We start from the raw sequence: 72,089 nt of genomic DNA on the forward strand, positions 1-72,089 counted from the left end.
CCATGGACAGAGGAGCTTGGCTAACTACAGTCTGTAAGGTCACAAAGAGTTGAATATGACTAAGCACTCACACGTACCTCTAAGTTTATTATCTGGACTTGATTTGCAAAATATCATTTGTTTATATTTAACCCAAATAATTCCTTCAGACTCATGAACTTTGCAAATCTGTGACCATCTCAGATAAATGGCTTTTTTTTTTCTTTTTCAGAAACCGCTCCTATATGTGAAGGCAAATGGGAATACTTTAGTGCAGTTATTTTATGGTCTATTAGCATTTCCTACTGAATTGTATTAATATTAAATTCCCCCTCAGTCTTTGGACTCTGAAAATGTATATACATTTCAGTGTCTATATAAAAGTTTTTACATGTATTTTAAATGTGACCTATTATTATGTTCATTATTTTTCGTTCAGTTCAGTTCAGTCGCTCAGTTGTGTCTGACTCTGCATGGACTGCAGGATGCCACGCTTCCCTGTCCATTACCAAATCTCAGAGCTTGCTCAAACTCATGTCCATCGAGTTGGTGATACCATCCAACCAATCTTATCCTGTGTCATCCCCTTCTCCTGCCTTCATTCTTTCCCAGCATCGGGGTCTTTTCCAGTGAGTCAGTTCTTCTTATCAGGTGGCCAAAGTATTGGAGCTTCAGCTTCAGCATCAGTCCTTCCAGTGAATATTCAGAACTGATTTCCTTTAGGATGGACTGGTTGGATCTCCTTGCAGTCCAAGGGACTCTCAAGAGTCTTCTCCAACACCACAGTCCAAAAGCATCAATTCTTCAGCACTCAGCTTTCTCTATGGTCCAACTCTCACATCCATGCATAACTACTGAAAAAACCATAGCCTTGACCAGATGGACCTTTGTTGGCAAAGTAATGTCTCTGCTTTTTAATATGCTGTCTAGGTTGGTCATGACTTTTCTTCAAAGGAGCAAGCATCTTTTAATTTCATGGCTACAGTCACCACCTGCAGTGATTTTGTAGCCCCCCCAAAATAAAGTCTGTCACTGTTTTCCCATCTATTTGCCATGAAGTGATGTGACCAAATGCCATGATCTTTGCTTTTTGAATGTTGACTTTTAAGCCAGCTTTTTCACTCTCCTCTTTCACTTTCATCAAGAGGCTCTTCAGTTCACCTTCGCTTTCTGCCATAAGGGTGGTATTATCTGCATATCTGAAGTTACTGATATTTCTTCCAGCAATCTTGATTTCTGCTTGTGCTTCATCCTGTCAGCATTTCACATGATGTACTCTGCATATAAGTTAAATAAGCAGGGTGGCAATATACAGCCTTGATGTACTCCTTTCCCTTTTGGAACCAGTCTATTGTTCCATGTCCGTTTCTAACTGTTGCTTCTCTTGACTTACATACAGATTTCTCAGGAGGCAGGTAAGGTTGTCTGGTATTCCCATCTCTTGAAGAATTTTCCACAGTTTGTTGTGATCCACACAGTCAAAGACTTTGGCATAGTCAATAAAGCAGAAGTAGATGTTTTTCTGGAACTCTCTTGATTTTTACATGATCCAATGAATGTTGGCAGTTTGATCTCTGGTTCTCTGCCTTTTCTAAACCCAGCTTGTACATTTGTAAATTCTCAGTTCACATGCTGTTGAAGCCTCACTTGAGGATTTTTGAGCATTACTTTGCTAGCATGTGAGATGAGTGCAATTGTGCAATAGTCTGAACATTCTCTGGCATTGCCTTTCTTTGGAATTGGAATGAAAACTGACCTTTTCTAGTCCTGTGGCCACTTCTGAGTTCTCCAAATTTGCTGGCATATTGAGTGCAGCACTTTCACAGCATCATCTTTTAGGACTTGAAATAGCTCACCTGGAATTCCATCACCTGCACTGGCTTTGTTTGCAGTGATGCTTCCTAAGGCCCACTTGACTTTGCAGCCAGGATGTCTGGCTCTAGGTGAGTGAGCACACCATCGTGGCTTCCTGGGTCATCAAGATCTTTTTGCATAGTTCTTCCATGTATTCTTGTCACCTTTTCTTAATATCTTCTGCTTCTAGTAGATTCATGCCATTTCTGTCCTTTATTGAGCCCATCGTTATATGAAATGTCCCCTTGGTATCTCTAATTTTCTTGACGAGATCTCTAGTTTTCCCATGCTATTGTTTTCCTCTATTTCTTTGCATTGATCACTGAGGAGAGCTTTCTTATCTCTCCTTGCTATTCTTTGGAACTCTGCATTCAGATGGGTATAGGTTTCCTTTTCTCCTTTGTCCATTACATTTATTTTAATCCTTGTAAAATATAATGACTTTAAAACACAGTAGGCAGAGTGGAAAGTTGTGCCTGTCTGATGGAAAGTTGTGCCTGTCTGATGTGTTCCCAGTGTGCTGTAGTGTATTTGAAAGTGTTCCAAATGCCATCGCGGTTCTTTTCCTAGGAACTCTGGTCACTTGTCATCCACTCTAGGCTTTGCGACTTTGTGGCTTTGCAGTCCTTTTATGTCATATAGAATTATAGGACATGATCTGACAGAGTATGTACTGGACATGACAGAAAAATGGTCCTATTCTAACTCTTGTATCTCTTTGGAGTTTCTGTTTTGGGTAAAATCTTTTATTCTACTGGGAATGCCTACTTTGTGTTGCTAAAGATGAGAACATTTCCCTCTTTGGCGTTAGCCATGTTAGTCAGCTCTATTCTTTCTCAGAAAGGAAGGCGGAACTCATGTGTGAATGGGTAAGACAGAAAATGTGAAAAGTGATTATACTGAGAAATAGAGAAGATGAAATGATTAAAAATCAGTCCATGTTTTTTTCATCCCTCTGGTGAACACTGCAGGATGAAGGTGAGGGAGTTTAGGGTACCATGTTCACATACCATGCAGACAGTGGGCGTGGTCAGAGATGCACACACACGGAGTCAATGACCAGTCTTCCACCATCAGTAGCTGTTCCTCCGAGAATCAGCCTAACCCTGCCTGCTGCTTTTGCCACCCCCAGGGCAGAATAATCCCTAGTAGGTTGTTCACAGGAAATGTTTCAACATGTGCTTAAAAGATAATGAGATTATACAGATTATATGATGTATGGGATAGCCACTGTGCCAGCAAATTATCAAAATGAATGTCTCTCAATTTTTTTGATACCTAAAGGCATTTATTATAAGGAATTTGTTCATGTGATTATTGAGGTGGCATAGTCTCATGATGTGCAGTCCACAAGCTGGAGCCCCAGGAGAGCTGGTGGTGTATTCCAGTCTGAATCTGGAGGCCTGAGAACCAGGAGGAATGATGGTGTAATTTCCAGTCTGAGGGTCAGAGAGGACCGATGTCCAGCTCAGGCAGTCAGGCAGAGCGAGACTGATACTCTCCTCCTCCACTTTTGCAAATTGGATGAAACCACCCCCTTTTCTACCTAGTGTCTCAGTCAGATAAGAATCTGTTTGCATTGCAGGAGACCAGGGTTTGATCCCTGGGTCGGGAAGATCCCCTGGAGAAGGAAATGGCAACCCACTCCAGTATTCCTGCCTGGGAAATTCCATGGACAGAGGAGCTTGGTGGGCTACAGCCCATGAGGTCACAAAAAAGTTGGACACAAAATAGGGGAATGGCTCTTAACTTTTTTTAAAAAATCTCCCTCCCCAGGAAAAGAGTTGTATCTAGCAATAGAGTGGGTACTTTCTTTTCCAAGAATTTTGACTATTCAAAGCATCTTTAAAATTCACATTGACTATCCTAAGAGTCAGTAGGCGTTTTATTTTAATAGAAAGATAAATGATCCTCCCAATATCAGACATGATGTATAATTCAAAACACTTCACAGCAGTTTTCACATGGGACTCTTGCATGAATTAGCACAGGCTCTTGGGATAAAATTACCTCATTGTAGATTTTGAGATTTCCCATTCCTGACAAGATAGCACAACTCCAGAGAATGTTGTCTTCCTCCCCAGACTCAACACTGTAGGCACTGCCTAAGAAAGCGGAGTGGCTCATGTGAACTAACATGGAAACTAAGGGAAACTCTGGGTGGATAAAGGGCAGAAGTGGTGTTGCGTGAAGGTGATGGGTGGCCTGGAGTACAAGGGAGTAAGGGACTTCTGTGGGCAATAGGTTGGCAGAGGAGCTTCTGAATTTTCTTTTCTGTGACAAAAAAAAAAATAGCAGCATCCTCCAAAGGTACTTATTATCTAAGGGATAACATCTTTAGAGTGCCCAGAGAGAGTACAGAGCTGATGGAAGCAAGAAGGCAGGCGAACCCTAAGCTATCCCCACTCCTCCTTCTTTCCCCCCAGAGATTTTCTCCAGGAATGAGTAAGTTATAATAAAAAGAGGTCACCACCTCCCAACAGTATTTTTTAGTTTTCAAAGAATTTAATGCCAATTCCTGAAGGACACATTTTCTTTATAGCATAAAGAAGCATGAGTGAGCCATTCATAAAATCTGTGTAATAAGCCACTAAGAAAGCTTTAAAATACATTCCAAAAGTGCAATTGTACATTGTCTATATTTTCTGATTATAATGCAGTAAAATTGGAAATGAATATAAAAAGGCAGAAAGAGTAACAAAAAATTGGTTTTAAAACCAGTCATCTTTCCTCTGACATATTTATTTTAATGCAATATGAATTATTCACATCTTGTCACATATTTCCATGTCTCTGTGGTACTTGGATAATACTGTAAGAAAACATAAAAATATACATAAAAATAAAGTGGTTTAGGAAACCTTCTTTCAAATAGCTCTCACAAGCGGTAACAATAATGGCCACCACTTGTGAAACAGTTATTATATTCAATGTGTTCTTTGTGTATTTTACGTCTAATTCTTTAGGGGGAAAATACCCAGATTCGGAGAGGCTAAGTACTTTACTCAATACAGCACAGCTCATGCTCTTTCCATTAAAGATAGTACTGATCTTCCAAGAGGAAGATAATGTTATTTAGAAGTGAGTTTGTAAAGACTTATGCATGTATGATTAAGAATAATTTTAAGAACTCTAGATCTTGTATGTTTAGGGTTATACCAGTCATTCATTTATTGTTAAACCATTTTTAATTGAGTGTTTACCATTTGTTTCCCTGGTGCCTCACACAGTCAAGGATCTGCCTGCAACACAGGACACCAGGTTTGATCCCTGGTTTGGGAAGATCGCCTGGAGGAGGGCATGGCAACCCACTCCAGTGTTCTTGGCTGGAGAATTCCGTGGGCAGAGGAGTCTGGTGGGCTACAGTCCACGGGGTCACAAAGGGTCGGAGACAACTGGGCAGCTAGGCACAGCACAGCGTTGGTATTATTCAGCTACTAGTAGGCCGCATAGTGGGGTAATGAAGATAATGAAAACAAGAGAGAAAAAAGGAAGAAAAAGGCTTATAAACAGAACCATCAAAGTAAACGGTTCTTCTACCTTTGACTGATGTAATGTGATGTTCTAGGCAGAGTACAATTTGCACTCTTTAAAAGTCGTCTTCAGATGAAAACCTCAGAGACTTTATCTTTCCCAGTAAACACTTATGATCATAGACCAGGATAAGAGGCAAAATGTTTATCAAAGACTCGCCCTTTTATGGAGAAAGAACAAATAAGAAGTTTCCTCACATTAAATTTAATCAAACAAAGTAGCTTAAATGTAGTGTTTCAACTGAAATAAAAGCTTAAAGAGCTTGATTAGAAACAAGAATGCAAATACAGTCTCTGTACATTTTAAGCATGTAGTGTTTCACAGGAGAAGTGTCTTAATCAAAAATATTATGTGGAAAATAAAGCAAGTATTTTCTTATTCATTTCAAACATTAAGTCTTTGGGTTAAATAGTATCATGAGATGATACATTAACTCATCTGTCAATGACATTAAATGTTTTTTAAACATTAATATTTTAAAAGACTCAGGTCTTGGAATAATGCAAAACAACGTTCGTAGCTGAAGATTTTGTTTTCCTCATTAATATGTGAAAAGGAATCATATTTATAACTGTATGCCTTATTATCTTTACTAATTTGTAGATTGATTCATTTATCTTTAGATTTATGTTGCCATTTCAAAATAATTATATTCTAGTTTATTTATCCCTGATTATATAATCAACCATATTTCTCCTTGATTAAGGATTACTTATCTTTAGTCATATGTCAAAATATTTCTGATAAGCAGTGGAAAATGGAAATATAAGATTGTAAAGAAGGGATATTTTATCACTGGACATAGAAATCCATGAATCAAAAAAAGTCATTCACTCGAGAACTGTTATAATCTTTGAGAACTGTGTATCCCTTTTAATTCAAAGATAAAACTTATACCAGTAAAATAGTCTGATATAAAATAGAAATTTAGAGCACTTCACACTGACCTCTGTACCAGGAATGTACTCAGAAATGTTGACCAACTGGCTGAGATATAATTACATTTGACGTATTAACTTCTCTAGGAATTTTCATTATGATCTTTCCTTTGGGCAAATTGAGCCAGTGTGACCTTTGGCATGTTTGAGTTTGAATCTTACGTCGTTAGCACATCATTTCAGAACAAACTGAAAATACAGGAGAGGCACATCTTCCTATGACATGAAATGGCATAAAATAGTTAAAACTCAGTTTTCATAGGTAGGCACTTCCGCTTCCCATCACAGAAGCTGTGACTCAGAATCTTGCTTTGCATCATTGCTTGTTGTGTCACCCTCTCACTTGCCTTCTTGCTTTGGCCCTTTGCTCCACACCACAAATCAGCTTCAGGCAGCAGCTATGTTGAAGGCCATTGTCTGAGATCCTTTACCCACCCCTCCATCGCATCTCAAGCTGCCTTAGCCTGACCTCTGGTTGAGCTTTCCTGCCTTGACTTTCCAACATGCACGTAGAAGTATTTCCCTATTTTTTTGGGCAGTCACACCTACATCTGGCTGTAAATTTTTTATTCCAGTGATCCTTCTGGGCATCTAAGTTGCCTTTGCCAGTGTTGGAGATCTTGCTAACGTTCTTGGGTATCTGCCTGTCAGTTTTGACTGCTGGCTGAGTAACGGAGGTGAATTCTAAATGTTTTAAGACTAAGATTCACTTCACCTAATGCCAGCTGATTTATGAGCCAGGGCAGATCAAGGTTGCGTTTCTGAACCAGATAGGCAATTCTGATCACCAGGTGTGATTTCAGTTTCTATTCAGTGTAGGTAACCTCAGTAAGACCACCCATCTAGAAACTAGATGTAGAATTGAGTGACAGTTAAACTAGGACATTTTTACAAAAGGGTGGGCTGCTCCTTGAGGCTAGTTTTAACAATGAAAAATGAGGTTATCTTGGTTAAACCCAGAACAGGGCATGAAAATTATTATTTTTCTTTCTTGCTTGCTAAACTGCTCTTGTTGTGTCCTCATAGACTGTGTGGGCTCATAGACTGTAGCCCACCAGGCTCCTTTGTCCATGGGATTCTTTAGGCAAGAATACTACAGTGGGTTGCCATTTCTTTCTCCAGGGGATCTTCCCAACCCAGGGATTGAACCTGCATCTCTTATGTCTCATGCATTCTGGTCTTTACTGAAAATTTTAATTTACTCAGGCAAATTGGGAAAATTGAGATGGGTAAATTACTGTTCATAGCTAAGGAAATGTAAGAAACACTACATATTCTTGTTTATTCCAGGGATATTCCAATCCACAACTCTTAACACCTTGTATAATCATCATGATGGATTGAAACACAACCAGAGTCTAGTGGACCTAGAAATGGAGCTATGCAAGTTTGCTCAGGTATTTCCATCACTTTATTTATTTATTTGTTTGGACTTTTATATCTTCTGACCACCATCCCATTTCTCCTCCTGTCCCCAAATGTGGTAGCCACAAATCTGATCTCTTTTTCTGTGAGTTGGTTTCTTTCTTTGCTATTTTTAAACAAATTCCACATATAATTGAGATTGTCTGATATTTGTCTTTCTCTGCCTGACTTATTTGACTTAGTATAATGCCCTCAAAGTCCATCCATGTTGTTGCAAATGGCAGGATTTCTTTATTTTTATGGCTGAATGATATTTCATTGTGTATACACACACACACACACACACACACACACACTTATATATACACCACATCACTTTTATACATTTATCTGTGCCTAGACACTTGGGTTATTTCCACCTTAGCTGCAGTAAATAATTAGCTATTGTAAATAATCCTGCTATGACCAGGGGGTGCACTAATGCTGCACTCAATACACCAGCAAATTTGGGAAACTCAGCAGTGGCCACAGGACTGGAAAAGGTCAGTTTTCATTCCAATTCCAAAGAAAGGCAATGCCAAAAAATGCTCAAACTACCGCATAGTTGCACTCACCTCACACGCTAGCAAAGCAATGCTCAAAATTCTCCAAGCAAGGCTTCAACAGTACATGAACTGAGAACTTCCATATATTCAAGCTGGATTTAGAAAAGGCAGAGGAACCAGAGATCAAATTGCCAACATCTACTGGATCATCAAAAAAGCAAGAGAGTTCCGGAAAAACATCTACTTCTGTTTTATTGACTATGCCAAAGTCTTTGACTGTGTGGATCACAACAAACTGTGGAAAACTCTTAACATGATGGGAATACCAGACCACCTGACCTGCCTGTTAAGAAACCTGTGTGCAGGTCAGGAAGAAACAGTTAGAACTGGACACAGAACAACAGACTGGTTCCAAATCGGGAAAGGAGTACATCAAGGGTGTGTACTGTTGCCCTGCTTATTTAACCTATATGCAGAGTACATCATGAGAAATGCTGGGCTGGATGAAGCACAAGCTGGAATCAAGACTGCAGGGAGAAATATAAATAACCTCAGATGTGCAGATGACACCACCCTTATGGCAGAAAGTGAAGAACCAAAGAGCCTCGTGATGAAAGTGAGAGAGGAGAGTTAATAAGTTGGCTTAAAGCTCAACATTCAGAAAACTAAGATCATGGCATCTGGTCGCATCACTTCATGGCAAATAGATGGGGAAACAGTGGCTGACTTTATTTTTCTGGGCTCCAAAATCACTGCAGATGGTGACTGCAGCCATAACATTAAAAGGTGCTTGCTCCATGGAAGAAAAGTTACGACCAACCTAGACAGCATATTAGAAAGCAGAGACATTATTTGACAACAAAGGTCCATCTAGTCAAAGCTATGGTTTTTCCAGTGGTCATGTATGGATGTGAGGGTTGGTCTATAAAGAAAGCTGAGCACAGAAGAATTGATGCTTTTGAACTGTGGTGTTGGAGAAGACTCTTGAGAGTCCCTTGGACTGCAAGGAGATCCAACCAGTCCATCCTAAAGGAAATCAGTCCTGAATATTCATTGGAAGGACTGATGCTGAAGCTGAAGCTCCAATACTTTGGCCACTGATGCGAAGAGCTGACTCATTTGAAAAGACCCTGATGCTGGGAAAGATTGAAGACGGGAGGAGAAGGCGATGACTGAGGATGAGATGGTTGGATGGCATCACCAGCTCAATGGGCATGAGTTTGAGTAAACTCCAGGAGTTGGCAATGGACAGGGAGGCCTTGTGTGCTGCAGTCCATGGTGTTGCAGAGTCGGACATGACTGAGCAACTGAACTGATGACCAGAAGGTACAGATATCTCTTCCACATGGTGTTTTCCTTTCCTTGGGATATATTCTCAGAAGTGGGATTGCTGGAACATATGGTAGTTCTGTCTTTATTTTTTAAAAGAATTTCTGTACTGTTTTCCATAGTACCTATACCACCTTACAGTCCCACCAGCAGTTGATAATTTGTTGTCTTTTATCTTTTGATTCTAGCCATTTTAACAGTTGTGCAGTGTTATCTCGTGGTTTTGATTGGCATTTCCTTATGATTACTGATGTTAATCACCTTTTCATGTACTTGTTGGCTATTCATATATCTTCTTTGGAAAAATGTTCAGGTCCCTTGCTCATTTTTTTACTTGTATTATTTTGAGTTTTTGCTATTGAGTTTTAGGAGTTCTTTATATATTTTGAATACTAATGCTTTATTGGATACATTATTTGCAAACATCTCTCCCATTCACCAAATTGTCATAACTTCTATTTCCTTGCTATAATTTTCTAATTTTTTTTTGTTTCATGAGGACTTGTAATTGATTTTTGTCAGGTCTTTGTTAGACACTCCAGCATCACATATATCTTGTTACTGGCATCAGCTGATTATCTTTTCTCATTCAGATTATCCTTCTTGATAGGATAAGTGATTTTCTACTGTATCCTGAATACTTTGGTTATTATGTTAGCAGACCATTGATCCTGTTCATATTTTCTGTGTTAGAAGTCAATTGCCCTGTTTAGGCTGAGCTTGTAGGTGACTCTTTGGTCTGTTCTAATGATAGTTTGGTTTTCTGAGCTCTGTCAGTGTTACTCTGGTTGACCTCATTCTTCTGATGCTGGTAAGGTTCTTGCTCAGGCCCTTCTGGTCTCATCTGTCAAGGTAGAAAGCAGCTACTTGAGTTACCTACAGTTTTGGGGTGATCTTCTGGGAGAAGATACTACTGAAGCTATCTTGTTCCAGAATTGGAAGCCAGTCCAGGTCTTTAACCATCCTAAGAAGTCTTGAACATCTTCACTGCAAATGCACAAGGATGTCTGGAAAACATCCAGGTAGAGGAACATCTAGATGACAATATCCAAATGAGAAATATGCCCTGGTGGAGAGCAAGAGTCCATTTATCAATGTTTGGAAGACTAGAAGCACTGCGTGGGTCAGTGAACATTTTCATGTACTGAAATTGCCTGATGCATTCCTTAAAATCTACCTTCCCTTTCTCACACTCACCTTGGGCTCTCTGTGAGACTCCAGCTTTGTGAAAACCCAGAATCCATGGAGTCTGTGCAGAAGTCTTTCTGCCATGGCAGTAATTTCCAATGGTAATTTCCCTGGGGCTTTAGAAACCCTGGCACAGATAAATTCTCTGCTCTTCTTTGTGAAGAACACCTTCACCCCTGAGAAGTGGGGAGTATTTTCCCTTTATTTACAAAGCACTATACACCTAGACTGGGGCTTCCCTGGTGGCTCAGCGGTAGAGACTCTGCCTGTCAAGCTGGAGACACGGGATTGATCCCTGGGTCAGAAAGTTCCCCTAGAGAAGGAAATGACAACCCACTCCAGTATTCTTGCCTGGGAAATCCCACGGACAGAGGAGCCTGGTGGGCTACAGTCCATGGGGTTGCAAAGAGTGGGACATGACTTAGCAGCTGAACACGAGGTGACCTGTCCACACATCAGGCAAAGGCTTTTGGTGGTCCAGGTGCTTGTTCAGGGTCCTCTGCTCCTCATTTCTATCTCAGTCTACTTTCTCTTGCTTCCTGACCCTGCTCTAGCATTTGGCTCACGTTTGCTATTTCTCTCACAGCTCTCTCAGCATGTCTGGGCATCTCTCCTTTTAGTGGATGTGACTCCTGCTTTAGCTCAGGAACCTCAACTCGGTGCTATAACAGCTTTTGCCCGGCCAGGTCCAAGTTGCTGCAGAAAAGTCACAAGCTCAGCATCGTTCTGGTTTCCATCTCAGCAACTTCGCACTGCTGATAGGCTCTCACCGGAGGAGGACAGTGTGTTAACTCTTGTTTCAGAATGAGACTCCTTTCCTACATCTGTCTCTGTCAACTCACCGGCACTCCTCATTGCTAAGGATGGGGGATTCTTAAATACTCGGGCTCAAGGCCTGTGAGTACTCTGACCAAACGACCCAGTGGATTAGATAGAATGAGCTATTCTCACACTTCTCAGGTCTGCTGCAAAGCTTCAATAACTTTGATTCACTTATTAAAGCAGATGTTTATGTGGGTCTCATTTAGAGTTCTTGGGACAAGCAGAAAAATCACAGTTTAATTTTTCCACCAGCTAGTCTGAACATCAGAGGTCAGGAAGACCTCATTGTTGTTGTTCTTTGTTGAGTAAATGCCCCTTTCATTTACATCCATCTGAACTATGACACATTGACCCTTCCCTTGTTTATCCAGCAAGAAATTTTGAACAGAGGTGTCTTCTGTTTGGCATTGTAAGGCACAAATTTGCAAAGTTTATTTCATGTTTTACTAACATCTAATAGTGCATTTCTTTTAAATAAATTTTCCTGTAATCATCATAAGGTTTGCAAAATGGAAAAGTTTTCAACAAAATGTTACACACAACTTAATGTATATTGAGCAACTGTGCAACATACTCAAAATACAAAGATAAAAAATAATATGAATCTGGCTCCCAAGAATTATCCAGTGTAACAGAAGAAAAATTACAGACACACATGAACAATAGTTGGCATATAGTGTGCATGCAATATTACAAATACTGACAAAACCAGAAGACTTATATAAGAATTGCTTTTGACAGACAGTTGAGTCAGGAAACACTCAGCAGAGTAGGTGATAGTTATGAATTAAGTGTCGAGAATAAATAGGAATCCATCAGGTGAGAAGAGAGCAAAGACATTCCAGGCTTAGTGAGGCCCATATGCCAAGTCACAGAGGCATGGGACACTCATAGGTGTTGGGAGTTGCAAGTAGTTCTGCATTGCTCAGGTACAAAGAGATGTGAGATGAGGCCATAAGGGGTTTTGCATTCCATTAAAGGAGCTGGGATTTTATTCTCAAAGAAATCGGAAACTCATGATAGATTTTAAGGTGGGAAGTTTTGCATTTTAGAACAAATCACTGTTGATCACAAGTAATACAATTATCCATTTAAAAATTGAAACTTGTAGCCTTATATTTTATCATGTTGCCCCTTCAAAGATCTGGAGTGTTCTAATATTATATAAATGTAAGCATAAGCACATGTTAGGCATTCTGTACCTCTTAGATAGGGCTCAAGCAAGAATAGCTGGTAGCTTTGTTGTTATTTAGTCACTCAGTCATGTCCATCTCTTTGCAACCCCATGGACTGTAGCCCACCAGGCTCCTCTGTCCATGGGATTTCCCAGGCAAGAATACTGGAGTGGCTTTCTCCAGGGGATCTTCCTGACCCAAAGCTGAGTCTCCTGCATTGGCAGGTTGATTCTTTACCACTGAGCCACCAGGGAAACCTTTTTCTGGGCATAGGGAATAATAAAGAGAAAATATGCCATCTTAAAAGAGAAAACTTCCTTCTTTACAAAATTTCCAGGAAGCATCAAAGTCAAATGAAAAAAAAAATTATTCCTGGAATGCTTTCAATTGTCTTTTGCTTCCAGGCCTTCTTAACAGATGGGTGAATCTGCCCTCTGTATGCATAGAGTGTGCTGGTCTGTGCTATTGACTTCTGCTGTCTGTCTTCCTGATACCTATCTATTGAGGTAGGCTTCCTGCCCTATTTCTAAATGAGAATTTAAGTCAAGGAACATATTAAGGAAAAAATTTAGGTTATATGTGCAATGGAAATTATCCATCCATGACTGGTTTTCTACTGTGAATGTTTGACTGTACTGATTTTCTTCTGTGGCTTGATAACGGTGACGGCTAGAGAAAGATCAACAGATCGTGGCAACAAGAGTGAAAGCGCACAGGACCGCTTGTGGTCATCAACCTGCCTTCCTCTCCCTGACTTATGTCCTTCTCTTGCTGTGATGATCCAGACAGGGCAGAGCATGACTCTGGGTCTGAGCCCTGGCTGAGGTCCACACATTGGCCAGGCTTTGGCTATTGATACAAAAGCCTATACACTGTCATGTGTGAAATAGACAACTAGTGGGAAGCTGCTATAAGACACAGGGAGCTCAGTCTGGTGCCCTGCAGTGACCTAGAGGGTGGGATGCGGGGAGGAGTGGGAGACTCACGAGGGAGGGACAGATGGTGGCGCTAGTGGTAAAGAATCTGCCTGCCAATGCAGGGGACTTAAGAAACTCGGGTTCGATCCCTGCGTTGGGAAGAGCCCCTGGAGGAGGTCATGGCAACCCACTCCAGCATTCTTGCCTGGAGAACCCCATGGACAGAGGAGCCTGGCAGGCTACAGTCCACGGGGTCACAGAGTCAGACACGACTGAGCGACTTAGCACAGCACACAGCGCGTGTGAGCACACACACACAATTGTGACAGATTCTCACTGTTGTACGGCAGAACCCAACACGACACTGTAAAGCAACTGTCCTCCAATTAAAAAATAAAGATGAAAAGCAACAACCAAAAGAGCATGTTGGTCTGGATTTCATAGAAAAAAGGACAATTTCAACTGGCATCTTAGGTTCTTTATAGGAGATGCCCTCCTTGAGTAAAGCAGCTAGCTGAATGAAAGGAGTCGATAGATAAATAGAATAATCACGTGACATCTCAGCGTCTCGTGGCTATCACCTTCATAGATAAAACTGAAATCTCTATGTGAAAATGACATGTTGGCCATTAGCCTGTTTTTTTTTTTTTTTTAATAAAAGAGTAGAGAAGTTACTCTCCTGTGGCTTTTGCTGGTACTTTTTATAGCCAAAGTGGGGTAGGAAGTAGGCCCCAAGTTCCCTTGGCAACAAGTAGAATAGAAGCGATACACAGAAATCTGAATCATCGATGAATCATCTGAGGATTTCTGTTTCTAATCCTTGGGAATAATTTACTGTTGTTTTTTTCTTTCATCTGTGCAGTGTTTGCTGACTCCAAGGGAACAGCGCAGAGAGCACACAAGTTTCCATTGGTCGATCATTTAAGAATCATTCTGAATGCTCTAAGTGACCTTAATACTGGTAGCCAGAAACCCACTGTGCTGTCTTTATTAAGACAACACTTGTTGTTTGAAGGGAACATACCTGCACATTAGTGCATCAGCAGTGGGGAAGTTCCCCTTCTCCAGAGAAACCTGATATCCCCAGGAAGACCTTTTAGCATGTTGCTGCATTAGACCTACAATTTTCTTAGAATAAAGGAAAGGTGGTCTCTGTAGAGCTCATTGTATCACAGAGTACACTTTCAGACACCCAAAAGGAAAACTGATAGGGTCGCACCTGAAAGATTGTGCTCACACATGTGCGCACACACACACACACACACATACCCCATCTGAAACTTTGGGACATCAGTTACTCAGCTTTTTTGCACTATTTTCTTCCATGAATACATTTCTTATATAATCCCTTTATTTCCATTCTTGTTTTCCCCTTATTTCAAGGTTTATCACTTTGTCTTCTTGATGAAGTGTCCTTACCCCATTCTTTGTGCATAGTAAAAAAGAAATTCCCCTAAAAATGCTTTTTCTCATGTCAGCATCCCCCCAAGATTCGTTCATGGTTCAGTAGCTTCTTATGGACCATGACTTAATGATCATTGTATTCACAGCATCATCATGGTGACTGACCTATAGAATATGTTTAATAAATATTTATTAAATGACATTATAATTGTGGCATTTTTGATTACATGTTCTTAGAACAGATCTAAATCTACTTAGGAGCATAAATCAATCTCGGAAGTCTTACCCTCCCTAGCTGTTAGCATGATCTCTGGTATATTCTACCTGCTCAACCAACAGTTACTGAAACAGTGAATGAAATTCAAATCCTGGATGCATCCTGTAATCTCCCCTAGCTTGGTGATCTTATTTCCTACCAATCCCCTCTTTCCTGTGAAGTGAGCCCTTTTACCAGTCAAGTTCCGTGTAAACACTTGTACAGTTTTCCTCAGATGGATTATCACCACTGTCCCCAGCACCCACTCAAGTCCTATCCTTCAAGGCTCAGCCTACGTCTCATTCTGTTCACAAATGGAGAGAGATCTTGATTCCTCCAGTCCTCACAGATCTTCATATTCTTCTAACTCCTCGTGTCTCTGGCCTTTATTCAAATTTTGTATTTAATGCAATCTTCTATTGTTTGCTTTCTTTTATGACTCCTGGGTGATGTCACCTATTTCCTAATCCTTGGCATCTCCCACATATTGATGACACTAAGTTCCCTCATCTTTAGCGCTTAGATCATCAAAGCTCAATGTTCTATAAGTTCCTCGGGCTCACTGTTCAGAAGTTAGTTCATATTATTAAATTTTCTAGGTATGTTGATTGTAGTGTTTTTGTTATAAGTGCATTTGTCTTTAGCAATACATATTAAAATATTTATGGATGCATGATATGTTGTCTCAAATTTATTTCAAAATAACATGGAAGGGGATTAAAGGAAGGTATTATGCTATTCTGTGCACTACATTTTTTCATAATACAAACTGCTTAGAATTTTCATTCATCATTTTTCTCTCTTACTGCCTTCAGTCACTTCGACCTGCTCCTCCTTGGCTTGAATGCATCTTTCCCCTGCTCCCACCACCCTAACACACACTGCCTGTCCCATCCTCTGGGACATCCTCGAGCAGGCAGCAGAGATTGACATGTGAAACAGACTTAGCCAGCTGTTCATGAGATCAGTGCCCAAGTAGAATATTCTGGGGTCAAGGCAAGTACTGGGAAACAATTTTTGAAAGTGGAAGGAGACATCAACTCTGTTCTGAAAAGGATAAAGAATTGAGGGTTACATCTCTACCCTACCATATCCCCAGTTTTGTGATTCTCTGCACATCTGACAAGAGAAACAACCAAAATCCATGGTTCTATGTTGTATCCTTTGCTTGAAATATCATTCCCTTCTCCTCTTAACCTACTTAGCAATTGTCTACTTTTTAAGACTCTGGTCAACCATCTCTTTTTCTTTGTGGTACTCTCTGAACCCTTTCTGTCTCCCACAGGTAGAATTAAAGAGTTCTTCATCAATTTCCTTTTTTACTATTGCCTTTTCTCTTTAAACTACATCTCTGAGGAGTACAGTGATTAGTTTTCCTGTGTTCTTCTGCCCTTGTGCTTCTGTGATGAGAGAACTAACTTAGACCGTCTCCCCCGAATTCTAAGCTCTGAGTCCAGGGACTGTCTTCTTCTCCTTGATTTCCCAGTTAGCACAGTGCCTTGAAAAACTAGATGTTGGTGGTCACAAAAAACGCTAAACGCGCAGCCGCAGAGTAAGCGGCCTCTGTCCTGCCCACCTGGGTGGAGAGGACTGAGCCGGGGGTGCGCGCAGCTAGAAAAAAAAAAAAAAGAAAAAGAAAAACTAGATGTTCAGTGGAAGTCTGAAATTGAATCACACAGAATCTAATTTCTTTGTATCTGATGCTCCCTTTTCCTGCTAATATCCATATACTGAAAGTCTCCTTTCCTGATTGTCCCCACTCCAAAGTGCTTCATCTTCCTCTGAATTCACAAAACTTTTTTTGCCCTTCACAGCACATATTTCTGTTTTGGTTTTGGTGTCCTATTTCATTTGCTGTTTAAGACTGGTGAGAATGGTGACCATACCTTTTCATCCTACTATTTTCTATGGAGCTTTCTCAGGGTTTGGTTCCTGAGCACACTTGAAAAATGTGTTGAATGTTTGAATGTAAAAGGCCTGGGAAGAGCCTGCTTCCTGTTTGAGATCACAATACTGATTATTTCATGTCCACTATTTGCTTAAGTAATTCCATGAGCTCCATTATTTACAGAAGGAATAAAGGCAACCACAGTTTAGAGAGTGAATCCTCACAAAGTACCTTAAGGTCTCAAAAATAATATAGCATATGTCACCTATTCAGTCAGTTATTGTTTAGTCACTACATCGTCTGATTCTCTTGTGACCCCCTGGCCTTAGCCCTCCAGGCTCCGCTGTCCATGGGATTTCCCAGGCAAGAATACTGAAGTGGGTTGCCATACCCTCTCCAAGGGATCTTCCCGACCCAGGGATTGAACCCATGTCTTCTTCATTGGCAGGCAGGTTCTTTCCCACTGAGCCACTAGGGAAGCCCCAAAACAAAACACAATAATGGAGGATTTGTGCTTTCATCTTAGAGTTAAGAAAACACCAGCTACATTGGTATCTGATTCAGGAACAGAGCTCAGAATTTTCCCATGAGACTTCTGAATCCACCTCCAGTGTCCTTCCCACCCTCACTGCAGGTGTCTGCATGTAGATGATAACACTCGGCTCATTAAATACAGCCAGGGACTTGATCATCTGCAGGTTTGGTATCCACAGAGAGTCCTGGAACCAAACCCCCATGGAAGGGACGGCTGTGCTTCTCATCTATTCTGGGTCTTTTAGAGAAGCATGATGGAGTTAGGAGAAAACCTGAGGCCAGACTGTGTTCAGATTCTGGCTTTGTCTAGCCACATGACCCTGAGCCAGCCGACAGTCACACTGGAGGGGGGAGTAAATAGCTTTATAAGCTAACGCAGTGCACGTCAAGAGGGGAACTCAGGTGGCTGCTGTGACGAGCTTTTGCTGTCACATGTGCTCACTCTGTGCCTCAGTTTCCACATCAGTAAATTAAGGAGGGTCCCTGTGTCATAGGGTTGGGCACAGGATTAGATGAGTTAATATACATAAAGCATTTAAAACAGTGCCTAGAACATAGGAAGCACTATATAGTGGTTTGCTTTTGTCACTGTGACCATTCATTTCCAAGTAGAGCATATGCAATACATTTTGTACGGTGCAAAAGACAAAAATATTCCGTGACTTTTAGGGGTCAATTTTTGAGCCTAGTTCTAAGATGTTTATGGCATTAACATCTAAAATCTCTTTCATTTGCTCCACAACCTTTCCAAACACTCTTTGTTTACATGATCAGATCGGACGTTGTACAGAAATCGCTTTTATCATAATATGCTAGTGCCTTCAGTTCCTTTCCAACTGGAGTCTGAAATACCTTTGCGTGCAGAAATTTAAAAGTCTGAAAACAACATGATTTAAGCTTTTTGTTCATTTTCAGTAAAAGTATTGTTGATTCACATGGGAATAAAAGCAAAGCTGACAGTTATTTGACGTCACTAGATAGGAATCACTTACCTAAAAACAGGGTGACATATTGGGAGCTATTATCCTGTCCAGTTGTGAAAGAAAAACTAACAAAGCTGTAAAGTGATGTATAACTTATTTAATAGTGTTGTCTATATATATATATATGCATATGTATATATGTATTATATATGTATATGTGTGTGTGTGTGTGTATCAATTGAGTGTTCTCCCATTCCAGGAAATATCCTAGGAAAAGAATGTAGCCAGTGTCCTCCACATGGAATTTATCTGCAGGTATAAGGAGACACATAAAATAAAATAATTACAGGTTTTAAGGTGTGAGTGAGGCAAGAAATGTAGATGGTGATATGACCCGTTAAATAAGTGGAAAGATCGAAGGGTGAATTTAGGTAAGGAAATTTGGGAAGACTGAGCAGAAACTTAAAAGACTTGAAGATGGTAAAGAATTTGGTGACATAGTCTGATAAACAGAATTAAATAAATGATAGAGACTGGTAAATATCAACAAGATTTTTGTTTTATTCTGTTTTCTATGCTCATTTTATATATATCCTTTTATCCTTATGAATAAATTTGATTTGGTTCAAGTGCAGTTAAAATTGCTTGGACAAAGATGAAACATTATCGAAGAGTCGTGTCTCTTTTCTTTTGTTGTAGTATAAATGTAATACACACTATAAAAATTTTTAGAAAATAAAAATTATAAAATAAAATTTACCCATAATCCAAACACTTAAATGCAGATGTTACTAACATGTTGGTCTATTCCTAAGGCAGATTTTTTCAAGTTCAGTTTGTGGTTATCTAACCTTTGTGAAAATAGGTTAAATGAAGTAGGTGGCCAACTTGGCTTAGAAAAAAGAGAAGCAAGGCAGAGGTCCTGCTGATATTCAGAGTTCACATGATAATAAGCATGTTTTGGTTTAAAAAGTTACAGTTGACTAAAAAAAAAAAAATATTGTAGTGGTCAGAACAGTATGGTGAGAGAAATGTCTTGCTATCAAATACTGAGTTCAATTCAGTTCAGTACAGTCACTCTGTTGTGTCCAACTCTGCGACCCCATGGACTGCAGCACACCAGGCCTCCCTGTCCATCACCAACTCCCGGAGTTTACTCAAACTCATGTCCATTGAGTTGGTGATGCCATCCAGCCATCTCATCCTCAGTCATCCCCTTCTCCTCCTGTCTTCAATCTTTCCCAACATCAGGGTCTTTTCCAATGAGTCGGTTCTTCACATCAGGAGGCCAAAGTATTGAGGTTCAGCTTCAGCATCAGTCCTTCAAATGATATTCAGGACTGATTTCCTTTAGGATAGACTGGCTGGATCTCCTTGCTGTCCAAGGGACTCTCAAGACTCGTCTCCAACACCACAGTTCAAAAGCATCAATTCTTCTGCGCTCAGCTTTCTTTATAGTCCAACCCTCACATCCATACATGACTACTAGAAAAACCATAACTTTGACTAGATGGACCTTTGTTGTCAAAGTAATGTCTCTGCTTTTTAATATGCTGTCTAGGTTGGTCATAATTTTCCTTCCAAGGAGCAAGTGCCTTTTAATGGTATGGCTGCAGTTACCATCTGCAGTGACTTTGGAGCACAAAAAATAAAGTCTGTCACTGTTTCCACTGCTTCCTCATCTATTTGCCATGAAGTGATGTGACCAGATGCCATGATCTTAGTTTTCTGAATGTTGAGCTTTAAGCCAACTTATTAACTCTCCTCTTTCACTTTCATCATGAGGCTCTTTAGTTCTTCACTTTCTGCCATAAGGGTGGTGTCATCTGTACATCTGAGGTTACTGATATTTCTCCCAGCAATCTTGATTCCAACTTGTGCTTCATCCAGCCCAGCATTTCTCATGATGTACTCTGCATATAGGTTAAATAAGCAGGGTGACAGTACACAGTCTTGATGTACTCCTTTCCCGATTTGGAACCAGTCTGTTGTTCTGTGTCCAGTTCTAACTGCTGCTTCCTGACCTGCATACAGATTTCTCAGCAGGCAGGTCTGGTGGTCTGGTATTCCCGTCACATTAAGAATTTTCCACAGTCTTTTGTGATCCACACAGTCAAAGACTTTGGCATAGTCAATAAAACAGAAGTAGATGTTTTTCCGGAACTCTCTTGCTTTTTTGATGATCCAGTAGATGTTGGCAATTTGATCTCTGGTTCCTCTTCCTTTTCTAAATCCAGCTTGAATATATGGAAGTTCTCAGTTCATGTACTGTTGAAGCCTCACTTGGAGAATTTTGAGCATTACTTTTCTAGCGTGTGAGATGAGTGCAACTGTGCGGTAGTTTGAGCATTCTTTGACATTGCCTTTCTTTGGAATTGGGATGAAAACTGACCTTTTCCAGTCCTGTGGCCACTGCTGAGTTTTCCAAATTTGCTGGTGTATTGAATGCAGCACTTTCACAGCATCATCTTTCAGGATTTGAGATATCAACTGGAATTCCATCACCTCCACTAGCTTTGTTTGTAATGATGCTTCCTAAGGCCCACTTGACTCCTCATTCCAGTATGTCTGGCTCTATGTGAGTGATCACGCCATCATGATTATCTGGGTCATTGAAGATCTTTTTTGTATAGTTCTTCTGTGTATTCTTGCACCTCTTCTTAATATCAGAGAAGGCAATGGCAACCCACTCCAGTACTCTGGCCTGGAAAATCCCTTGGACGGAGGAGCCTGGTAAGCTGCAGTCCATGGGGTCACTGAGTTGGACATGACTGAGGGACTTCACTTTCACTTTTCACTTTCATGCATTGGAGAAGGAAATGGCAACCCACTCCAGGGTTCTTGCCTGGAGAATCCCAGGGACGGGGGAGCCTGGTGGGCTGCAGTCTATGGGGTCGCACAGAGTCGAACACGACTGACGCGACTTAGCAGCAGCAGCTTCTTAATATCTGCTACTTCTGTTAGGTCCATACCATTTCTGTTCTTCATTGTGCCATCTTTGTATGAAGTGTTCCCTTGGTATCTCTAGTTTTCTTGAAGAGATCTTTAGTCTTTCCCATTCTATTGTTTTCCTCTATTTCTTTGCCCTGATCACTGAGGAAGGCTTTCTTATCTCTCCTTGCTATTCTTTGGAACTCTGCATTCAAATGGGTATATCTTTCCTTTTCTCCTTTGCCTTTCACTTCCCTACTTTCACAACTCTTTGTAAGGCCTCCTCGGACAACCATTTTGCCTTTTTGCATTCCTTTTCCATGGGGATGGTCTTGATCCCTGCCTCCTGTACAGTGTCACAAACCTCCACCCATAGTTCATCAGGCACTCTGTCTGTCAGATCTAATCCCTTGAGTCTCTTTGTCACTTCTACTGTATAGACATAAGGGGTTTGATTTAGGTCATACCTGAATGGGCTAGTGGTTTCCCCTGCTTTCTTCAATATAATCTGAATTTGGCAATAAGGAGTTCATGATCTGAGCCACAGTCAGCTCACAGTCTTGTTTTTGCTGACTGTATAGAGCTTCTCCATCTTTGGCTGCAAAGAACATAATCAGTTTACTTTTGGTATTGACCATCTGGTGATGTCCATGTGTAGAGTCTTCTCTTGTGTTGTTGGAAGAGGGTGTTTGCTATGACCAGTACATTCTCTTGGCCAAACTCTATTAGCCTTTGCCCTGCTTCATTCTATACTCCAAGGTTAAATTTGCCTGTTACTCCAGGTGTTTCTTGACTTCCTACTTTTGTGTTCCAGTCCCCTATAATGAAAAGGACATCTTTTTTGGGTGTTAGTTCTAGAAGGTCTTGTAGGTCTCTATAGAACTGTTCAACTTCAGCTTCTTCAGCATTACTTATCAGGCAATAGATTTGGATTACTGTGATATTGAATGGTTTGTCTTGGAAACAAACAGAGATCCTTCTGTTGTTTTTGAAATTGCATCCAAGTGCTGCGTTTTGGACTCTCTTGATGACTCTGACAGCTACTCCATTTCTTCTACGAGATTCTTGCCCACAGTAGTAGATATAATGGTCGCCTGAGTTAAATTCATCCATTCCAATCCATTTTACTATCAAATACTGCCATGTATTATCTCCCTAAAAATGGAAGTAATAACCTTGAGAAAGAGGGACCATAGAGAAATTTGCCTTGTTCTGATGGCCAGAAGCTGTGATGGTTGATGCTTTTGGCCCTAACATGGTCCCCAGTCAATGACAAGAACACAGGGCAAATATCTTGCACATTCACATCATCTGAGATCTAGGTTTTTCATAGCTGTCCACATTATATTTTCCTTCTCCTCCTGTTCCTTCTCTCGCTCCATTTCTCATGCTGAAGAGCCTTTAAGTTCTAGCTTGCTTTGCTTTTTGAGGCAATACTAAACTCACAGATCTCAGTACCACTTTCTGAGGCTTGTGCTTTAAGGGGCTCAGAGTGCACACACCTTCTTCACCTCACTTTGCTGAGAATAAGCAAAGAAATGGAAAATAAAGGCCCAGCAGCAGCCAGGTCTGAACAAGAGGATCCCATCCATAAACACTGAAAGAAGAATGTGCTTATTTAAACAATCATCCACTGGGACCAGGAATGGGAACTGAGACACAGAGAGGATTGGGATATTGTTAATTGCTCTACTGTTTTTCACTTTATGCAATAGACTTCTTTTCTGCAGTGCCTGTAGTCACAGAACCAAATTAGGTTGAAACATTGACATAGGCTAGGGAAAATCAAGTATTTGTCTCAGGAGTCATTTGGCAATTATTTCTTCCCTTTCATGCATGGGTAGGTAGGTAGAGAGACACAGATATGTATACATATGTATGTATGTGTGTGTGCATTCGTTATTGTAAACACAATTCTGTACCTTGTGTTTTTATTTTCCCATGTCATGAATTCATCTTCAAAAACATTAAATGAGTAATGAACAGCTGTATCAGAGTTTAACTATAAGTATCCTATTGCTGGACTTTTAGTTTGCCCCAAATGTTATAATTGATGCTATAATGCTATAATAAAAGGTTATTATAGGATATTGATCTTTGCCCAGTTGCTATTTTTTAAGGATAAATCCTCAGATATAGACCTACTATAATCAATCATTTGAGTATTTTTCAAGCTTGTTGCCTGTGTTGTTAAATTGCTATCTCAAAAGCAATGCTTAAAGAAGACTTTCTCACTAAACCCAGCAGTGTTAACTATCTTTCACAAAAGTCTTTACTGGTATTAATTTTAAAAAAGTTTAAGATCTAAGTCAGAGTCTCTTTTTATTTTCCTTTCTTCTGTCTTTTTGGAGAGTGAGGACATCAAAACAGGATTGATGGTAGAGCTAAAATTTGCACAAAATAATCATTTACAGTTTTTTCTTAAAGCATATAGTTTTAAAAATATACACAAGATTGGTCTATGAGTTTATTTTTGGAAAGATTATTTTCTTAGGGCCATTTCAGTGACCTTTGGTTAATACTGCTTTTGAATCCTGTATGGTCAACATTGACTGTTTTTGAGCAGAGATATTTCTAAAACTTATTTAGACACTAATAGACTTAAAATAATATGAACCATGGGTTAAAGTAATGCATTTAAGCTGCAAAGAACTTTTGATAAAGAGTTTGCCTCAGGCAATAACATAGAAATAGCAACTTTTAAACATTTTGATTTGTAATATAAATGATGTTTATTTATTTCCAAATGGAATAATTTATCCTTTGAAATATTTTGAAAGCATTTCACTCTTCTGAACTATAAAATAAAGTTCCTTGATTCTGTGGGGTTGCAGCTGAAGTGGTAAAACAAATTCTTTCTTCTCATAGTTATCAAGTCAGACAGTTGTTTTCTAGTAGCATTTATGTTCCCCACATTTGTCATTGCTTTAGGGAATTGTAAGATAGATTGATCAAGCTTTCCTCATACCTATTTTTATACATTTTTCTTATTTTTTCAGTTAAGTATAGTTGATTTATAATGTTAATTTCAGGTATACAGCAAAGAGATTCAATTACACTTTTTTTTCTGATTCTGTTACATTGTAGATTATTACTAGAAATTGAATATAGTTTCCTGTCTATTCAGTAAATTATTCTTATTTATCTGTTTTATATATAGTGGTGTGTATCTGTTAATCTGATACTCCTAATTTGTCCCTCCCCCTCCTTTTTCCCTTTGGTAGCCATAAGTTTTCTATGTCTGTGAGTCTCTTTCTGTTCTGTAAATAAGTCCATTTGTTATTTTGTTAGATTTCACATATAAGTGATATCATACAAATTTGTCTTTGTCTGACTTACGTCACTCAATGTGATCACATCCACCATGCTACTACAAATGGCAATTTGTTGTTGTTTTTAGTCACTAAGTGATATCCCACTCTTTTGTGTCCCCATGAACTATAGCCCACCAGACTTCTCGTTCTATGGGATTTCCCAGACAAGGCTACTGGAGTGGCTTGCCATTTCCTTCTCCAGGGGGGATCTTCCTGACCTAGGGATCAAACCTGCATGTCCTACACTGGCAGGCAGATTCTATACCACTGAGCCACCAGGGAAGTCCACAAATGGCAATATTTCATTCTTTTATGGCTGAGTCATGTTCCCGTGTGTGTGTGTGTGTGTGTGAACACATCTTCTTTTATCCATTATCTATTGATGAGCACTTAGATACCTTCTTCTTGTATATAAAGCCAGTGTACCTTTGACTAGAATAATACTGAATTCTAGTCTCCCTTGACATAGTCAGTCATCACCATCAGGTTAATGTGGATACTTTTTAGACTTTGTTCTATGCATTTGCGAACATCAATAATCACAGAGAAAATATACAGTTTTTGGTATTTCTCTTTTATAGAAATTGCATCATAATATACTACCTATGATACCAAAAGCCTGATTGTCAGTGACTCTTTTCTGTAAACTCTGGCTTTATATTCTCTATTACAGATTATGAGTCCCTTTGTGTGTATATATATATATATTTTCACTTTGGTTTCCTTGTTGTTAGAAATTTTTTATTTAAGAACACATTTTTTATTCCAGGGATTCCCTGGTGACTCAGATGGTAAGAGTCTGCCTGCAATGCGGGAGACCCAGGTTCAATTCCTGGTTCAGGAAGATCCCCTGGAGAAGGAAATGGCAACCCACTCCAGTATTCTTGCCTGGAAAATCCCATGGATGGACGAGCCTGGCAGGCTACAGTCCATGGGGTCACAAAGAATCGGACATGACTGAGCGACTTGACTTTCACTTTCACTTTTGATTCCAACATCAAAAAGAAATTATATTACAATATAGTGTAAGACTTTCATAGTACTATATTTAGTACATTTATAGTATTATATTTATGCTTAGATTATAACAATCTGGAATTTGTCCTTATGAATATGAGATGTGAACTAGCTGTATCTTTCTCAATAAGTAAATTATTCTCCCAAGAACTTTTATTTTAAAATGTACCCTTTTTCACTTATTTAAAATGCCATTCTTATTGTATCTTAAATAAGCATGTATGATCTCATCTATTTAGTTATCAATTTCTGTGCCACTGCAGTACTTTATTACTGTGATCCTATAATATATTTGATATGTAGTAGGCAAGAATGTTCTATCTTGGTTTTCTTTTATAGACTTGTCTTTGTTATTTTTACATATTCGCTCTTCTTAATGGATTTTACACAGATTTCAAATTTCTGCAAAACATTGCTTTATATTTTAAAATTATTTTTCCTTCCAGTTTTATTGAGCTATAATTGATATACAGCATTATATAAATTTATGGTGTATATCATAATGATTTGACTTAAGTATATCAAGAAATGTTTACTGCAATAAGTTTAGTGAACATCCATCATTGCATACGGATACAAAATAAAAGAAAAAGAAAAAATGGTTTATTTGTGATAAGAACTGTTAGGATTTACTCTCAACTTTTATGTAGCATACAGCAATTATATTAATCATATTGTAAAATGTGTCCCTAGTACTTATTTATCTTATAATTGGAAGTTTGTGCATTTTGACCATCTTCGCCCTATTACTCTCCCCTGACCCTTTTATTTTTCTATTAGTATTTTGCTAAACTCATAGATTATTTTAGAGAGTATATACATCTTTAAAATTCTGAATTTTCTCATTCATAAGAAAAGTATTTTTCTTAATTTACTTAAGTGTTCTTTTATGCCCTTCAGCGAAGTCTTGTTAGGGTTTTTCCTAGATATTTGATGTGATTATTAATTATAAATAGACCTCTTATTTTGTTTTTTAGTTGGTTTTCTGATGTGAATAAAAGTTACAGGTTTTTAAAATATGTTGACTTTGTATTTGGCCATCTGGATGAAATTTGCTTATTGGTTTTAAAATTTGTCTTATTGGTATCTTAAGGACCAAATTATCTTCAAATTATGACAGTTTTGTAAGTTATTTTCTAATATTTGAGTTGTTTTCCTTATTTTATTACACTGACTGGGACCTTGAGGTAAAGACTGATCAATTATATACTTTTGTCAATGTGGATCTGCCTCCAGTATCTCTTGATTATGGGGAGTGCTTGATGTAAGACTTTGCTAGATCCTTTTATAAACTCAGGGAAATTATGCATTTTTTATTTTACAAAAAATTTTTGAAAATGTTCATAAAGATGTTGAATTCCTGTAGGATTTTTATTCAGAGTCATGACATATGGAATAGTTTTTATCCTTTAACATATTAATATAGTGCAATTCTTTAAAAGATCTCTAATGTTGAGCCCAATTTACATTCCCAAGATAAATTCCTACTTGGTCATTCTGTATTATTTTTACAACAAATTGCTGGATTTGATTTGTTACTATTTTGTTATTTTGTATCCTTGATTAGCCAGTCAGAAATCTCCTGCTTCAAGCTTTGTTAGTACTTCCTCATAAGAGCCTTTGGTGAGAGCTGGTGGGGGCAAGATATTTCTTCATGACCATTTCAGTGTTTGTTATTGGCTTTTTTTGTCTTTTTAAATTTTCCAGGCCTTCTTTTGTTAATTTTAATAATTTTTAAATCTTCTGTAGATATTGTCTTATGTAATCTTATTTTTTAATCTGTGCCTTATTTTTCCTTACTCATAAGTTTAAAAAAAGTGACCTTTTCATATACCTTTTCAATGAATTAGTTCTTTTGTTTTTGAATCATGTTAATTATTTCTATTTGTTTTGTTCATTAATTTTTATATTTATCTTAATTGCTTTCTTAAATTTATTTTTGTAATTGTTTCAGATTGTTGGATTGGTTGCTTAGTTCTTTTATCTTAAATCTTTCTAATTTTCTAATAAATACATTTAAAATCAGAAAGTCTTCTCTGGGTACAGCTTTGGCTACAAATCACAGGTTTAATATGTAATGCTCTTATTTTGAATCAGTTCTAAACATATTTTTTTCAGCCTTTGCAAATATTTTAAGTTTCATTTTCTTCAGTTGTTTTAGTGTACTAAAGATTAGCTACCCTTTTCATTCCTAGGGTATTCCAGGAGACAGAGAATATTTATTCCTAAAAAATAAAAATCCTTGCAGACTAGAACACATGATATGAATAGAGATTGGATAGTGTGTAATATTTCATTCCTATGAACCTGGATCCTTAACATGCTACTTAGAGCAAACATTATACATTTTAATGGACTCTATTCTTTCAAAAAGATTTAACACCTCTTTGGGAAAAAAGAACAAGTGTCACTTGAGACTGGAATTAAGTTCAAAGGGGTGACACTAAGCAGGCTCACACTGTTATTATTTTATTTCTAAGCTTAAGAAAAAGGCTGTTCCTAATTATACTCAAAATCCAGTACCCAGGATCATATGGTTGTTCTTAGATTTTTTGGTTTTTTTTTTTGACCAAGAAAACATTATAATTAGTGAATAAATCAGACAGAGAAAGACAAATTCTGTATGATATCACTTATATGTAGAACCAAAAAAACAATACAGATGAACATAAATGCAAAACAGAAACAGACCCACAGATATAAACCCAAACTTGTGGTTACCAAAGGAGAGGAAGGAGGGGGACATATTCGGGGTAGGGGATTATCAGATACAAACTGCTATGTATAAAATAGATAAGCAACGATTCTATACTGGGTAGCATAGGAAGTTATAACCATTATCTTATAATAATATATAATCGAACCTGAAAAAATATGTGTTGAAATTAATACAGTATTGTAAATCAACTCTACTTCCATAAAAATTAACAATGAATAAAATAATACTCGAAGAAAAAAAATCCTGTACCATTCATTTCGTTAATTTGGATTTTTTTTGTTTGTTTGTTTTTTAGGATTCATCGTTTTATCTCATTGCCCTTGTCAGATATGAGGCCCTAAGTTTGTAAAGAAGTTCTCTTGCACTCATAAGAAATATTTCTTAGTGACTGGAAAAGGAAGAATCAGAAGGTATGAAATGCAGTTATGGGATTTCTCTCTGTTTCTAACAAAAACATTTGTGCACACTCATATCCTCTCTTCCACCACCTTAATGCAAAATTCTGCAAATGGAACTAAGGTAAGTGTTTCACACAAAACCCAATTTTGCAGACATTTTATTTTCTGATGTTTTATTTTCACCTTACCGCTCACAGGGTTTTAAAGAGCCGGAAACTTGATTTTCGCAGCGCACAGACTTTCTGTTTCCCTTACTTTTCATACACATTTTTGAAGATGATTGGCTGTGAATCTAATCTTGTTAGCACCATGACCTTTTCACCACCAAGTTTTAAGAACTACCTGTTAGACCACTGCCTAATAACCATTAGTAAGTAAAATGCATGGGGTATATGAAGTTATCAGGCAGAATGGTATTCGTTCCCTATTGATCCATATCTTACAAAACATTACATAAAATACTTTCTGCCTACTTCAAAAGATTTGGATTAATTATCCTTTTCATTCTAAGATAAATAATATTTACACTGCAATTAAAATTTAAATTTGACAAGCTGCAGAGAGTTCAAAAGTTTCTGAAAATCCTGAAACCTTCATATTTTATTTGAATTGGACACTCACTTTTACCTTGGCTATAAAGCTATGTGGGTCTGGTTATTTCCAGACTTAGAACCCACTAATCCTTGTACATTTTAAAAAGAATTGATAAAGTAAATGTGACACAGAAGTCATTCTTGTCACATTGTCCTTAAATGAAGAAAAAAAAAGAGTTTGCAAATAACTCACCATGTCTACAAAGAATTTTTTGGATCTTGAGTGGTATAGCTAGACTGTGACTATATTTACTGCTAACTAGACAAATGCCACTAAGTGCAAATAATAAAGCCTGACAGTGAAATCCTAAGAATCCTCAGGCATGAGGTCTATGCCCGTTTTTATTAAAAATTGTACATGTAAATCTAATTTTACTGTTTAATGAGAGAAACAGAAACCTCTCTCTGTCTTTGATTCTTAATTTGTACATCTTATCAAATTTTACTATTAAAAGGGTTTTTATTTCTACTGATATAAAGCATTTTGCTCACTTAAATTATAGTCAGAACAATGACTGAAGGTCAGAATCCAAATATAGTTTCTGGCATTACCTGGTCCAAGTCAGGCGGTCCAATATAATCAGCTTTATCTTCAGGTAAATTTTCAGTGTGAGAACAAATTACCTTAGGCACAAACACATCCTCTTAAAATGGTTAAATTAACCTTGTTTTGAGGAGAAAGTTTCTTGTGGTATCTCAGGAAACTTCTAAGTGTGGATTAAAAAGTTGTAACTTCCTTTATTTAAACTCTTCCTCATATTTTTCTTTTGTCAACTTACTAATAGAAGTTGTCTTTTTGAAAAAAACAACCTTTTAATTAAAATGAAATTTCAGCCTTTTCCCCCGATTTGGTAGTTTCATAGTATATCAAAAGACCTCACCACATAAAAAAAAAAGTGAACCAGCCTTTCTTTCCATGGCATAATGAAGTTGGGTTAGCAGAGTGTAAATAGTTCAATTATTTTGGTTAATAAAAGGTTAGCTCCCTCCGTGATAGTAGTGCTGTTTTAACTGAGAAGGTGGTACTGCAGTTGTTGATGGATCTCGTTTATACATGCCAGTGTCGTAGGAGAGCCTAATGTGGTCTTAATAGTCCTTTCTGTTCTCTTTATGCCTACAGATTGTTCTTTGATTGTTGTGGTTGTTGCTCAGAGGCTGTAGACACTGGCAACCCAGTCATGTAAATGCTCAGTGGTTCCAGCACTTGCTCTTTTCCTGTGGCTGCCGGTCAGCTGGTACTAGGCTGCTGTGGTTTCTCAGCTCTCTACAGTCCTCTTATAAGCCCACCCTCGAACTTCAAAAATGTATATTTATCTTCTTACCTCCATACACATGGCTATTCCTCTTTAGCTCACTAAACAACCACTTGAAGATCCATTGATAGGCATTTATTGCATATAGACACTCCAAAAGTAGTGAAGTATTTAGCTCCTCTCAATGATAAATTGTCATATTCACAGCAAATAAATCAAGATATAGACCATCAATTAATTACAAGCCATTTACTCACTCTGGTAACCTTAAAATCATTCAGCTAACTGTTAACTGTTACATGTTATCTGTTCTTATTGGATTTAAGGTACTATCTGTGGGAAATTCTCTGCATTACCAACCTCACTCAGAATGGCTGGAACCCAGGCAAATATATTTTATATTTTTCCCCTAGTTTTTTCCTTATTTTAGTTTTTGAGAATATCATAAAAAATTTGATTGTGCTCCATGATTTCATCTGTATTTTTGGAAACACATCACCTCACCACTAGTCATAAAAGAAGAGCTGATACTAATTGGATTGCTACTAATTGATACTAATTGCTTTACATGAACTATTTCACGGCAACTCTATGAGGAATGAGTACTGCCATTACGAGTCCTGTTTTGCAAGTGGAGGGGTTAACTGAAGAGCAAGCTTAACTGAACTACCTAAGGTCATTTAGGTAGTCAATAGTGACCAGGCTTTGAACCCAGATTGTCTAACTTAAAAGCCAATGCACTTGTTTCCTCTCGACCCTGCTGCTCCTTTCTATATATAAAGAGCTTACTATGTTCCAGAAACTCTTCTTATACTCTGTATATATCTACTTATTTGATCTTCATAATAATCTTAAAGTAAGCACAAATATTCTGTGTTCTGTGTAGATAAATAACTGAAGCGTAGAGAGGTTAACCTGTTCATGGTAACACAGTGAGTAGGTAGCTGAATTGAGAGCCTAAGCACTTTAATTTCAGAATCTGTGCTCTTAACCACTATGTTAGGTTCTCTTTGATATTTGAAAAGTACTCACAGCAAACATATGTGATTTCTAGTAATGAAAATCTATCTGATGAAGATACTTGCTGAAAATAGAATTTTTTTTCAAAAATGTGTTTGCCACCTCTACTGCCAATATGTTTTTATGTATGTATTTATTTCTAATTGGAAGATAATTACAATATTGTGATGGTTTTTGCCATACATCAACATGAATTGGCCATAGGCCAATATGTTTTTAATTGGCAGTTTCCCAGAGGTGGCAAAACTTATGGACATGTGTCTTATACAGATTACACATATGTTTCAGACTCATCCCAGTTGTTCATGATTAATGTTTTTCTAGTCCTCGCACTTACATTTGGCTTATTTACTCTAAACAGAGATCAAATTTAAGTAGAGATACACAGGGACTGATAATGAAATTAAGGTGTATGGCAACTTTAGTTTGGTGAAGGATAAAGAAATCTCAAGAAACATAAAATGAGTGAAAAGGTGAAGTAAAAGTGAAGTCATCGTTGAAGATTAGTTTAAACACACAAAAGTCACATTCACAGAATGTGGAAACTGATGTAAACATGCCATTGATAACAGAACAATTCCAAACATAGTGCTCATAGTACTGTGACTAATAACACCCCAAAATGCTAGAATCAATAATAAAGTTATTCTTGTAATGCAGTGGAGAGAAGCATCATAGTTTAACCAGTGTGGCTAATGCTTGTCATCTCTTCCATCCTGTTAGTTCCATATTGTCAGGTATTGGGCCTATTTAAGATAACTAGTGTGTGTGCTCAGCGTTGATTAAGCCCAGAGAAGGGGCTCTATAAGTATTGAAGGAGGGAATGAACAAATGCAGATATAACAGTGACTGAAGTTTCAGTGAACATCAACCTAAATTGAATCCCTTTTGTGCCAAATACAAAGCCTGTGGCACCAGGGTTAAGTCTGTCTCACCAGATAATAGGCAAAAGCTGTTGCTATAACTCCTACCTTGATGGTAGCTGAGTCATGACTAGGAAGACAACAGTGGCCAGAGGTGTTAGAGTCTGGGGAAATTTGTCTTTGTTAACTCTTCAATGCAAATTCAAATATTCATCATTCCCTAGCAGCAGTTTTGACCTAGTAGATCACTCCTTCCTTCTTACACTTCTCCTTCACTTGGCTTCCAGGGCCCCATATTTTTCTGGGATTTCCTATAGACTCCTTTAGCTGATTCCTCCTCTTATTTCTAAGTTCTTACTCCTCTTCTTATTTCCAAGTTCTTGTATCTTTATTTTTAAAAGTAGTCTGTCTTTAGAAGAGCAGACTTTTTAAAACATTTAATGAAGTCTAGTTTAGCATTTTTTTTCTTTTAGAAATGTGCTTCTGATGTCTCATCTAAGAAATTTTCACCTAATGCAAGATCACACATATTTTCTTCAATGTCATCTTCAAAATTTAACAGTTTCAATTTAGCTGTTAGGTCTCTGATACATTTTGAGGTAACATTCTTGTTTGGGGGATATGAATCAAAGTTCAATTTTTGGATATGAATGTCCATTTATTCCAGGATTCTTTCGTTATAAAGACTGTCCATTCGTTACTACATTGCCTTTGAAACTTGATCAATCAATCAAGCCTAATACCAAACCTGAGCAAACAAATCAATTTTCTAAGACAATGAAAAGACAGGCTAGCAACTCAGAAAACATTTGGAAATTATATATTTGACAAGGAACTTTGCACTGGAATAAAAAAGGAAGTCACAAAATACCACAGTAAGAAAACGACCTATTTAAAACATGATGAAAAAATTACTAGAGACTGTTAGAGAGAATATTCAAAAGACAAAGGAACATAGGAAAAGATATTCAACATCATTAGCCATTCATGAGATATAAATTAAAACCATGATGAGATACCACTGCTAATGTGTTAAAATGGCTAAAATAAAAACTACAGTATTGAATGCTAATGACAATGCAGAACAGTTTATACATTACTGCTGGGAAAGCATAAAATATAAGAATATTGAGACTGTGACAAAATTGTCCTGCCTTGATTTCTTTTTTTTTTTTCTGCCTTGATTTCTTATGACAACAAATGTATACCATTTTTCAAAACAGCTTCAACTTTTTGCATGTAATTACTTGTGTAATTAAAGAGATCATCTATTTTAAATAGAAATATGCATCATATATCAAGATCTATATAAACCACTAAGGCCATACTTTGGATATGGTGTAACATATAATAGTAACATGAGAGATATTTAGAAAAAATGAGATTGATGATTTTTTTTTCCTTGTGCCTTACTTACTGGAATTATTTGAGGATAAATAGTTCTTTAGAAATAGCAGGACAAACAAGATCTTCCTTACTGCCAAATCAGTGAACTTCTGAAGTTCAAAAGGACTCTTTAGCTACTGCCTACAGCCATTTCCTCATTTCTGATGACAGCAAAGAGTGGTTCATTTTCTCTTTTACAGTGTTTTGCCCTTTAGCTAATTCAGAATAAAACTGCTGCACTTGTTTGCTGAGAATTTTTTCGACATTCCTCGCTGAACATACCCACTGTTCATAACCAGACCACATAAGTTCAGAGCCTAACAATAAGCTTTCAAAACATAAAAAGAAAATATAATGATGTAGGATCTCCATATTAATTTGCCAGTGGTATGTCTTGAGTTGTTTACACGTCTGACTTTACCTTTCCAAGTGCCAGCTCAGGCTGTGTAATGAGACATTTAAGAGCAAGATTCTGAACGATTCACTTATATACTTCACAGGCCAAAGGTCAGCTCAAGATTTAACATTTTTACTTTGGGGCCTTATAGAATCAAGTCAAGACAGCTCCTGGTATGCTATTTACCTCCTGGTAAACATCGTCTAATGTATGGACCAAAAGGCTTATAGAACATACACTAGTCATGATAAATGTTGGACACTGTCAACATATATAGCCAACAATCACCATTTCTCCTTCCTGCATGTATTTGGTGCTCTTCTTATTAAACAAAATACTTTTCAAACCTAAAACTTTGCTACTTAAAATTCAGGCATAGCAATCTTTTCTTGGGGCTAATTTATATCTAATGTTTCTACCAATGTCTGTGTGTCAGCACCCAACTATGACTTCAGTTTATTGTCAACACACAGGCAGACAAAGCTCATGCATAGACCGTATTTATTGAATTATTTCCTATCATAGTCTCATTGAAATGCAAAATGCTTTAGTGCTCAGAAAAACATACAGTCAATTATCCTCATCTGGAGCTTGCAGGAAGAATATCAAATGAAATTTCAAAGTTTTATTTTATCTGCATATGAAATTGATAGCTGAGAAATATGTGTTTATCAAGGACATTCTTGGTTTGTTAATAATACAAACAGTGGGTACATCAACTTTTATAGAATGGATAGAGGAGAAGTCCATGAATCGAATGGAAAAGGAATGCCATAATTGCCAGGCAGAAGCCTATTTTGGAGAGGCAAAGATAGGGTTAAGAGACAGCTTGGTGGTATTCACTGGAGACCTCTTTGCTGATGTAGAGCAGCATCCTAAGGTTGGTGGCCTTGGGAAGCCCAAGAATAAGCAGAAATTATTTAAGGTAGAATTCAGGAATGATAAGCAGATATGCTCCTTTTCTTTAACAAATTGCATTTACTTTTTATTAAAATTTTTAAATTTTATATTGGATCATATTTGATTGACAATATGGCATTCGTTCCAGGTATACAGTGAAGTGATTCAGTTATACATATACATGTATCTATTCCTTTTCAAATTCTTTTCCCATTTAGGTTATTACAGTGTATCGAGCAGAGTTCCCTGTGCTAAACAGTAAGTCCTTGTTGGTTATCTATTTTAATTAGAGCAGTGTGTACATGTCAGTCCCAAACTCCCAATCTATTCCTCTCCCCCACCCTTTGCCCTGGTAATTTATAAATTCACTCTCTAAGCCTGTGAGTCTGTTTATGTTTTATAAATAAGTTCATTTGTATCTTTTTTTTTTTTTTGGATTCCACATGTAAACCATATGTGGTTATTTGTCTTTCTCTGTCTGACTCACTTCACTTAGTATGACAGTCTCCAGGTTCATCCTTGTTGCTGCAAATGGCATTATTTTATTCCTTGTACAGCTGAGTAATATTCTGCTGACTATATGTACCCCATCTTTCTCCTTTCATCTGTTGATGGACACAGGCTGCTTCCATGTCTTGGCTATTGTAAACGACACTGTAGTGCACATTGGAATGTTTGTATCCTTTCGGACTGTGTCTGTCTCCAGATACATGCCCAGGAGTGGTATTGCTGGATGATACGCCAGCTATGATCTGGGCTTCCCTTGTAGCTCAGCTGGCAAAGAAGCCGCCTGCAATGTGGGAGACCTGGGTTCGATCCCCGAGTTGGGGCCTGGAGAAGGAAATGGCAACCCACTCCTGTACTCTTTGCCTGGACAATTCCATGGGCTGAAGAGCTGCAGTCCATGGAATCGCAAACAGTCGGATACAACTGTGCGACCCACTTTCTTTCTTTCATGCTACCTATATTTTTAGTTTTTTAAGGAACCTCCATACTGTTCTCTGTGGTGGCTGTACCAATTTATATTCCCACCAACAGTGTAGGAGGGTTCCTTTTTCTCCACACGCTCTCCAGCATTTATTGTTTAGATAGTTTCTTGATGACGACTATTCTGTCCAGTGTAAGGTGTTATCTCATGGTAGTTTTGATTTGAATTTTTCTAATAATTAGTGATGTTGAGCATCTTTTCATGTGTGTGTTGGCCATCTGTATATCTTCTTTGGAGAAATGTCCATTTAGGTCTTCTGCCCATTTTTTGATTGGGTTGAGCAAGAATATACAATGGATAAAAGATAGTCTCTTTAATAAGTGGTACTGGGAAAACTGAACAGATACAAGTCAAAAAATGAAATTAGAACATCCTTTAACATCTTACACAAAAATAAAATCAAAGTGGATTAAAGACCTAAATGTAAAACTGAATACTACAGGACACTTAGAGGAAAATATAGGCAGAACACTCTTTGACATAAATCGCAGCAGTATCTTTTTTGAGTCATCTTCTAGAGTAATGGAAATAAAAACAAAAATAGACAAATGAGACCTAATTAAACTCAAAAACTTTTCCACAGCAAAGAAAGCCGTAGACAAGATGAAAAGACAACCCACACAATGGGAGAAAATATTTGCAAACAATAGGACCTGCAAGGTATTAGTCTCCAAAATTTACTAACAGCTCATGCGGCTCAAAATCCAAAAGAACTGCTCTGGATATAAGGAATTATTTGTTCCCCAATTTTTACCCCTACCACCAGCCAAAAATACTTTTATCTGTTCTAGTCTTTCTTTTTATTTTGAGATAGTTTTCAATGAACTATGCGCAGGACATCATTTTCCTGAAAGTTCTAAAAAAGACATTTAAAATTAACTTTAAAGTCAACACCCATCAAAAAATATTCTTAATCATTCATCACTTAGATAATTTGTGTACTTGTGATATGCCATACTAAATGATACTATTCATTATAAACAAAAATCACTGAAAAATAATTTTGCCTTTGAACAGTTTTCATACAAACATAATATTTAAAAGACTATGATTTTATAGCATTTTATCTTAGTCCTAAGTTTCTTGAATTACTAATATATGTCTTCTAAATTAGTCATTTCCTCAGATACCTAGCTGTGCTTTTAAATGCCCAAATCTATATTATGGTTCCTTAGGGTAGTTGTAATCCAATGACCATCATACAGCAGAAATACAAAGTCAACAAGATAATATATATAATGTGTCTGCCACATAAATATTTGTTTTGGCTTTTGTTTTTAAAAGCAGAGTTTTGTTTTCTTCCCCAGGAGCAGTACACATTCAAAACACTTTTCTGTGGTTAGAAGACTTTTCAAGAATTTTTTTTTCTTTAAAGACAATCATCCCTAACTCATTATGTCAAATATGCAGTAACTGACACTGCATGTCTTTTGCGTGTGTCGGTAACTGACCCACATCTCTTTTGCTCACAAGGGCACTTTTAGAACAAGAGAACCCAAGATGGAGGAAGACTTACCGCTCTTACCAGAAATGGTCTTTCTCATATGAGCTGACTGTCATCACAGAGGTACTGTGTTCCTTCTGGTTAGATCAGTTTCATGTATTTTTCCACCCTTGGAATGATCCTTAGCTGTTAATATAACCACGAAGATGATGTGTCTATAGCACAATAAAGACATTTACTGTGTTTTCTCATAGCAATGAGAATGTTTATTCAGTGCATCTTAGTGGGACAGTGTTGTTTATCTGGGTAATTTTTTAAATTTTCTAGTTGTGGGAAATATACATAAAATAAAATTTGCCATTTTGATCATTTTCAAGTGTACAGTTCAGTGTCATTAAATATATTCATATTATTGTGCGACTGTCTCCATCATGCATCTCCAGAAAATTTTTCATCTTCTTCAAACTGAAACTCTGTACCCATTAAACAGTAACTTTGTTTCCCCTTCCTCCCAGCCCCTGACACCACCAGGCAGTGTTCTGTCTCTGTGAATTTGACTACTCTAGTTACCTCATGTAAGTGAAGCGTGACAGCATCTGTCCCTTTGTGACTGACTTTTTAAATTTATAATCTCATCCTCCAGGTTCATCCATCTTGTGGTCATATATCAAAATTTCCTCCTTTTTAAAGCTGAGTAATATTCCATTACATGTATGTGCCACAGATAAGAACTTTTAATGTGCATCTTATGGCCTAAGCTGTATGGACATATTATCTAAAAACATTAAAAACTGAAAACTGTTGAACTGAGTAAAATCATTTGAAGGTGTGGAATCCTAAGAGTATAGACTAATTTGATAGCTTCTAGGGCTTCCCTGGTGGCTCAGCTGGTAAAGAATCCACCCATAATGCAGGAGACCTCGGTTCGATCCCTGGGTTGGGAAGATCCCCTCGAGACGGGAACAGCTACCCACTCCAGTACTGTGGTCTGGAGAATCCCATGGACCACACAGTGAGTGCATGGGGGTCGCAAAGAGTTAGACACAACTGAGCAAGTTTCACCTTCACTCTTCAGGAAATACATAGCTCTCAAGCTCTGGTATGAACCGGTTAATGCTGGGTGAGACAGAGTGATAATGAGTTTAAATCATATACATATATGAGCATTCAAATAATTTCAGTCATTCTTTTAAAATGCTTTAATAGTTCTGAAACAAGAGTGGTGATGGTTGTACAACATTGTAAATGCGCTAGTACCACTAAATGGTACACTTTAAAATGATGAATTTTACACATGAACTTTACTTCAATGAAATAAAATGCTGTAATGATAGAAATGTTCTTTAACTTTGAATTAGAAATTATATTTTTGCTATAAATATCACATATGTTGATAAACAATTTTGAAACATTTGTATTAGGGTTTTAAGGGTTAATTTACTACTATAGTTAATTACTATTCATAAAAGCAAAGGAGCAGGAAATCAGCTTTGTGGAAATGCCATTGTACGAATGGTTCTCTCTGCTCAGAATATTGCCCACGGTCTGCCCATCCTCAGAGCCAAACTCATTGGTCGGTCTCTTATAGAAGCCATTCCCATTACCTGAAAATGAAAGAAAGTTTCCTCTGTTTTTGCACCTCTGTTGGAGTACTGAGGTTCTGTCTGGTTGTAATTCTCTGTTCCTCCTGCTAAATGGAAAGTTCCTTGAGGACAAGATCATGCTTTGTTCTTCTATATGTTTATCTGTCAAGTAGTACATGCTCTGTCAATCCTGGTTATGTTGAAATTTACTGATTTGAATTTGTTAAAATAGATTTTTCTTGCTCACTGGACTTTGCAAACCGTTGTTTCATAGTAACATTTTCTCAAATGCTCCAACCATCTGGAGTAAAGAAAGTGAACACTAAAGCTTAAAATTGAACCTGTCAACTTCATGAGGTCATATAAAAATTGAATGGTTGGACAGATCTTTCTTTATTTGTCCATTATCTTTCTTTGAGAAGCATGCATTTATTATTGGTTTACTTTGGCAATTTGTTTCTTACTTTAAAGCAAAAATATTTTCTCACTTCTCTTGTATGTCTCTTTAGTGTACTTATCACAACCAAAGCAGTTCAGTTTTCTAGTACGTACCTACAATAAATAAATCATTGAGCAATATCTTGTTGATAAGAGTCCCTCTTCTTGAGTGGTCATCAATATATGGTTAATATAGTTGAACCATACATGCCTAAACTCATTTAAGGAAAGTGGCAGAACAGGTATCCAAGGCAGAATTATAGACAATAGAATAAATTGGTCATAACAAAATTTATATTTATTTATGAAACATTGAGTTGGCCAAAAGTAACATTATGGAAAAATTCGAATGAACTTTTTGGCCAATCCAATAGTTTCTTCCACGTTGCATATAAAATTGTTTCCCATGAAACAAAACGTCAAACAGAATGAATCCACGTGTGATGCCAAAAACTGAGCCTTGAGTTTAGAAATCTGCAGATCCTGCAGAGACAGGGAAAGAAAAAGGAGGGCAGTGTCCTGAGAGCCCAGGAAAGAGCTTCTTACTTGGAAAGTGGGCATAGGTAATCTGGGCCTCCAGGAAAAGATTCTGGAACTCTGAAGAAGTCAATAATGATGAGATGCATGTAATGGGAGTAGCAAGTTTGCTCACATTCTCACTGAGACTTGAAAGTGGAGCCTCTTCCTTTCTCTGTAACAATCAGATCATCTTCATGATATGTACCTACAAGGTAGGAAGAAAAATCTAAAATTTGGTCCATTCAAAAACTAAATCCACTATAATATTAATCTCAAGTAAACTAAGCAATGTCTTAGAGGCTGTCTTCTCTGCCCCTTTCCAAACTGGTTTTTACAATGGTTTTGGGGAGTGTGGTTTATTTGACATTGTAGAGACAGTAGCCTCTGGAACCTCTTTGGCCTCCGTGGTGAAGCACCTGATAGTCAGTAGGCTGAGCCAAGTGGCCGGGGAAGGGCTCCTTGAGCATCTGATCTGAGCAGTGTCCAGATACTTGCTGTGAAATAGAGTCTAGACACCCTAGACTCAGTCGAGCACAGTCGTCTTCCTGCTGACTTCACAGGTACTTGACTACACAGCTGCTGAGCCTCAACTTCTGAGCTCCTAGCCCCTAGCCTCGCTCTCAACTTCCGCATGCCCCCCTTAGGGCGCACAGGCTTGTGTGGGTCTGATCCGGGACACACAGGGGGCAGGTGTAGAGGAAGCCAAGCTCAGGTCTTCTCTCTGCCTTGTCCCTCTCTGCCTCCAAGTTTCTCTGCTATTTGGGGTGCAGGATGATACAGGAGCCTTTGAGGGCCTTGTGTCCATGTCACACGCCTCTCCCCTTTAGAACTTCAGCCTGGAAAGGGGAGAGCTAGCTATAAATGTCCCTCGGACTTCTACCTGCCCCTCCCTTTCTCTTCCTATCAAGCCTTGGGACCCAACGGGTAAAATTTTCCCTCTTCCTCTTTCTTTTTGACTAGAAATTCTTTTTTTCTCAAAGTCTGGCTTTCAAGATTATTGTCTGTCTGCATATTGCCTTCGGGCAGTTTCTTTTTTCTTCTTCTCCTTTTTTTTCTTTCTGCTACAGCTCTCCTAATCTCCCTTAAATTCCCAAGACGGTGTTGGAAAACAGCTCTTCTCAAAGGGCAAAAACATAACCATGTGACATTTCTCAAAATACTGTATCCCTTATACCTCATTTCATATAATGCTATTCTTTGTCTAACAGGAAGCTATCTAGATTATATTTCCATGCTCTATGAAATTCTTTTAAGAAAAAAATTAATTTTACTTCTAAATTTTGAATGCCATTTCTTTTTTTTTTTTTTAAGACAATTTTCTTAGAGCAATTTTGGGTTTACAAATAACTGAGAGAGAGGTATAGGGATTTCCCGCGTTCCCCCAACCCCTACACATGCAGTCTTCCCCGCTGTCAGCGTCATTTACCAGAATGGTGAGTTAGGATAAAGCTAGACAGACACATCAATATCACGCAGAGCCCGAGTTTACACTAGGATTCACTGTTGGTGTTGTGCATTCTGTGGCTCTGAGCAAAGGTATAATTACGTATGTCGTTATCATCATATCACAGTGTACCTTCACTGCACTAAAATGCCCTTTTGATGATTTTTTCCCACATTTGTATTTTGGTCTTTGTAGGTAACTCATGTTTCATCTTCTAGCCTTCTGATGTTCTAGTAACACAATGTTTACTTTTATTTATTAAGTTGTTCATATTAATTTCTGCATCTTAAAGGTAAAATCTGAGTTTGTAGAACTTTTGAACCAAACCTATTAGCATTTAGATGCCTCTTTTGTGTTCCATTGTGTTTATTTTCTTTATGGCACTCCAGTTTACAGTGGGGATTTTAATACCAAATATTTGCCTTTCAGGATGCAAGTTCTGCCACTTACAACCTATGCTGTGCCTCTTCATGGAACACTGTTTGATGTTACCTACAAGCTTAAGATGGCTTTTATTTTTCTGGTGGTGTTTGATTACATTTACCTGTTTAATTTTTTAGTGTGAGACAACATCCTGAATGCTGATAGTAATGGATGGTTCATTTTTTCTGAACTCCTTTTGTTAGAGTTGGTGGTTCTACTCTAGTTGTTTTTAAGCTGTTGAATTAAATTATAGATACATTTTTGGCAAAGGAAAAAATTTAAATTTGAGGTTATCCACTGCAAGCTTCAGAGTAAGTGAACCAAAAATTCAACTGTGTGATTTAATCATTTAAAAAGTGGTAGACCCTGTTTTGACTGTAAGTACAGTCATATCAGTAGGAAAGGATGTTTGAACTAGAAAGTATAGACATAAACTCATTTTAATTTCTGGGCATCTTCCTTAAGTATTTTATCAGATTACCTTGTATAGCAACTTGCCATTCTGTGGTTACTCACTTCTAAGACAGTAAATGTCGAGAAATGCCAGACTACCACCTCGGACTGCAAAGTGTGATTATTTTGTGTATATGTGGTTTCATACCCAAGTGAGTCATTCTGCTAAGAACCTTGAGAATATCAGTCTTGTCTAGACTTTTCAATCTTAATGACTGATACACCAGTCCTGGCATACAATTTGGTATCATTAGAAAGAGGATGTAGGTGTAAAACAGTTTTGTACAAATACAAATACTATATTCTTGAACCCACAAAATCTTGACTAGTCATTTCCTCTGCTAAACCTTTTCCATTCCCACCATTTTTTATTATCACTTTTTATCAAAAACTGCTCCTCAGTAAATCTCATATCTTTAAAATCATCTCGGCCTGTCCTATTTATATTTCTAACATGTACTGTGATGCCTGCCTCAGTAGCTTCAGTAAAAATCTGTTGAATAAATATTGACTTCAAGGGACTTACAGAAAACCATAGCATTTGCACCTCTGATATTTTTATTTCTTTTTTTCCTTCAGTCTTTCCCCCAAGTATTTCTTAAAGCTTCTAGGAATTTGTTGCTGATTTTTTCTATGTTATCATATTTTACCAATGAGCAGATACTAGGAATAGCCATGAATGATCACATCAATATTACTTTTATCAGATTTTTTGGTTTTATAAGAGAATCAGGGTAATGCAATGTTAGATATTCCTCAACTCTGAGGGAGTATTTTTGGAAATATCAGTCAGTGTAGCATGAATAAACCTGCTAGTAATGGGCATAGTGATTAAAAATGGAAGTTTGGAAAGTGGAATGTTAATTTTACCCAGGGCTACTCCTGTGGTCCCCCATGTTTAGAAAGTTTTCAGTTTGGAATCAAGTGATAAATACATTAAGAATTTAATACAAAATATTTTGATGAGCATGATATAGAAGGATGTACACTAAAGACAAAGCCTGCATAATTTTTTTCTCTTTAGTGAGAAAAGGGTTATTTCTTTATAGGATAAGAACATACAGATCTGTTAGAATCACCAAGGGTAGCATGCTTTAGGAGAGTAGATATGATGGGAAGTTCCTATTTGTCTCGAGGAGGATTATGAGAATATATTTTGGATTTTTGAGACTTGAAAAATTGCCTAGTACTTTGGCTGGACCAAAATGATGGCTGTTTTTCAGCTGACATGCCCATGTCAGTTTTAACTCCTAAATATGTCTGTACTGGTTGGTGTCCCTGGTTTCGACGTCCCAGGTGGGCAGGGGTAAGGAATCTGCCTGCCAGTGCAGGAGTCATAGGAGACACTGGTTGGAAAGATCCCCTGGAGGAGGAAATGGCAATCCACTCCAGCCAGTGTTCTTGCCTGGAAAATGTCATGGACAGAGGAGTCTGGCGGGCTGAGTCCATGGGGTCACAAAGAGTCAGATGTGACTGAGCACACACGTCCCTGCTTTATTGTCCCTGTTCCTTTTCCTGGAGACACAGTAGACCTCCTTAACAGTCAAGCAACTAACGGGAACGTGCCAGGGATCTTCTGGATCTTTCTCCAGCACCAGAACTTGCTTCAGTTCTGATTCATCGAGGCCCATACAGCCTCCCCCTACTGGGACATTTTAGTGTAGGCCTGCCAAGCATGATGTGGAAGAATTTTCTCGATTCAGGTCAAGGAGTGTTCAGGTCAGCACCTAGGATAACGGGCAGGGCGAAGGACCCAGCCCCAGCCACGAGGCTGCGGTTCCTACCCGAGGTATGGCTCCATGCCTCACAACTCCAGTGTTCCACTAAATGGGTGCCTTCACTCCCCAGTTACTTAGACATAACTCCCTCAGGTTTCGGAGCTACCTGACAATTTGTGCCCTGGCACTCATCTGCCACATGCAGGTTCCCACAGCTGAACACTTCATACCCATGAAGCAGCAGGGAGTGGAAAGATCTTTAGCCTATGTGGTTGAGGTGACTTTGGGAAGTATTTCATCCTAGATCATATTCGTTTAGGGAGGGATCTCTTCCACCCAAGAGTAAGTGGTGCCGATAAACTTGACCCACAAGTTGCTAAGCGCGATGTTTATTCTCCCACCAGAGCATCTCTTTAGCAGACAGGGTATTGAGACAGGAATAGGCTAGGCTGGACTGCCCCACAGATCACACAAACACACACACACAAACACCAGAATCTGGAGACAATTAAGGCACATTATTTCTTCCTGAATTATACTTAAACAAAATACTGAAATATAAATAAATATTCTCTCACCTGGGAAAAACTTTTTTCCCCTATTTTCTTTAACATTTTATCAATTTCTCAGTGGTCTCAAGAACCTGTTTTGTTTTGTTTTGGTCCAGTTTTCACTCTAATGCCTATGTCTTCCTGATTTCTTAGCTCCTTGTCTTTAACCAACCACAACCTCCTGAAGATGTCCCTGTCCAAATTCCTGGAGCCCATGAATATATTGTGTTACCGGCAGAAGGGAGTTAAGGTTGCAGATGGAATTAAGGTTGCTTGTCAGCTGACTTTACGATAGGAAGATTATTTTGGATTATTTGAGTGGGCTCTATCTTATTATGCTCCTTAGCAGAGAACCTTTCCTGCCTGTGTTCAAAAAGAGAGAGATGATGTGGGAGAAAGGCTATAAAGGTGCTGCTTAGGGTTTGCCCTGCCATTGCTGCCTTTAATGATGGAAGAATGGACCCATGAGTCAAAGAATGTGAGCACCCCTTGAAGCTGGAAAAGCCAAAGGAATAAATCCTCCTCTAGAGCTTCCAGAAAGGAATTCAGCCCTGTTGATACCTTGATTTTTTTACCCAGTGAAAAACCCATGCTGGACTTCTAACCTGTTAGACTATAAGAAAACCCGTTTGTACTGTTTAAGCCATTAAGGCCGTGGGAATTTCACACAACTCCCATAGAAAACTAGTACTCCAGTCCTCCCCCTCCGCCCAAACAAAACTAAATTAAAGAAGTTTATGATAATGACACAATTCTTGAGTCACATTCTCTGGAGCTGAGAAAGCAGAAAACTCCCCCTCAATTCCCTTTCAGTTTGAAAGACATTTGCTCAGTTGTTCGTCTCAGTCTGGGCTTACACTGATAGTGTTTTCTGAAGTTACTGAGAAAACTGTCAGGGTGAGGCACGCTTTGACACACAAGAGAAATATATTTGACCCTTTGATGTTGTACAAGTCATACACACGCTGAAAGCCAAAGTTCTTGAAAGAGAGATTCACACCCCATCCCTAGTCTCAACACTTCATCAGTTTGGATTTGCTTCATTGCTCATGGAACTCATCTGAGGTTTTTCTAGAAGCCAGGGGGTGTTATGTCTGTTGGAGAGTCTGGACCTGATGGGTCCTGAGTGTGGCCATGGGGAGAAGAAGCAACTGTAAATTATATATTGAAATCACTGCAGATGGTGACTGCAGTTGTGAAATTTAAAAGACACTTACTCCTTGGAAGGAAAGTTATGACCAACCCAGATAGCATATTAAAAAGCAGAGACATTACTTTGTCAACAAAGGTCTGTCTAGTCAAGGCTATGGTTTTTCCGGTAGTCATGCATGGATGTGACAGTTGGGCTATAAAGAAAGCTGAGTGCCGAGGAACTGATGCTTTTGAACTGTGGTGTTGGAGAAGACTCTTGAGAGTCCCTTGGACTGCAAGAAGATCCAACCAGTCCATCCTAAAGGAAATCAGTCTTGAATATTCATTGGAAGAACTGATGCTAAAGCTGAAACTCCAATCCTTTGGCCACCTGATGCAGAGAACTGACTCATTGGAAAAGATCCTGATGCTGGGAAAGATTGAAGGCGGGAGGAGAAGGGGACTACAGAGGATGAGATGGTTGGATGGCATCACTGACTCAATGGGCATGAATTTGAGTAAAGTCTAGGAGTTGGTGATGGACAGGGAGGCCTAGCATGCTGTAGTCTGTGGGGTTTCAAAGAGTCGGACTCGACTGAGTGACTGAACTGAACTGAACTCTCCCATCATCTCTGATCCTTCTTGTTCAACATTATAGCCTAGTCTCAGGTTTAGTGAATGAGAAAAGGGCCTGATCTAGCCACCTTGACAGAAAGCTAAAAGGAAAATATTGTCCAAGGCCACAGACAGTAACTGTGATGGTCATGAGCTGAGAGCAGGCACTGTGGGAGAAGCCAGGATGGAAGAGAAGAGGTCTGCTGATTAGTGCGTATAAAAGCATCCTCAGGCATCAGAGGGGTACTTTGGGATTGGAGTATCAGGGTTGAGGGGCTAATGTCCTGCATTGACCAATGGAGGTTTAAGCAATTCTAATTCAGGTACATAAGGAAAATGAAAATTTATTTTTTCCGCAATTGAGTAAAGATATAGGTGTTGGTTGCAGTGTGAGATTATGTCTAGTGTCACATACATTCTTATTACAAACCCTGGACTGGAACTGAATTGTATTTGGAAAGTTATACTGGTATGAATAGGGGCTTTCCAGGTGGCTCTAGTGGTAAAGAACCCGCCTGGCAATGCAGAAGACATAAGAGTTGTAGGTTCGATCCCTAGGTAGGGAAGATCCCCTGGAGGAGGGCATGGCAACCCACTCTAGTATTCTTGCCTGGGGAATCCCATGGAAAGAGGAGTCTGGTGGGCTATGGTCCATGGGTGGCAGAGAGTCAGACATGGCTGAAGTGACTTGGCACATACTGATACAGATAGAGGACATGATATGGATGTGATTTCACTAAAATAGGATTTCTGCTTTGAGGAGCCAGAAAACTGTGATGAAACGGAAATGAAATAAATTAAACCAACAAGCTGATTTACACCATAACCCATTATATAGAGAGTTTAGGAAGAGTGTAAGGAAGAAAATAATACAAAAGAAAAGGAATGCAGACTTACTAAAGCTTGCTGAACAAGTTAATTACGTGAAATAATCAAATAGATTCTAGTTAAAGGAAGTGATCTTTAAGTCTCCTATCTCTCACTGTAAATTTTTTGTAAGACTGCATACTTTTATTCAGAGATGGGATAGTGGATATTATGATATATGACCTGAATCTAGGCCTGGTGACATTCCTATAAATCCAAAGCTAGTACCTCCCATTAGAAAAAGCATGTCCATTCCATTCCTTTCCAACCCCACTGCCTCTGTGTTGGCGAAGACTCTCCTTGTCTGTTTCTTGGACCAAGTAGTAAGAGCTAGACTCTGCTTCCACTGTTATGCTCATCTCACCAGCCTACCTATGGACATTAGGTTCTTTTCCTAAAAATAAGATTTAACCTTGTCTTCCCCCTGCTCAAAATCTTTGGTTAGCTCCTAATCTATACATAGTATCATCTAACCTGCTATGACTGAGATTTAAATTTCTCTATTATCCTTGTCTGGCTTTCTAACATTATCTCTTCCAGTAACACCCCTCTCCTCCAATTCCACCCCAAAGTATCTATTCTAACTACAAGTGTCCAAACATTCCTTAGATCCTGCTGCTTCCATGCAGAGGAGAAGGAGCTTGATGTTTCTTCAGTGGGAAGATTTAGGTTTTAATCCATCTTTTTACTAACTCGAACATGAAGCAAGTCACTTTCCCTGTCTTTTTTTTTTTTTTTCATTTCATCATCTGTAAAGAAGGAAACTAACATGCATGCTTACTCTGTAGGGCAGCTGTCGGAGTCAAGTGAGAATGGTGGTGAGAGTACATGTTAAGTGTGAATTAGGATCTGCATGAAACTTACTGTAAATGTGGCCATTCTCCTCTCCTATTAGATACTTAGCTCCTGTAGGTAACTACCCTGACTTCATTTTGCTATCTTCTAAATCTGACAATAATGGGTTTTCAATGAATGTGTGACAAATTGAATGGAAACTTTCGATATTGTAGCTCCAGCATTTACAAAGTGCATCATTAAAAGTTTGTACAACACAGAATTATGGAGGAGAGCAGAATTCTTACACTTGTCCAAGTAAATTCAAAAGTCAAAGGTCTACAGATGAGAACTCTATTTCAATAATGTATATTCTGTCTTCATAATTTAAGTAGGTCAAAGAAATAGACATGTGATGATAAGTTTTATTGTCACTGCTTTTCTGACAGTACAGCTGATAATGCTGTTAGCAAAAATCCTAGGAGCTACATGGTAAGTAAAAATATGTAAAAAGTATGTAAAATATGTAAGATTTTTGTAAAAATACGTAAAAAGATATGTAAAAAGTCAGCTTTGTAGAAACTCTGATGCCTTTTAGCATTCATGGGGGACCCATAATACATAAAGTTTTCAAGACACATTTTTTAAACCAAAGAGGGCAAATTGAAGGAAAATGGAGAGAAAGAGGAAGTGAAAAAAAAGATAAAAGCTTCCTCTGTTCATTCTTCGCATTTTGAATGACGAAAGCCCTTCCTTTCCTTACAGGTAATATCTGAGAAACTAAAGAATCAGATAACATAGATTTTTGAAAGCTTAAAGTTTTTTACAATTCATCAACTCCAAATTTCTTATTTTACTGAAAGAAATGGGGATGTAAAGATGATACAGGACAGATGTAAGGTTGATTTTAAACCTCTGGTTTAAACCTCTGATCATGGCAGATGAGCTTTATGCTAAAGGATTTGACAGTTACCTTCAAATATATCTTCCTTCTGGAAAAGCAGACAGTGCTGCTTCTGTTTCTTATAATGGTATCTTTATTTCCTAGGGAGTCTCTCCGATGTGACAGGAAGTGCTTTTCCTAAAGCCATGAATAATAGCCTCTATGCTCTGTCAGGCTGCAGCTACAATGCGTGGAACAATACCCTTGTGCCCTCCCGGAGTTTAATGAGTCTCTCAGGGCTACTAATTTACCATGAGGGAATAGCTTCGAATTCAGGGAGATTCTTCTTTATTATATCAGTGCCCTTTTATTTTGTTAACCTTGTGCCCCTAACATTTCCCGCCATTATACTTCTTTCCTTCCTTTTATACCCTAAGTCCTTCCTTGAAAAGTGTACACTTACCACCTCCCTTCACTTTACCTCTCACCCCTTAATTTGCTTTTGGCTGCTTTCCATAAACCAATATTCTCTGTATCAGGGACTTTCCTTCTTGACAAATTCAAATGTCTTCTCTTAATCTTCTCCTTCTTGAATCCGTTGTTATATTAAACAAGTTTGAATATTGCCCTCCCTGCTCTTTCAACACTTGAATTCTAGAATCCTAAACAGGAAACTTCATGACCACTCCTCTGATTATACCATCTTTCTGTTTTCCGTGGATGTTCCTAAGGTTTGCTGGTTTTCTCACTCTTATCTCGGGACAGATTTACCTATGTTGATGGCCTCAGTGGTCACATCCATGGTGTTGATCCCCAAATCTTGGTCTCTAATCCAGATCTCAAATGAGCTTTCTAATCTTGTAATTCCAACTGTTCTCTAGATCTTGTGCCCTATCTTAAAACTAAAATCATCATCACATTGGTTACATTGTTTCCCTTTCTGATACACGATTAAAAAGAATTTTTAAAACTACAAATTTCTAATTTTTTACTTTTCAAACATAAATTTTTGCTCCTACTTTACAAACATACTTGAAGAATCACAGCTTTTTGATTATTTATTCCATTTTCATAGTGAATGTCTTCATTTCTATGCCCACTGTCATCACCTGAATCCATCCATCTATTCATCTACCATCATCCCCCATTGAATCTTCTTCAAGAAAAATTTATGTATGAGTGGTCTGTACGAGAAAAATTCTGTGCAGTTTTCACAGGATTAGGTTGATTAAGTGGTCCTAAGTATATTAAGCTGGAGGAGGGCACGGCAGCCCACTCCAGTACTCTTGTTTGGAGAATCCCATGGACAGAGGAGCCTGGCGGGCTACAGTCCATAGAGTTGCACAGAGTCAGACATGAATGAAGTGACTTAGCAAGAGTATATCAAATAGTTCACTTGGTAGAACTGCTAGTCCTCACCTGCCTTTAACCTGGCTTCGCTCTAAATCAGTCACCATGTGCCCGTCTGCCCTCTGTTACAAAAGGGTAGGATCAATCCAACAAAAATGCATCTGTCTTTTGTTTGTTCTTATTTGGGTTGGGAGTAACTCCATGAGGAATTAAGGAGGTAGGAAAACATATCCTCCCACAATGAGAGTTTATTTAATAATGTCCTTATGCCAAAGTCATCCTTACTTGTAAGAACTATTAATTCATGATCTCTAGTTTTCATATCTACATTTTGCCAAAAAGTTACTGCCCTTCTTGCAGCTCAGCTTCTAACAACACAGCACTTGGCTCCTCTGCCTAGAAAGTCTATTTTTTTGTGCCAAACATATGTCACTGTGTGGTCATTATAGCTGTGATCTGTTTTAAAAATCAAGTGTGATAATCATGTCAGGGAATAGGAATCTATACTGTAATCCTTGAAGAATGTCAGTGTTCAGTTATTTTTCTCTATAATTTGTAAATCCTATTGTTTCATGGGTTCACTGATTCTTCAACTTATGGATTCATTCATTTGACAAAAACTGTTGAGCTACTAGGGTTTCAGAAGTGGCTCAGTGGTAAAGAATCAGCCTGCCAATGCAGGAGACACAGGTTTGATCCTTGGGTCAGGAAGATTCCCCTGGAGTAAGAAATAGGAACCCACTCCTATATTCTTGCCTGGAGAATCCCATGGACAGAAAAGCCTGGTGGGCTAGTCTTCAGTTTAGTTTAGTCACTCAGTTGTGACTGACTCTGTGACCCCATGGACAGCAGCATGCCAGACTTCCCTGTCCATCACCAACTCCTGCACCAACACCAGCTTGCTCAAACTCATGTCCATCAAGTAGGTGATGCCATCCAACCATCTCATCCTCTGTCATCCCCTTCTCCTCCTGCCTTCAATCTTTCCCAGCATCAGAGTCTTTTCTAATGAGTCAGTTCTTCACATCAGGTGGCCAAAGGATTGGAGCTTCAGCTTCAGCATCAGCCCTTCTAATGAATATACAGGACTGATTTCCTTTTGAATTGACTGGTTTGATCTCCGTGCAGTCCAAGGGACTCTCAAGAGTCTTCTCCAACACCACAGTTCAAAAGCATCAATTCTTTGGTGCTCAGCTTTCTTTATGGTCCAACTGTCACATCCATACTTGACTACTGGAAAAACCATAGCTTTGACTAGACGGACCTTTGTCGGCAAAGTAATGCCTCTGCTTTTCAATATGCTATCTAGGTTTAGTATGCTTTTTAACATGCTGTCTAGGGCTACAGTCTTATTAGCTCACCAAGAATTGGACATGCCTGAGAGTCTGAGCACACATACACACACACTGAGCTACCATGACTGAATGCCAGGTACTTTGGTTCTGAGAATAAAATGTTAGCTATGACAGACACAGGCTCTGCCTTTATAGAGGGGAAACAAACACTAAGCAGGCAGTTACAGGGAAGTGTGAGGAGTATCCCGATAAGGAAGTGCTGAGTTCTGTGAAGCATATGGTATTAATATTACCATCTCAGTTCCACTACCTGTTGGCAGCAAGAGCTTCATAGAGTTGCTTAACCTCTCAAAGGCTCATTTCCTCATATGTAAAATTGTGGCCAGTAATAATACTTGCTTCATATATATGTTATGAGATTAAATTTTTTAAAAAATCACTTGGTATAGTGCTTAGCACATAGTAAGCACCCAATAAATGTTAACTGCCATAATGAGACAACATTAATTTTATGTTACAACACCATTTTATTGAGTTCATTTCTATCTCTAAAGTTTAAATTTTCTAATTCATTTCTTTTAAATTCCCAGCATCCTTTTTTTTTTTTTTTTCACTTCTGACTCAGTGTCTATAAAGCTTCTAGATGGTTATTCACTTACAAAGTTCCTCATCCTTTTATGTAACAAATATGTATTTGGTGCCCATTCTAAGGGCTTCCCAGGTGGCTCATGGGTAAAGAGACTGCCTGTCAGTATAGAAGACGTGGGTTCAATCCCTGAGTTGGAAAGATCTCCTGGAGGAGGAAATGGCAACCTGCTCCAGTATTCTTGCCTGGAAAATTCCAGAGACAGGGGGGCCTGCTGGGCTACAGTCCATAGGGTAAAAAGAGTCAGATATGACTGAGCGATGGAGCAGGGGAGGTCGCCCACTGTAAACCAGACCCTGTGTCAGACACTGATAATAAAATACTGAGCACAACAAGTAGGATCCTTGCCCTGAGGCAGCTTACAGTCTTCTCAGACCATGGACATTGAACAAATCATCCCATGAAGAAGTGCAGGATGACAGAATGTCTCAGCATGTGCATAAAGACACTTAATGATGAAAGACAAGTCTTTTATCAGAGCAATGATGAACAAGATGCGGGCTGTGAAATTGGAACAAAACAATTCCAATATCATGGAAATACTAGGCTTCCTTCTAGAGCCCCAGATCTTAAAACAAGCAAAGATTAATCTTAAAACTCAGAATATCGTCTGTGTGATAACCTTCTACTTCTTTGCCCTATGAGGTTGCTGACAAAAATGCTATTTATTGCAATTTAAAAATGGGCTATATTATACAAGCAATGACAGTTTGAAAATGTTCTTAATGACAGCGGCCATGTTCTTGAGAATGGTGAATACTTCTGCTGAATACTCTGCTAGCTTTAGAAATGCACTGTCCTAGTTCATTCTAACAATACTGTCCACAACATACACGGTTTTGCCAGTAAGAAAAGTAGGCACATTGAGGAATACACCTATGTGCTATTTATTTCTAGACCCTCATACAAAGTCCTTAAGATTGTGGATGCTGGAATCTATCTTCATTGTAAAATCTGGTCTGGTTCCTGAAATTCTCAGTGCCCGGTGTCTTCATTAATAAAGCGGGGTTAATAATAGTATCTTCCTCAAATGGTTAGACTAGAATGGGGCACATATTGAGAATTCTGTAATACTAGTGATTACATGTTAGCTGCAGGCTCTAATTTTAAAGAAAGAAAAATATACCATTTGAGGTCATTTGGTTACGATTTAGAGTAACCAGCTCTCCTGGTTTGCCAAAGACTTTTACCTGCTAAGGGGACAGTCCTGGGTAGATAGGGACAGTTGGTTATCCTAAACCTACATGTGTAGAAGGCAGCATGCTGACCCACAGGCATGGTCCCCTGTCTGCATGACATCAGTAATCTAACATAGGAACCACTGATACTGTTTCCTACTAGCTAAATTGCGTGGACTAGTGATGAAATTGTGATGAATCAGGTATCAGAGTAAATCTAATTTGGCGTACCAAAGGTTCTCAAGCTTTAATTTTTGAGTTTTAATTAGTTAACAGAACTCTAGCATTTTCCATATCCCACAAGCAGAAAGCCAGGGAATAAGGAAGTACCAGCTCACCTCCTGAACCGGCTACTACGGAGATCCACCTGTAAGTCTTACTAAACGTGTAGGCTTATTGTACCACCTCCTGCAGGAGGTCAGAGTTTAATACCAGTGCTCCAGCCGGTGCTTAAAAACAATAACTTTAAGTAGAAGAGAATTGAAGGTGAGAGAAGGTCATGGTTGTGATCCTTTTTCAGTAGTTGTGGAATGAGGAACAGTGCCAAAATAAATGCCTAAATTCTGGCTTCCCTGGTGGCTCAGATGGTAAAGAATCTGACAACATGGGGTTTAATCCCTGGGTTGGCAAGATCCCCTGGAGAAGGGAATGGCTACGCACTCCAGTATTCTTACCTGGAGAATTCCACGGACAGAGGAGCCTGGTAGCTACTTTCCATGGGGTCGCAGAGAGTTGGACATGACTGAGTGACTTTCACTTTCTGATGTTTTTGCTTTCTTCTCTTACATTTCCCACGCAAGGTCTACATATTATCTAAATGTCCTGCTTATCTTGTAAACCTTGAACCTCTTAATACAGCACTTAGCAAATGTTAGGTTCTGAACAACAACAAAATGTTGAATTGAACATGTTAAGGCTGAAGAGATTTAGTTTTTAAGCTCTTTTCTCCCTCCTTCAAATAAGTACCTATTGCAGATGTGTGGGTCGATCTAACGAGAACTGGAAAGTTCCAGAGTCAGTTGTCACACCAATGAATTTTCAGGTTGGCATTTATCTGATCTAACATGAAATAGCGCCCTTTCCAAACCTAGCTTTGGGACCTGACATTGCCAGTTTCCTGAGCTCAAGCTTCTGTGAACACAGTGGCCGTCAATTGTTGTAATGTTGGTATGGAAAAGGCAGCTACTGTATTTAGAAACTGTTCCGGTAAATCATTTTCCAGCTGTCTGGGAGTCACAATCCATAGTCTTAAATAGATATATCTGTCATCAGTTTTATTAGCTTCAGGGTATGTGTGTCATCTGTTGGTTTGGGGTATAGAAACTGGTGTGGGCGAATGTTTTCCTCAGAATGCATTTTTTAAAAAAATGCACCAGTTCACTTTTGTGCCACAGACTCAGAAGTCACAAGCAATTTGGTATTTTAATCGTATAATCTTTCACATTCTTGTATGCTCATTTTAAATCCCAGAGCCCAGCTGAGGCTATTGGAGATGTATAGTGTCTGTTTGCCCTGGATCCCTTCATAGTTGCCTCTGTGTATGTATGTTCAGTTGCTCAGTCTTGCCTGACTCTTTGTAGCCCCATGGACTGCAGCCTGCCAGGCTCCTCTGTCCATGCAATTTTCCAGGCAAGAATACTGGAGCGGGTTGCCATTTTCCTACTCCAGGGGATCTTCCTGACCCAGAGATCGAATGTGCATCCCCCACGTCTCCTGCATTGGCAGGCAGATTCTTTACCACCGGTGCCACTGCTGAGCATGTGCTTTATGGAAAGCTGCAGTGGAGGCTGGGAAAGCCTCTAACTATTGGGGAAACTGTTACTGCGAACCTATTTTCATCAAATTGAGAGAGCAAACAATTGACTGATCAATGAATATATACAGTCAAATTAATTTGAGGTTGTTTCTACTCTTTCAGCCTTAATATGCTAACTTAAAATAATTACAGAAAACAAAGGGAAAGAGGAGAAAAACTATATTCAGAAATTCCAGACAGTAACATGTGTAAGACAAAACAAACCTTAGATCTGAAATTACTGCTTCATATGGGAAAAAGAGAAACATGATGATGAATTCATTTTCACCGTTTGGAACAATGATGCTCAAATTGGTTCTCCCTAAGGAAGGTTCCCACTCCAGTATTCTTGCCTGGAAAATCCCATGGACGGAGAAGTCTGGTAGACTACACAGTCCATGAGGTTGCAAAGAGTTGGACATGACTGAGCGGGAAAAAAAAAAAAAAAAGGAAGGTTCAAGATCAGCAGCCAGGACCAGAGCCTCTGAGCCCTGAGCTGACAAGAAGAGCTTCACACACACCCGCTTTCCATTTTAGAATAAGGCACAGGCTTTAGAGAGGGAACAGTCTATATGACTTTTTGATTTCTTTTTTAACTTGATAAATGACTCATCTAATTTGAGGAATCATACAGTTCAAGAAAAGAATTTTTTTTTCCCCTGGTTCAGAGTTCTAGGAGTAATTTTCAAGCTATGGAATATTAAAGAATATATACAAATTTTTCATAAAAAATACAGAGGCATATTCCATAACTTATGTTTATTTCTTGAGGTGTTTGTCAAAAAAAAAATCCATGGCATAACATTAAAGTGGGGTCCTGTAAAATAATTCCCAATAGCCTTTATTTTTTGTGTTATAATAAACACCTAATTAGGGCTTCCTAGGAGGCATAGTGGTAAAGAATCTACCTGCCAATGCAGGAGATGCAGGTTTGATCCCTGGGTCAGGAAGATCCTCTGGAAGAGGAAATGGTTACCTCTCCAGTATTCTTGCTTGGGAAATCGCAGGGAAGGTGCCTGGTGGGCTACGGTCCATGGGGTCACAAAGAGTCAGACAGGACTTAGCGACTAAACAACAACTACTCCACCTGTTAATACAAACATATGGGAATTTGTTCATAAAATGCAGAATATTTGGCAGCTCGGTTATCCTCCTCCCACTTTTTATACCACAACACTCAACTACTTGTAATTCAAGGACCACACTATATTTGTTTATGCCACCTTGACTTTGAACATGCTGTTCCCTTTACCTGGAATTCTCCTCCTCATTCTTATCTTTCAGGTAAATTCATCTTTCATCTTTCAAGTGTTTTCTCAGATGTTACCTTTTCTTTGTGAATTCCATGACACCACCCCATCCCACTAGGTCCAAAGAAGATAAATTTGTTCTCCTCTGTGGATTATTATTTATGTGTTGACTCCTCAACTAGCTTAAGAGGGAGGTTTTGAAAACGGGAAATGTCATATTTATCTTTGTTTTCTCAACACTTAACATATTTCCTCGGACACAGTAGGTTCTTAATAAAGATCGTATAATTATTGAAATACACAGGAAAACACATACCTGTCTCTAGTGTATCCCTCCACCCCTACCCAAGCTTCCTTGACTAGTTCATTTTAGTTGTGCATAACAGGCAGAGCAAAAATCACATCCAGCCTTAGACTTTACTACCAGTTAAAATAAGATGCAAAAGCATTCTAGCCTAAAAAAAATGAGCAGAATCTAATTACTCTAAAAGAATGACCTCACTTCATTAATAGGAGCTAGTTAGAAATACAACTCTAAGGACATTTTAACCTTTCTTTCCATTTCCTTTAGAAAGAGATAAGGAGATTAAGCATGGAAAGCAGATTTGAATTAAAAAGAAACATGAATTTTAGGAAGATTTTTCTACCATTGTGTCTATATAAACCACTATGTCTGCATGCATGCACTCTAAGTTGCTTTAGTTGTGTCCAATTCTTTGCGACCCCATGGACTTGTAGCCTGCCAGGCTCCTCTGTCCACGCAATTTTCCAGGCAAGAATATTGGAGTGGGTTGCCATTTCCTACTCCAGGGTATCTTCCCAACCCAGGGATCAAACCCACATCTCATATCTCTTGCATTGGCAGGCGGGTTCTTTACCACCAGCGCCACCTGGGAAGCCTACATAAACCACTATGTCTAAATAGAATTTTTTCATAAGCTTAGGAAGTAGAAAGCATTGTTGCCCGGACAGTCTATGGCCTTGCCATTCTTAGGGTGATGAGAAACATGCATTTGAAAAACGATATAGATACAATGCACTTTGGCTTGGTGTCAACTTTATATTTGACTAGTAGTGTAGTTGGAGGACATCCATGAAATGTTTGACCAGGAAGTTGTCAGCACTGCAAGAGGTTTATTCTTGCCTAGTTTACAATTGCTAGATATTTAATTTGAACTTTGCTATGTTGATAAATAAGGATGTCAATCCACACACTAAACAGTTATTCTGATTTGCTATTCCACATCACCAGCAGAAAGGCCAGGTTCTTAAATTATCACCACAGATACAATCTATGTTAATATATATTCCAGTGTGGATTTTTTCCTTATATACTCCTTCCAAGTCTCACACTTTGATTCTTTATTATTTCCTTACTTCTTAAATCAGGAGATCTTGGGATGAGTATGGTGTCTATAAACCCCCAAAACTGCGTGCAAAACATTCAACATACGTGCACATTCTCCTTGGATGGAAAAGGGTACAGAGTTTTCAGAAATTTTACATAGGTTCTGTGCTCCTACACCATGCAATGAGAGTTGCTTTTCTCTCAAAATTCATTCCTTCCTGAGAAATACTCTCTTTTTACATACTGCTCTCTCTGGTGAAGCCTTGCAACTATCAGAGCTTCATTTCTTATTTATCTTTAGATGAATCTTGATTCATGGCCATTAGCTACAAGGCCCAGATTCACTCTTAAGCTTTAGACCTGTATTTTGAAATGCTACTGGACTAACCCCTTAAACTCATTCTGTCATTCCAAAATAATGATTGAAGTCCCACTCATGGCATTTAGCACTAGAAAGACAGGACAGTTGTCAAAGACATTTTTATATAACTATCATTTCTTGAGCATGTAATATGTTCCAAGTTTCACCTGTATTATTTTATTTAATTATCACAAGTCTGTGAGGTTTACAGATGTGGAAACAGAGCCTCAGAGAGATTATATGTGTGTGTGTGTGTGTGTGTGTGTGTGTGTGTATGTTCAGTCACTAAGTTGTGTCTGACTCTTTTTTTTCTTTATTTTTTTTTTTTTCTTTTTCTGTCCATGGGGTTTTCCAGGCAAGGGTACTGGAGTGGGTTGCCATTTCCTTCTCCAGTGTCTGACTCTTTATAAGCCCATGGACTACAGCACACCAGGCTTCCCTGTCCTTTACTATCTCCCAGAATTCGCTCAAACTCATGTCCATCAAGTCCATGATGTTATCTAACCTTCTTATACTCTGCCACCCTCTTCTCCTTTTGACTTCAATCTTTCCCAGCATCAGGGTCTTTTCCAGTGAGTTGGCTCTTCACATCAGGTGACCAAAATATTGGAGCTTCAGCTTCAGCATCAGTCCTACCGATGAATATTCAGGGTTGATTTCCATTAGGATTGACTGGTTTGATCTCCTTCCAGCACAATTCAAAAGCGTCAGTTCTTTGGTGCTCAGCTTTCTTTATGGTACTGTCACATGACTACTGGAAAAACCATAGCTTTGACTATACAAACCTTTATCAGCAAAGTAATGTGTTTGCTTTTTAATATGCCGTCTAGGTTTGTCATATATTTCCTTCCATGCAGCAGGAGTCTTTATTTTATGGCTGCAGTCACTGTCCACAGTGATTTTGGAACTTAAGAAAATAAAATCTGCCACTGTTTCTACTTTTTTCCCTTCTATTTGCCATGAAGTGATGACACCTACTTATAATTACCTAACTATGTAGTTGAAAGGAGTCAATTTGAACTGCCCTTTGTATTTATAGGGTCCAAGTTTTAGACTACTGTTACACAGTCTCTCTTATAGTATAACAGCAGTTTTAGAGTTGGAAGCAGATCACTGCAATAACATAAAATATGATAAGCACAGGATCATTTCCTATTTTAAAATGCCTATGATTTCCACTGGCCAGAGGGTTAAGTCCATACTCATCAGCCCAGTTTACAGTATGGCCTCAACCTACCTCTCAGTCCTCAGTTGTGCATCTAGTCACACCAAAGTATTGATCTTTTTCTCAACATGCCATGCTTCCCTCTAGTATTTCTCTGCCTTGTATGTTGTTTAGTTGACTGGAAAATCATATGCCCTTCCCTCTTGTTCGAGGTCTTTTATTTTCAAGATCAATTCATTGAGTGCCACCTTCTGAGTAACTCCCCAAGAAAGGAAGAGTTGCTTTCTGTTTTCCTGCACTTGAGCCCTGCCACAGGGCTGGGATGTGATCGTACGTGTACTGATCCTTCTCCATTCCTAGCTAAGTCCCTTGAGGAGAGATGCTAGTTTTCCTAGCATCAGTGATGCTAGTGCCATGGTAGCTATTCAATAAATGTGTAATGGATGGTATTCAGTCTTTATCTGCCTTTGAGATCAGACATCTTTATACAGAGAAGAAACCACAACAGAACTTACCTTTGATATGACCAGTTCCTCTCTCTTTATAAATATGTGTGTGTGTGTGTGTGTGTGTGTATATACAGACACATATGTATGTGTGTGTATATATATAAAAAGTATATGAAACTTTAGAATTTACACTGATTACATTATTTTCCTGAAGTTTGCCTTTAACTCTGACAAGCTGACACACGTCTCAAGAAAAAAATTGATTGTTACAAGGGGATACGAGTGCGTGTGTGCTCAGTTGTATCTGACTCTTTGTGAGCTCATGGACTGTAGCCCACCAGGCTCCTCTGTCCATGGGACTTCCCAGGCAAGAATACTGCAGTGGGTTGCCATTCCCTTCTCCAAGGATCTTCCTGACCCAGATATTGAACCTGCATCTCCCGCACTGCGGTCGATTCTTTCCTGCTGAGCCATTGAGGAATCCCCATGAGGGGATACAGTAAGATGGTATTTCCTAACTTGTTTACTTAGTATGATAATTGTTTTATGCAAGAGATGAGATTTCAGAAATGTCAAAATAAAAAGTAAGAAAAATCTTGGAAGTGATCTGAGAAAGCCCTTGCAAATCTGTTCAAAAAGAAGACCATAGAGGGATGGTGCCAACACAGTTCAGTGGAGGAAAAATAGTCTTTTCAACAAAAGACAACAAAAGCATAAGCAGCCACAGAAAACTGTGGACTAATTGGACTTCATCAAAATTTAAAACTTTTGTGCATGAAAAGACACTATTAAGATAGTGAAAAGGCAGTCCACAGAATGAAATCTATTTGATAAGAGTTAATAGTCAGAATACAAGAAATATTCCTACAACACAATAGCAAAATGACCTAATTAAAATGAGGAAAGGAAATGAGCAGACACTTCCCCATGGAAGACATACAGATGGCAAAGCACATACACACACAAAAATATGCCTAACATTAGCCATTGTAAAACTAAAATCAAAACTATAGTGAAATACCACTGCATACTTACTAAGAGGACTGTAATTAAAAATAGAACAATAAAAACAAATTTTTGGCAAAAATATGGAGAAACTGAAATGCTCATACATTGCTGGTGAGAATATGAAATGGTACAACCATTTGGAAAGCAGTTCTTCAGAAAGTTAAACATAGAATTACTCTATGACCCAGCAGTTTTACTTCTAGATATATACCCAAGAGAAATGAAGACATCAGTTCAGTTCAGTTCAGTCACTCAGTCGTGTCTGACTCTTTGCAACCCCATGAACCACAGCACATCAGGCCTTGCTGTCCATCACCAACTCCCAGAGTTTACCCAAACTCATGTCCATTGAGTTGGTGATGTCATCTAGCCATCTCATCCTCTGTCATCCCCTTCTCCTCCTGCCCTCAATCTTTTCCAGCATCAGGATCTTTTCAAATGAATCAGCTCTGTGCATCAGGTGGCCAAGGTATTAGAGTTTCAGCTTCAACATCAGTCCTTCCAAGGACTGATTTCCTTTAGGATGGACTGGTTGGATCTCCTGGCAGTCCAAGGGACTCTCAAGAGTCTTCTCCAACACCACAGTTCAAAAGCATCAATTCTTTGGTGCTCAGCCTTCTTTATAGTCCAACTCTCACATCCATATATGACTACTGGGAAGACCATAGCCTTGACTAGATGGACCTTTGTTGACAAAGGAATGTCTCTTCTTTTTAATATGCTGTCTAGGTTGCTCATAACTTTCCTTCCAAGGAGTAAGCATATATCCATGCAAAAACTTGTTTATGAATGTTCATAGTAGCATTATTCAAGATAGCCAAAAAATGGAAGCTACCCAGTTGCCTATCAACTGATTAATGGATAGACAAAATGTGATAGATATATCAACACTATATATAAAAAGGAATGAAATATTGATACACGCTAGGACACAGATGAACCTTGAAGATGTTAGGCCAAATGAACAAAGCTGATCCAAAAGGTTATATACTGTATGATTCCATTTATATGAAATGTCCAGAATAGACAGATCCCTAGAGGCAGAAAGTGAATTAATGTTTTCTAAAAGCTGGCAGGAAGGGGAATGCAGTGTGACTGCTAATGAATATAGGGTTTGGAAGTGATGAAAATGTTCTGGAATTAGTGCATATTGATGGTTTCATAACCATGTAAATGCACTAAAAACCACTCTATTGGCATCCTTTAAAATGGTGAATTTTATGGTATGTAAATTTTATTTGAATTATTTTTAAAAGCACTTGTTTCATAGGATTGTTGTAAGACTAAATGAAAGTATGTAAAATGTGCAGAATCTATATCTGATAAACACTAATTTACACTTTTTAAAAGGATTAAGTGGAAAAGATAGAGGTTATTCATTTTTGAGAACTGAAAACAACTGTAGTTTACATATACAAAAGCTATATGGGAAGCGAATGCAAATGTATTAAAACTTTTAAAATCAAAACACTACTTACCGAGCTAATAAATCCTAAGAAAGACAGTAGACCACTTAATTAGCCTTTTTCCGACTAGTACAGTTTATCCTGAAGTGAATGCACCAAGCTATTAATGCTCCTTTTAAGTTCCATCACAATAACAACGTCTGGTCATTGGCCTAGAGATAGATACACTACAGCCCATCCAACAATCGAGTAAACCAATTACTGAGTTACCATTGTGACTAATATTTTGGTTGCTATACATTACACAAGATATTTAAATATAGAATGCAATTATAATAATCATGTCAGAGTTTGCTGTTGTCATCAACGGAGCCACTACCAGTAGCAAAAATAAAGTTCAGAATTATTAGGGATAAATTATGCCAGCTGCTAGTGTCTTCATTGGTGTAGTACTTAGTGGTCAGCAGTGAATTTTAAATAGTAGCCCAGCATATTGTAAAAGCTACCTTATCTGATAAGAAGTATGTGCAACTAATTGTTTATGATCCTGCATTCCTGAGAGATATGTGCTACACTAAATGTTTGATGTGTCCTTGACCAAAAGAGAATGCAATATTAATTTTGTTTTGATGACAAGTTGACTCTCTACAGAAAAAGGTGTGCAGCTTAGCTAAGTGCAGCAGTTTTAGGAAATCCTGCTCCCTAGGCTATGGAATATCCAAGGAACTTACCTTTCTCAAGAATGTCATTTCAAAAGACATTCTGTAAATTCATCAACATTGAATGATGATGAAATGCAACAAATTTTACTCAATTTATCAGGGAGGTACTTTGAAGGATGTCTGAGATTAAAATTCAGAAAAGGCCACAGTCATAAAATGGTTCACAGAGATTTGGGTGAATGAAAAATGATTAAAAAAAAAAAAGAATACTTAATTTCCTGAGACACTGTGTTACTTTTGATTCCAGATTTAGCTTTGCTTATTCCATCATAGGCAGTTTCTAACATTGGGAAAAGAAAGCAAAAAAGGAAGGGAAAGAGAAAAAGGAAAGAGGAAAAAAAATAAGGAAAAACCTAAAAGAGAAAAATAGAATAAGAAAACACAGAAGAAAAATCATAGGAAGGAAAACTAAAGAAAAGAAGGATTTGTCTTAAAAAAACATCTATAAAACAGTTTATGATAGTGTGAGAGCTCTCTTCCAAAAAATGGCCAATGTCTATTTTGGCAGGTTTCTACTTTATAATAAAACTGAAAAAGAAACGACTCTGATCTCACCATGACTGAGTTCATACTGTCATATAGCTGTGTCTTAGGCGACATACGTATATGTGCTTAATTGCTCAGTCATGTCCAACTCTTTGCGACCCCATGGACTGTAGCCTGCCAGGCTCCTCTGTCCATGGGGATTTTCCAGGCAAGAATACTGGAGTGGGTTGTCATGCCCTTCTCCAGGGGATCTTCCTAACCCAGGGATCGAATGCCAGTCTGCCATGTTGTAGGTGAATTCTTCACTGTCTGAACCACCAGCGAAGCCCAAGAATACTGGAGGGGGTAACCTATCCCTTTTGCAGGATATCTTCCTGACTCAGGAATTGAACCAGAGTCTCCTGCATTGCAGGCAGATTCTTTACCAGCTGAGCTACCAGGGAAGCCCTCTTAGGCTACATATGAGGCACTACCTTCTTTTTTTTTTTTTTTTCATTTATTTTTATTAGTTGGAGGCTAATTACTTTACGGTATTGTAGTGGTTTTTGTCATACATTGACATGAATCAGCCATGGATTTACATGTGTTCCTCATCCCGATCCCCCTTCCCACCTCCCTCTCCACCCGATTCCTCTGGGTCTTCCCAGTGCACCAGGCCCGAGCACTTGTCTCATGCATCCAGCCTGGGCTGGTGATCTGTTTCACCCTAGATAATATACATGTTTTGATGCTGTTCTCTCGAAACATCCCACCCTCGCCTTCTCCCACAGAGTCCAAAAGTCTGTTCTGTACATCTGTGTCTCTTTTTCTGTTTTACATATAGGGTTATCGTTACCATCTTTCTAAATTCCATATATATGCGTTAGTATACTGTATTGGTCTTTATCTTTCTGGCTTACTTCACTCTGTATAATGGGCTCCAGTTTCATCCATCTCATTAGAACTGATTCAAATGAATTCTTTTTAATGGCTGAGTAATATTCCATGGTGTATATGTACCACAGCTTCCTTATCCATTCATCTGCTGATGGGCATCTAGGTTGCTTCCATGTCCTGGCTATTATAAATAGGAGGCACTACCTTCTTTATTTGCTTAACTTTTCTAAAAATCAGCAAAACCAATTTTTATGAAACATGAATGTATACTAGACATTTGAACACATATTTTTTGTTGGAACTCAGAATTCCTAAGATGTAAGAAAGAAGGTTTAGAGGTCTTGTTGCTTCCCCACCTAGATCTTCTTTACCAGCTGCCACAGGCCCATGCACCCATGCCCCCAGTGCTCTGAGTGTTGGCTGACCAGGTTCACCGCTTCCCTATCTCCTTAACATTTCCCTCTGCTTTATGGAAGCCTCCGCATCCCACATCCTGGAAGTTATCCCCACTTCCTTCCTCCCTGACACCAGTGGTCTTCTTGCCTCTGGGTGGGACCAACTCTTTGTGATGCAGTTCACACTCCACTGTGGCCCACAGGACGAGGCTGGCCCTGGGCTCCTGCTTCAGTCCTCCCCCTCTGCATCCTGCTTCTCACATGCTCTTCTCCTGCAAGCACTCCCTCTGTGAAAGCCCTTAGGAACATGCCTGAAGACTGAAAGAAAATCATTTTTCCCTTTTGAACAGTTTAGGAATAATAATTATGAATGAAATATTATTGTAATATTATTCCCAGCATGTTCTTTCGGTTTGAGGTAATTGTGTTAGATTTTAAAATATGAGCTAGAATCAAGTGAAATCTGAATCAGAATGAAATGTGTCATCAGAAGAAATGTAATTGATTTTGCCTCTAACTTTAAGTTTTTCATGAGCCAAGCATGACTTCCCTTTCAGACCTTGACCGAGGTTTCTTCTGACTTCCTCAAGCCTTGTTTGCTGGGTAATGCTGAGTTTTCAGCAGTTTAGCTTATCACTTCAGAACCCTTGAGATTAGATCACATGTTCTTTTTACGTGTTTTCAGAGTACTTTGTATTTACCATAATCCTCAAACTCATCACACTCCATTGTGATTTCCTGTCCACTCCCCTCACCCTAACAGTACATTTCCTGAAAGCAAGAGAAGGACCATGTCTCATTCTTGATGCTATCCCCTTACTCAGTGCATTCAGGTACTTAACTATTTGTGGAATGCATGCATCCTTTATGTCAATTACATAAATATCATACTGTACAATTAATGAAATGATCTAGCTTCACATATAAACTGTTACTTAGATCATCTTGAATTACAGGTAATATACCAAATTTGTTATTGACATCTGAAAAACAGAAATATTGTAGCTGAGAAAAGTTGCCAGTTACCAAACCAATGATTAAATATAACATAAGTGTAATTTTTAGGATGTTTAAGTTCATATGTCTAGGCTCTGTTGTGTTTAGTATATAAATCCAACTCAATTAAACACCATAGAAGTACTTAACATTTCACCAACATGCTTATTAAGGAAAAAATAAATAATATGATAAAATAGAAGTTAATGTAAAGAACAAACACATGGTACAAGGAAGTACTTTATGAGACTGAGAGGTTCAAGTTGAATACGTGGAGAGTAGGTTTTCCAACATGATGAAGAGAAAAGTATGAATTTGACATATTCAGGAAATCACAAGTAAATTAGTCTGACTGAAGTGTAGATGTGTTAGGGAATGTGGAAGAAACAATTAGATAGGAAAGTAAAGATAGATTAGTTTCTGGGATATCTTACTATGGCTAATTCAACTTGATTTGTGGACAAGAAGAGATTATAGGTTCTTGAGAAGGGAAGTGACATTTGTTCAGAACAAAGTGTTTTCAGAACAAACTTTGTGGCAGTATTTAAGATGGAATGGGGAATTCGAGGTAAATCTTAACATTAGGAACTATTTTACTAAGATTTAGAATTGGCCAAAAACAAACTTATACATGCAATCAAGAAAATGGGTTTATATGATAGAATTTTACATATATGGGGGTAAATAAACAGGCTTTTATACACAGCACACTAGACAATTGGATGCAGTTTATTCTGTTCCATAGGCTTCCCAGGTGGTGCTAGTGGTAAAGAACTCGCTTGCCAATGCAGGAGACAGAAGAGATGCGGGTTTGGGAAGATCCCCTGGAGGAGGTGTGGCAACTCACTCCTCCAGTATTCTTGCCTGAAGAATCTCATGGACAGAGGATCCTGGCAGGCTATAGTTCACAGGGTCTCAAAGAGTTGGACACGACTGAAGTCAGCAAGCGATTTTGTCCAATATTTAAAATTATATAAAGTGAAAGTGAAAGTTACTCAGTCATGTCCGACTCTTTGAGACCCCATGGACTATACAGTCTGTGGAATTCTCCAGGCCAGAATACTAGAGTGTGTAGCTGTTCCCTTCTCCAGGGGATCTTCCCAAACCAGGGATTGAATCCAGGTCTCCCACATTGCAGACAGATTCTTTACCAGCTGAGCCACAAGCCCAAAAAATATAAGAAGGTTGTAAATATTCAGTGTAATTTTTTTGTTTTCTGAATTCTCCCACTGGGGAGAACTGGAGAGTGTTTATCATAATTGAGGTCCAAGTAAGTGAGTTTAAGTCCTGAGTGACCAAAATTATTCCTAGCTTTATCTGTATACATTGATGTATAAGGGTCTGTGTGTGTGTGTCTGTCTGTCTGTCTCAAGGGTACAGAAAAAGACACACACAGAAATGGAGATGAGTCAGTAGCCAGGCTGACATCAGAGAGAGGTGAAGCAAAGTCAGGAAATACATACCTGATTTGAAAAATACTGATGCCTTCATGGGGGTTTGGCATGTGGGCTGGTTTAAAGATAAAAATTCTCTTGGCTCCATAGATGCAGCAAAAACTTCCTGTGGGGAAAAGGATGATTAGAAAAAGGTTAGGCTATTTTATTACTTTAGAAAAGTATGAGGTCAGAGAGCACAGAGCCAAATTTTTCTAAATCTGCTCAAAATCTTGACTGTCAGTCCATTTCCACTTATACAATCATCCACAGTGCTTCTAATTATTATCATCATAGAAATATAATAATAACAGGAACATATAAAATTGTTTTCATTTCACTCATAAGAAAGGTTCCATTCAAAGTCATGGGATTTCTTAGAACTAGAGATTTATAATACCTAGATAGCTATAGAATATGCAATTGCTGTTTCTGTGTTATTTGCCCAACAGAACCAATATTTCACAAAATGTGTTTAGACCAATATTATCCAACTAAAATTAATGACAGGAAAGTACCATGAGACATTTTTAACAGCTGCTTGTAATGTCACAAACACCCATTATTTATTTTTTTTAAAAGAGGAAATAATATTCAATATACTTGAATAGCACAGTTTGATTTTTCTCAATGACCCTATGAGGTTTGAATGAAATGTGCATATGTATGTATCAGGAAAGGAACCAGAATAAGCCCCAGGTTCTTTAAGGAGATGGAAACTAAATACAGGGAATTAAAAGCTTACAAAATAATTGGAAAGGCTAGAGATGGTGGCTGTATGCTCCAGATCACTGCAGAGCTGACCTATTAGGGGACCTCTACTTCTGCTTCAGTCAGAAAGGTGAGGAATCCAGAAGTCACTACAGAATTTGAGTTCACAAATGCCCGCTGTAGCTACAATTAAGGAATCAGGAAACCGCCACTGCGGCCACAACAGCCTCTCAAAACCCATGAAATGTAGAACTTGGATGCTGGACCCCATCACACGGAAGTCGTGTCTTTGCCATCTTACTTATTAGCAGAAAACAATACAAGCAGCAGGAAGATGACCTCCACTTGACTTCTGCCTTCTAAATCTCAACCGGTGCATCTAATTGGTTGAACATCATTTGCATCTGCAACTTTAATTGCGCAGGAATCTGGGAAGTGCAATTTTTAGCCTTTGAGCTACTGCAGTCCAGGGATGCACACTACAAAGTGGGGAATGGTTGCCAACCAGCCACATCCACCTCATGCGATTCAGAGGCTTTCGAAATTTCTCATCCAAGGTCACAGAACTAGCGAGTGCTGGAGCAGTAAATGTGAGTTCAGAGATTTTGGCCACTTGCCCAGTGCTCTTTCCACTACATCAGTCTCTAGCACTGATTACTCTCTGAAGACATTTGCCAAAGGAGACATATTTTCAAATCTTGTGCTAATTATATTTTTCAATGAAGCATTAATTCAGGCATCTGTGAATATTGTTACCTTTTAGTCTTATGTCAAATCTAGTTCTTCTTCCAAACTCAGACTTAATCTTATTTTACAGTACTTACAGTTAAACCAACACTGCAAGGGTTTAATACCTTTGAGTATTTTTCTCAGCAGGCTTGCTGCTTAATCCATTTAATGTCAGAACAACACAAACCTTATTAAAATGGGGGAAAGGACATCATTAGAGTACATTAGTGGCTTTCTTTCTACTGGGTAAAACAGCCAATCTGGCAATATTTGTCCCTTATCTTTATTTGTTTGCATATTCTGCTAACAGTGCCAGGAAAACATTTAAAAGGAAAAAACTTGGGATACTAAATTCTCTTGAATTTTAACCATGCATAAAAGAAAAACAGAAGGCTGAAACTTCACTTTGAGAAATCCTCCTAAGTGTATACTTCAATATTAAAATAAAAATATGCAATATACAATAAAATACTTGGATAAATGGAAAAATTTTAATGTATCTCTAATATCTCATTAATATAAATATAATCACAACTTTCATCCCACATGCTTTTTAAACCAACTTTGGGAACTTTTTTTTATATGTACATTTAATGATTGAGGTACAGACACTTCTTATCTATACATTAAAATATAAATTACTAGATAATGTCTATTTAGACATCTCTGTTTAGGTTTATTAATAATACTGTGTTACAATTAAAAGAAGGGGTTAAATTCATGGTACTACATAAAAAACCTAGTTCTTGCAAAGTTAGCATTCAGCTCTGAGTTATTCAAGAAAAAATGAGTCAAAGTTTGCATTTTCAATCTTTCATATGCTTTTTATATACTGTCAAAACACTCCAGCTGGATTTAGATCGGTATTTTTACTAACGCAGGTGTATGTTTTGGTAGTGGTGGTAGAGGTGCTTTGCTTCAAAGAATCATGCAAAAAATGACATAAATCTGAGATCACAAAATCTTAGTTTAAATGAGGAAATATGGAAAGACACGGTATCTAATAAATATTTTTAAAGTCCTATTTCCTGAAGAAATTAGATAAGAATTGTTTACACTATAAAATAACCAGTTGGCATTTCATTAAGTACCAATGTACTCCAAAACAATTACTGATTTCCATGCTTTTTTTCTGAAACCCATTTGCTTTATGTTATTATTTATAGACCCAGATAACCAGAATGGATTCAACTTAAAGCAGGGATGTAAAGAGTAAGATGTATCCAAAAGCTGGGAATAAATTGAATCCTTCTAACCTATTCCCTCCTCGCCACTGTAAAGGCAGATGGCAACTCGATCTAGGTTCAGGCAGGAAAGAAGCTCAACTAAAGTTTAAGTTTTACAAGGGAAATTCCTTCACCCTGCCTTAGGAGGGAAGGGTGGAGAACCCACTGTTACACAGGACACTCCACCCTCAGCAACATCCCCTTGATTAATTATGTAACCAGATCTCCTTTATCAGTATCTACTTACCAGTCAGGTAATGGCAGATGTTTCTGATGCTTGCTATAGACTTTGCTTTAGGAAGGTTCTCTGAACCCTCACATCATTGCGTAGCATTAATGTGAGAAGATTTAACTTGGGGTGCAAGTTAACATTTTTCCCAAAAGATTTTTTAAAGCAATTAGTTTAGCATACGTCTTACACATATAAATCCTGACTTCCGACGCATTATACAGTCTTATGCAAGTCAGGCAGTATATGCAAAAAAGTGTATAAAGAAGAAATTTCTTGTCTTGTGCAATACAAGAACAAATGAAAAATATTTGTAAGGTAATGGAAGCTACTAGCAGTTTAGTATATGTAAGTAGCTAGTGGATACAGCAAAATGAATAATTTGATGCTAGCTTAAAGCAGCTAAATTCTCGAAAGGCACAAGTAACTACTGTATAGATACATTCTTCAATCTGTGGATGTTGCAAAATGGGGACATGTTCTCAAAACAGAGAAGTGCAGAAATTTCATTGGAGTCTTCTTTCACTTATCTTCCATCTGTTTCCTGGAATATCAAGGGCGGACATGAGTCTTGGCCTGTAAAATATAAAACTTCATAACTTTTTCATAATCAAATTTTACATTCATAAGAATAAAAGACCCAGCAAGCAAAAGGCAAAATCTGAACCTAATACATGTTTTTACAAATAACATTTTTTCAAAAAATCTTAACATTCCTGACAACAAAGCATTATTCCTAAGTAAACAGAAATAATTTTGATGAATAGCAGATTATTCCTACATGTTATTTTAGTTTCCTTATCAGTGTTCAGGTTAGCATTAACTGAAAAGGTGTTACTTTTTTCTTGCTTCTGATTATGACATTGTGTAAATATCCAAGCAAGGGAAGAGGGCATTAAGCATTTAGAAATAGCCCTTAGATGTTTATATCTGTTCTTTTGTCTTAGAGTCAAAGCAGGCGATTTGTAAACAGATTATTTTTTAAGAAATGAATCAAGCTAGTTCACAGTGAGAGAAAATATATTTTTTGACTGGAATAGAGGTCACGAGACCTGAATTCTTGGCTGATGAGCAGGCCACTTTATCTTGCTGGCCCTGAGGTTTTTCATCTGTTAATGAAAGGTTTAGCTATGCCAAAGATTCCCAAATTTTTCCTGTTCATGGCTCTCTTAGTGTCTCAGAAATGTTTTCATGTTATGGGGGCTAAAAGATATACCTATTAATAACAACTCCATTTATTAAGTAGTTAGGTCTGAACTTATTATGTATATCTGTCCTAACTACTTAGTTGCTATTTCACAAAACAATGCACGTACATTTTTTTAAAAAATTTTGTTATATTCTTAACAGTATGTGCATGTGTGTTGGGTACTTTACATCTTTCTGAAACCTTTGAATTGAATAGGAAACCAGTACCTTCATTTCCTGTTCCACAGTCATTTTCCCATGGTTCTTGAGTGTTATAGCAGCAGCTTACAAAACTCTGTCTCATAAGATGTCATCAAAAGGACTGAGTACAATTTCACGTTAAAGTTCTAAGCTAATTGAAGGTAGTGTTTTGCATACTGTTGAGCTGATGTCACTTTGTTGGCCTTGAAAATTTTAAATATCCCATGAGGGTGCCTCTTTGACTTTGTGTGATGCCCTTGGGGTGCCTCAATACACAGTTTGTGAAGGATGGTCTATAGTCTCTTAAATATTTAATGTAACTAACAATATGTGATCTGAGATGTAGAAACAGAGAATGAGTGGAATAGATCAT

Source organism: Cervus canadensis, chromosome 3 (assembly GCF_019320065.1).
Source record: "Cervus canadensis isolate Bull #8, Minnesota chromosome 3, ASM1932006v1, whole genome shotgun sequence".
Lineage (NCBI taxonomy): Eukaryota > Metazoa > Chordata > Mammalia > Artiodactyla > Cervidae > Cervus > Cervus canadensis.